Below are 58,181 nucleotides of genomic sequence, written 5' to 3' on the forward strand. Positions count from 1 at the left end.
ACTTCGAAACCAAGGATTCTGAGGGAAAGCTGAGAGAGTTCAACTTAATTGATGGTGGTGTTGCAGCTAATAATCCGGTAGTTTGACATAAGAGCCTCTGAATTCCCTTCATATGATAATTTTATACATTTGCACTAAATTTTCAATACAGGCATTAGTTGCTATGGGAGAAGTAACAAAGGAGATTTTCAAAGGGAACCAAGATTTCTTTCCAATTAAGCCTACAGACTATGGCAGATTTTTAGTGATCTCAATAGGAACAGGCACACAAAAGAACGAGGAGAAGTTTGATGCTAAAGAAGCAGGGAAATGGGGAATTCTAGGTTGGTTGTTAAGTGGTGGCTCAAATCCATTAATTGACGCCTTTACTCAAGCAAGTGGGGATATGGTTGATATCCATCTATCTGTGGTCTTCCAAGCCTTGCATTCCCAATCTAGATACTTGCGCATTCAGGTAACAATTTTCTTCTTAGAAAGGTTCATTGATGTACTTAGAGGCAATTAAATCACATCTTAGTATAATAGTGCCCATTCTATCGAAAGTGCTACTCGAAAAGTATCACAACAATTAACAAATTATCAAGGGTGCTAATTTCTTAAGTTGGTAGAATCACCAGGTGCTGTACATTAGTGACCTAGATTCCTGCTGCCCTCATCTAAATTTCTGTCAATCTTCCTCCCACCCTGGTTCTCAGAACACCCATTAACAAGTAATTGTTTTCAATATCAGTAAAATGTAAGAGAAGGATCCTTTAATAAATATTACTGCTTTAGTGCATTTTTCGTTAAGATATTTAACAGGTGCTTTTGCAAAGTGTAGCATCATGATACTGAGAAGCAACTAGTAATTGGTGAGTCAAACTTTTTTGGGATATATTACATCATAGGTTGCTCTATGTTTCTTGCTGGATAAAAGGCATACACAACCTCTAGTCCTTATTAGACTTGGAAGTATTGTATGACTTAAAATGTATTTTCTGTAATTGACCATTTGAGTAAATTCTTCATTGTTATATCAAATGTATAAAAATTATAAAACTTCTATGAGGACCCGTGCGGGCGTGTGTTTAGTCCCACATCGGTTATTTGCTGGGTAGATCTTGGGTACTTATACAGGATCAAGGAACTCAAATAATACCTTCTGGCTAGCCATTTTGGGGGAGGTCTTGGGTTGTTACAAATGGTATCAGAACGGACTCGGCCCATAACTTATGTGGACTAGGAGATACTGCAGCACAGATCCATTGGGGTTGACCACGGACCGATCGTGGTGTTTGTGATTAGATTTGAATAGATTTGAACCCTTAGCCTAACGAGGACGTCAGGGCTTGAATGGGGGGAGTATGTGAGAATCCGTGCGGGTGTGTGGTTAGTCCCACATCGGTTATTTGCTGGGTAGATCTTGGATATCTATACAGGATCAAGGAACCCAAATAATACCTTCTGACTAGCCATTTTGGGTGAGATCCTGGGTTGTTACAAATGGTTTCAGAACGGACCCGGCCCATAACTTATGTGGACTAGGGGACACTGCAGCACGGATCCATTGGGGCTGACCACGGGCCAAACGTGGTGTTTGTGATTAGATTTGAATAGATATGAACCCTTAGCCTGACGAGGACGTCAGGACTTGAACGGGAGGAGTATGTGAGGACCCGTGCGGGCGTGTGTTTACTCCCACATCGGTTATTCGCTGAGTAGATCTTGGGTACTTATACAGGATCAAGGAACCCAAATAATACCTTCCGGCTAGCCATTTTGGGTGAGATCCTGGGTTGTTACAAATGCGGGTGTGTGGTTAGTCCCACATCGGTTATTTGCTGGGTAGATCTTGGGTACTTATACAGGATCAAGGAACCCAAATAATACCTTCCAGCTAGCCATTTTGGGTGAGACCATGGGTTGTTACAAATGATATCAGAGCGGATCCGGCCCATAACCTATGTGGACTAGGGGACACTGCAGCACGAATCCATTGGGGCTGACCGCATGCCAATCGTGGTATTTGTGATTAGATTTGAATAGATATGAACCTTTAGCCTGACGAGGACGTCAGGGCTAGAACGGGGGAGTATGTGAGAACCCGTGCGGGCGTGTGTTTAGTCCCACATAGGTTATTCGCTGGGTAGATCTTGGGTACTTATACAGGATCAAGGAACCCAAATAATAACTTCCGGCTAGCCATTTTGGATGAGATCCTGGGTTGTACAACTTCATTATGCCATCAAAGGAACATGAATATAATTCTGTTGTCGTTGGCAAAAGAGCATGTCCATGTATGTGTACGAGTGTGAGTGTGTGTGTGTGTGTGTGTGTGTGTGTGTGTGTGTGTTTGTGTGTGTGTGTGTGAGTGAGAGAGAGAGAGCACCTTGTCAATCTGTGTAAGAATGAGGCTCAAGGGTTCAAGCTCCACATTGAGTACTGCTAAATTATTTCATTTGTTTACAATACAGGATGACACATTAAGCGGAACCATTTCTTCTGTCGATATCTCCACAAAGAAAAACTTGAATAGTCTCGTTAAGATCGGCCAAGAGATACTTAAAAAACCTGCTATCAGGACAAATCTTGAGACAGGCGTTTGTGAACCGCTGTCCGAAGAAACCAACGAGCAAGCTCTTACAAGGTGAGTGTGTTTTGTGAATGCATGTCCTGTTGTGTGTATACATACATACATTCAAGTGTAGTTTCTGATACAGGGTACTAACAATTTAATGAATATTTATTGTAGATTTGCTAAGATGCTGTCTGGAGAACGAAGGCTTCGAGAGATGAGATCACCGCTCACTAAAGCTAAAGAGGAGAAAAAATATTATCTGTAGCTGAATTTGATTCTTTTATAGCAATTGTATGCCATGGCTTGATGTTACCAAGAAAAAATATGTCATGGCTTGACAACAATAAGTTGACTCTGTTCTCAGCAGAATTCAATAACGTATGAACGTAGTATCAATGTTTCTTTTTTAAAAGTTTATCATCAATGATTCTGTTAAATACGCTAGTGTGTAGTACCAAGCGCAACAATTGTGTCAATGATGTATGCTACCAGGTTTATGTTGAATACATTTATTTAAGTGAAAAAAGATACCTAGTTTATAAGATAGAAATATGAAGTAATTCTTTTTTCTGATAAGATATGAAGTGAAAAACTTCGCCCATTCTATATTAGAAAATTAAAGATTAAAGATAAATATGAGGCAATTTTCAGAGTCTTATTGTCAAAACAGGCTTGGTGTTAACTCTATGATTCCCATCATCTGTGATTATTTCAAATGAAAACAATTTGTGAAGGGGAAGGACAAGCCATTCAATTTCTAATTCAATTGTAAGTAGATATTTGCAATACTTTTAAATACCAAACTGTTGCTGGAAATTGGACCCGAGGGCGGTCGTCGATTGAGGAGGGGGAGCGGTCGGTGGACACAGGAGAGTGGCGGTCCGTCGGCGAGCGGCGTCCTCCGTCGGGATGCCTGCAGAAAAGCCGGTGGCCGGGTTTTCCGGCGCCGGCCCTCCGATGCTTAAGTCAGAGGGGAGAAACTATGTTTAAAAGAGAAAGGAGAGAAGTTTTTCAGAGTTTCGTGCATCCAACCCTCCTTGATAAGCGAGGGCCCCCTTTTATAGGGAGGTCGGATTACCTGTGATGTGATAGGACGAGACCGTCGTACGACTCGGCACGTTGCTTGGACTGGCACACGATCAGGTAAATCATTGCATTGATGTCGGAGGTGAGGCCGTCGTACGACTTGAGCTGGCGCGCGATCGAGTGAATCATTGCATTGATGTCGAAGGTGAGGCCGGGGTCAGAGACTTGTCACGGCCGACAGGACCCTGCTAAGCTGGTTTGTCGTGGAGAGCTGAGGATCCATAGATAATAGGAGCCATGCGCATTAATTGTTGAGTGAGCCGGAGATGCGCATTAATTGTTGAGTGAACCATGGGTTTGTGGAGATCATGCGTAATAAATGCTGGGGCAGTGACAGGATATGGCCCTCGGCCGGACCTCGGAAGGGTACAGCCGTGGTAGGTGGGCGACAAGGACGGACCTCCGAGGTCGGAAACTCTCCAGGTCGGACGTTCTGAGGTCGAACGTTCCGAGGTCGGGCGCCGACCTTGGTCGTCCAAGGTTGGCAGCCATGCGGTCTTCTAGCGGCGAGGTTACTATGTTCTGGGGGGAAAACTGCATTTCCCCAACACAAACTATCATCCGTCCCCTAAAATACTTGTTTCCTGTTAAAAAGTGTTCAACATACACATTGATAAAGCACTACAAAAAGGACATGAAGCACAGAAAAAAGGACATGATGGTGTTTTTAGAGAAAACCATATAAAAGCTGTGCATCCATCCAGAAAATTTGCTTAAAATTTTAAATTATTTATAAGATTACTGTAACAACCTAGGATATCATCCGAAAAGGCTAAGAAGGCATGATTTGGGTTTTTCAGCTCTACATAAGTATCCAAAATCTGTCTTATATATAGCCAATATGGGAGTAAATGCACGCCCTCACGACAAGCAAAAAGATGAAAATATATTCACAAGTACCATAAATCCAATTATAAACATCACAATCAGCATGTGGTCAATCCAAATAGGCTCTTTTAGTAGTATGTGCTAGTTTACATGAACCTACAGACCTCATGGACAAAGACTAACCAAAAAATATAATTTAAGTTCCTTACCTTTGTATAAGTATGCAGGATCTACCCAGTTTATAGTAAATGCGGGACACCACAATCCTATAGGGATCCTCACAGCCAACGTAACCCTTCTCTCTTGTTTAAACTTTGATGTCCTTGCTAGGATAATGGTCTAAATTTATTCAAATCTATTCGCAAGTATCATAAATCCGATCACAAATATTATGATTAGCCTAGGGTTAGCCTATATGGACTCGTGCTGCAATGTATTCCAATCTACATGAGCCGTGAACCTAGTCCACTCTGATACTATTTCTATAACAATTCAGAGCCTTACTTAAAAAGGCTAAGTGAAGCTATTATTTGAGTTCGTTTATACTATATAAGTATTAAAAATCTGGTGCATAGTTGACGTGTGACTAAACAAATGCCTTCTAGCATTCTTACCAAGCTAAAGATCTAAATTTATTTTGTAATAACCTAGAACCTCACCTAAAAATGCTAGCAGAAGATATTATTTTGGTTCCTTAGTTTTGTATAAGTACCAGAAATCTATCACGTGCATAGTCGATATGAGATTAAATACACACCCTCATGGCTCCTCACATACTCACCTAGTTGAAGCTTTGGTGTCCTTGCCAAGATAAAGCATCCAAATCCATTCAAATCAAATAACGAATACCATAAATCTAATAAAAAATGCCATGATTAGAGCCGTTGCTATGGGCCATGAGTCGGGTTTGCACTAATTGTTACAAATTAGACATCATCCAAAAATAGCTAGTTGGAAGTGCTGAGTTACGCCCCGTTCGATGCGACGTTCGCAGCGAAATTCGAACGGGACGCGTTCATCGTATGAACGCACCTCAGATCGTAGAATTCAAAAATTTTTCTAGATCCAAATCCAGAAGATCTTTGAACTCATTAGGGAGGAAAGATTAGGATATGAAGAGGGTTGATTAAGATTCATAAAACTGAAACAAAAATCAGAAGTTGTTAATTTGAAGATCTCATCTTCAAAAATTCTGCAGGTGTAGAACACCGCAGCCTAATGATGTTTCTAGGTTCCTGGTTAAGCCGCACATGTGTCCGGCCTCTACAGGTATCCACACGAGGATCTAATCATCTAAGATAGAATCTTACCGGAGTGCTAGCTTCTTGCAAAGACTTCTCATGACTATCAAATAAATTGGAAGAAATCTGCAACATACCTCCTTGAAGAAGAAACCTTTCTTCTTTGATCTTACTCGCAATGGAGGAAGAGGAAGGAGGAACCTTTGCATGTGGATCTTCCTTGCCTTGATGCCGTGGAAGAAGAGAATGCAGAGGATCCCCTTACTGCCGTGGAGAAGGAGGAAGAATGGGCTTGGGCGTGGAGGAAAGAACTCCTTCTTTCCTTGGGCGAATTGATCTCTTCCTAGGTTCTTCTTTCTTTCTTTCCAACACTTGGAAAAAGATGAACTTGATCTCCCTTGCCGTGGGAAGAAGAAAGGAAGCCTCTTGCTGCCATGGGAAGGGAGAATAAAAGAGAAAGGGAGGCATGGAGAGGAAGAGGAGAGAATTGATTCATAATGTCTCCCTTGCTACCCTTTTATAGATTGGGTTTAGGGCTTCTCCTAATCTTATTAGAAGTATGGGACTATAACCCACTCTTGGATTAATGCCAAATGTCCAATACTTGTGCTCATAGATGCATGACATGTGTCCACTTAATCAATTAATTAATTTTCTAATCACATTAGGATTCCTAATCTCATTAGAAGAATTAATTGATTTGGAAGTATGCATCCTATGACGCCATGTGGACTTTAAAGTCCGCATAGTGTGAACATGACTTAAGTCATATTCATTCTACGACGACATGTGGTCTTTAAAATCCGTACAAACCTTGATTTAATCAAATTGACCCAATTATGAACCCAAATCAATTTGGGTCGAATCCAATTTGATTTGGCTCATTAAATCAGCCCAATTGCAATCAATTCCACTTAATTCTTCTTCCATTAACTCACTAACACTTAGTGGGTTAATTCAATCATCAATCATATTGATGATTGATTTCTATTGTGAATCCAAATCATAATTATGATAGTCTGACTAATTAAATCCTCTATGTATATGACCTCGTAGGTTCTATTCTGACCGGTAGTGAGATATATTGAGATCTCCATCTCAATATCACTGAAACTTTTTTCAGAGGACTGAAACGATTTCAGTTCTACTCTCATGGTTCACTGATCACCAAGTAAATGCCTTCGAGTCTCACAATCCACTAGTGACACCTAGTTGTATGTGGTCACAACCCAGCAGAATGGAATGTGTGAACCTCTAGGTCCAGTTAGCGTATGATACAGTTCCTCTATCATGGATTCTGACGTGATGGAGGTTATGGATATCTCGTCAAATTCCATCGTCCATCATATGTCAAATTTATACGACTTCCAGTTCAAGATATGAAAAACTCCTTTTCCAAAATACCTAGCCAGGAATTTATCGAACTCAGTCTCATAAATCACATAGTATCACTCCTAATCTATCAAGGTTGATAGATCCCATCTAGATGCAACCCTATTCCAAAATGAACCTACTATAGCCAATCCGCACTACAAGGATCCGAATGGCTAGGGCCCAAGTTCACATGCTCATCAAACTACAACAACCTCATAGTGAATAGCTGAGGCATCGCAGATCAAAGGACCAGTCATACAATTGTAGCATAAGCAGTCATAGACAAGTGGATAGACATCCATGTGACTACTATCTTTTATCATGCTCAGTACCTTGTTCTCTAACAAGTACTCGTATAATCACTCCAGTGTCTCTACACCGTGGACTCGAAACTCGTCCATCTGACTAAGTGATCTGTGCACTAATCTCAGCGGATCGATCACCGTCCCTCATGATGGATCCATCGATCAGAAGCATTTAGAAATTAATCCCTAATAACACATGCCTCAAATTATCAACTCTTTGAGAATATGTGTCATTATCTATTAATTTCTTGGACGATTCATGGACACATACAAACATGAATGAAAAATAAATTGCCCAATCTTATTTATTAATAAGTATCAAATTATAAATTTATGCTCCGGATTACAAAAATGCGTCAGCCACGTTGGCTTCTAGGGCATACTTCTAACAGGAAGATGTTATTTGGGTTCTTTGAGTATCCAATATTAACTTTGTGCATAGCCAATGGAGGACTAAATTTATTAAAGCCTCTTTGGATATATGTTGTTCCAATGGGTATTTTATATGAGTTGGAGCTTCCTCGGAAATTCTAAACCGTAGGAAGAATGCTTCTGATAAGCTATTCAGATAAATTTAATGGACATAAAATATCATAGATAATGTTGGAGACCTAGATTGTATATAGCCTCGCTACCTGTCTAGTATGGTCATATATATACACTCTTGAGATTACTCTAAAGTAACATCATTTTTCACAACCCATGCCTTATTGTAACATGATATTAGCGCCGTTGCATCCGTGTCTCTCCAACTATCAATCTATCTCTCCAACATTCATGTATTGATCTCATTCCCTAATCACTAAATGTACATCTCCAAATCTCATTCTTTGCTGGACTTTGTTGAAATCAGTGAAGCATTCTCTGCTGGTCTGTCCTCGGGTCCTCTCATTGCACTTGTTTCGTGCCTTGTTTCCAGCCATCTTCAAACCACTTGATCATCCAGGACAGGTATTTCAAAGCATCGTGTAATCTTGATTGGCTTCATTTTTGGCCAAAATCAGCAACATAACTCTTGCGCACAATATGTTCGATGAAAGGTCTCAATTAACATCCGAGCACCTATATTTAAGCCATTCTCCGAGTCTCAATTGGCCTTGATTGGTCACTGTTCCATAGCCTAGAAAGAATGTGCAGTTATTGCCCAGCCACCAAATTTGAATCCCTTCCCTTTTAGGCTCGTACGAGAGCATTAATTCCAAGTTTTTATTGCTGACGAGAACTGCATTCTACCTCTCGTTGGTATTTCTCTGCCAACATTTATGCCTTGTAGCTTTCTTCAACATCCAAGTGACGATATGATCATATATGGAAACATCACTAACACCAGATTCTAATTCTAAGTTGTCCTTGACTTCTTCTAGCTGTTATCTAGAGTTCTCCGCTCAGTTTGCTCAGCAGACGGCTAGCACTGAATTTATCACTTGAGCATGCTTCCCCTACTTTCTCTAATACAGATACTTCAGGTGCATCTAAGTCTTCCCTGACCCGGATCATAGAATTCAGTGCTGGTGCAGGGAAGCATAGAGAAAATCAGATTCGCAGCACTGCAGACCTGAGACGAAACTCGGAATGAAGAGGACTCATATAAAAACGGGGCATAAAACAGAGGATTCATGCTGTGCTTTCAACGTTGTTTTTCCTTAACCATGGCGGCTGAAAAAAAATATTAACGTCCCAAGAAGGAGAACAACCCCTTCACACGATCCTTATATAGGATCACAAAACACTCTAATCCCTCGTACATTCAGATTCAAGGAAAACTAAACCCAAACCGATAAGACTCCTAATCCCAACTGAATTCAATACCAGACTTAATGACAAGGACTCTTGACCCAAACAAATCAGAATTCAAATGCAAAAGGACTCTTAATCCAGCACTCCACGGTTGGGTTTCAATCACAATCAACCCCCAAGATCAGCGTCTTCATCCCTATCGCACCCTAATTTTCGGGGATCTTCAATGTCCAATGCTCCATTCCCCTGTTCCGCGGTTCTTGTTGGATGGGAAGAAGGCTCTGTTCAATGGAAAGGTCCCGTCTTGCATCAGTCCCCTCCATTTGAAAACAACTCGCCCTCAAGTTAATGTTTGAATATAGCTGCTTCTCGATCAATTCATCTATCTCCTCTAACACAATGAGAAAAGACTTCCCCTCCACTTTAGAAGCTTTGGGAGCAGTGCTTTCATTTTCTAGCACTAGTAGGATCTTTTTATCCTGTCAATGAAACAAATAGGTATTATCTCGACCCCTGTATGTGACATCTGTATCATGCTGGTAGAACATGGCATGCGTCCATGTCCACCACATCACACAAAATGTTGTCTCTGTAGTACCGCTCGATCGATAGTGGTACTCTGCAAAACTTGTCCACTCTCGTTTCCGCACCTTTTTTAATCCAACCAATCTTGTAGGGAGACGGATGCCTCTCTGCCTTCAATCCAATCGCACAAACCAATGCGGAAGAAACAATATTCTCACTGCTGCCACTGTCAATAATCACATTACTCACAGTTTTGTTGATGGTACAGCAGGTCTTGAAGATGTTGTGGTGTAGCGACTCTTCTTCACTCTTCAGGACAAATAGGATACGCCACAAAAGAAGCTAGAGGCCCCTGATTAGGCATCGTCACCACAATGTCGTCGTCGTCAGTCGGCGCCTCCTCTTGTTCTTCCTCCTCAAAAGGCACCCCCTCTTCCGCAGCTTCGACCACATTGACTGGTCGCCTCTTTGGACATTCGTTGGACCGATGCCCAATCTCTTGACACCTGTAACATTTTATGGGCATTGGCTTTTCATAGGGATTTTTGTTACCTTTCGGGGTTGCCGACTGCTTGCCGAAATTTTCATTTCCTCTGGTCGCGGACGTTGGTGGTGGTTGGCTCGAAGTGGCGGCCACATCAACGGCCTTCTGCTTTGCCATGGGGGAGTCCGAGAAAACTGTCCGATTTGTGGGCTGGTTCGCCTTCCATGCTGCCTGTGCCTCGAGTTTTAAGGCCAAACTTGTGGCTTCAGATAAGCTCCATACCGGATGTAGATCCACCTGATCTCGGATCACCAGTTTTAATTCTCCGATGTACCTTGCCACTTGCTGATTTTTCATTTCTGACAGATTGTTACGGGCGTTAAGATGGTTGAACTCATCCGTGTACTCGGTCACCGTCCTAGGGCCTGTTTGTAATTTTGATATTGATGATATAGCAGTTGCTCATAATCAGGTGGGAGGAATCGGCCTTGCAAATGTTGCTTCATCTTGCGCCAGGTGGTGATTTGCATCTTCCCTTGCCGCAGACGGTTATGTTGCAATTGATCCCACCATGCAGATGCTCCACCTCTCAATTTGTACACGACTAACTTCACCTTCTTTTGATCTGGGATCTTCATGTAATCGAAGAATTTTTCTAGTTCGGCCAACCAATCCAAAAATCCTTCAATGTGAAGATTGCCATTGAATGCAGGGAGGTCCACTTTTAATGTGAAATCGGGGGAGCCCCTGTCACGAACGCCCCAAGGGAACCTATTTCTTATGGGTTCCGTATTCCTCCCTTGGATGCACCTTGTTCATCCGTGGACGTGGCTCATGTGCGTCATCAACGAATACCTATTCATCAGGGAGCCAGCCGTCAAAAGCCATTCCTCCAACAGGGGGTCTTCGGTCGAGTCCATGGAGCCTATGGCCAGCTTGGTCTCGATTCCTCCATGGATGCTGCCTCCCGAACCCTTCATCTGGCGCTCCTTCATCCGGATGGCGATGGTTGAAGGCCCTTCGGTCCCTTTCGTTCCCATAGAAGCCGTAATCTCCTGGTTGCAAACGCGGTCACCAAACGCTCCGTAGACTGTGTTATCCTCCTCTTTGTCGGAAGACTCCAAAGGAACTTGCTGGCAACGCCAGCGAGGTGGCTCTCGCGCCAGTGCCCGTGGACCGTGAGGGAGATCCTCATGAGCTTGCACGCGCTCTCGGTTGGGATCCATGGTATTTTCAATCCGCATGGCTTGGAGAGTTTGCTGGATATCACGCACGGCTCTCTCCAAACCGCGGATCGCTGCCCAAAGGGCTGGCACCCCATGATCGCCGTCGCCAGGTGGACGCTAGCAGCACTATCATTCACCATCGAAGTCAGATAACCTCGCTCTGATACCAAATGGTACGGGGAAGCATAGAGAAAATCAGATTCGCAGCACTGCAGATCTGAGACGAAACTCGGAATGAAGAGGACGCTGCAAATCCAACAAGTAAGCCTCTGTTTCAACCAAAGAACAGGGCACAAAACAGAGGATTCACGCTGTGCTTTCAACGTTGTTTTTCCTTAACCATGGCGGCTGAAAAAAAATATTAACATCCCAAGATGGAGAACAACCCCTTCACACGATCCTTATATAGGATCCCAAAACACCATAATCCCTCGTACATTCGGATTCAAGGAAAACTAAACCCAAACCAATAAGACTCCTAATCCCAACTTAATCCAATACCAGACTTAATGACAAGGACTCTTGACCCAAACAAAACAGAATTCAAATGCAAAAGGACTCTTAATCCAGCACTCCACCGTTGGGTTTCAATCACGATCAACCCCCAGGATCAGCGTCTTCATCCCTATCGCACCCTGATTTTCGGGGATCTTCAACGTCCAATGCTCCATTCCCCTGTTCCGCGGTTCTTGTTGGATGGGAAGAAGGCTCTGTTCGATGGGGAGGACCCGTCCTGCATCAAGTGCTTCCTATCATATGACTTTATATGAATCTTTTCCCAGTATTTCTGCATCATCTCCTTTTCAACCTCCTACTGTTACTACTGATGGTATCCTAAGACGACCGTTTTAGCAAGGTGACCTCAAAACCGCCCACTTTACTCCCTCCATCTACATATGCCCAACTTATATGTTGATTTACTATTTGGTAGTCAGCTTACTAATCATGAATGTCTTATTTCATTTGATGTCACATCTTGTTATGTGCAAGATTAGCAAATCCAGTAGTCTGATTAGTTTTGGCAATCGCTTAGCGGAGTATATTTGATGGACTGTTTCGATGTGCCTACCTCTTTGGTCACATATTACAGACATTTCCTCTGCCCTTAGCTTTGAGTCTTGGCATCATCGCATTGGCTATCTCTGTGATTCATCTTACTGCCCTTATTCATACTGAAGGTTTAGATCCTGCATCTAGTCTAGATATGCCATATTGCAAAGGTTGTGTCTTAGGAAAACATGCAAAACTTCCTTTTCAATCTAGTAACTCTATTTCTGCTTTTGAAATGGTTGAAAAAGATACTATATTACTTTTATTAATGATTACTCTATTTTTACATGGATTTATTTGCTGCATTCTTGCTCATTGCTATGCCAGATTTACAAATATTTTATTGCTATTGTTCCCGCTCATTTCCTTTATGCCATTAAGATCCTCCTCCCAATTCTGGTCGTTTGTATTTATCTCATGACTTTCTGACTTCTTAGCTTCTGGAGGGACTCTTCCTTGCTCTCTTATTATGGTGCTCCAAAAAAATTGGTATAGCTAAGCAAAAACATCCTTACATTATCGAGACAGCTCATTCTGTTTTGCTTCTGGTCCTCCTCATTTTCTGGGCTAACACTGCTCAGATTGTCTATCTCATCAATATTCAGTGTACTTTGTTCTTCGTAACCTTAATCGTAGTGAGTCCTCCAAGATGTGATAATCTGAGTTTTCTGTTATAGTTGCTTTGTTCTTCTCTTTTCCTTTGAATGCACCAAACTCTCTCTCCTCAATCTACTCGATGTGTTTTCCTAGGTTATAATCTCGATCTGTTATGGTTCGGTGCATGCATATCTTTTGTGATGTTATTTCTCATGAGAATATTTCTTATCATTCTTCCTCATCGGCAGTCTCTGGTCTTATTCTAGTGCTCAACATTGTCGTTCTGGATCTTCTGATTGTAGATTCATCCATGTCTACACCAAGCTCCCATGTTCCATGCTTCCCTGAGCCGCCGAACTATCCTTCTCCCTTAGCAACCCGGGCCTTGGCATCAGATACCACTCCTACTTGTTTATGATACTCCTAACAAGTTATTAGCTTGCAATATTCACCTAGTGGTCGCTCTCCCTCCTGAGCATCGTTATCCCTAGCATCTTTCTTGAGCTGCAGCTAAGCCCTTCTCTATGTCTCCCTCCTGGCTACTAAGTGTTTTTTAACTAGATTTTAGACTTTGAATTTGCCATTAACACGTATAAGGAGCCTAGGGCTTTCAACAAGGCTATTGATACTCTTGAGTGGCACACAATGGCCTAAAGAGTTTGCTACTCTTGAGGGCATTGACACTAGGGACCTTGTACTATTGCTTCTTAGCTATAACAACTTAAAACCTCATCTAGTCGGGTCCTATATAAGTATCCAAGATCTACTCAATGCATAACTAATGTTGAATTAAATACATGCCTGTATGGGTCCTCACATACACCCTCTGTTTAAGCTCAATCTAGGATGTTATCCAAAAAAGTTAGTCGGAAGGTGTTATAATAAATCTGTTAGAATATGCGGCCATATCACACGAACACAGATGATAGGTTTGGGGCGTGACACAGCCAAAGTTTCTATTTCTCTAGCAGATTTATTATTATAAGGCTCGTTTAGTAGCTCAGAGTTTTAGCAAGAGCATAGGAATGACTTCAAGGAGACTTTTTGCACTGGTGGCTCATATGACTATTGTAAAGATTTATTTCTGTAATTGCTATTGATCACTTAATGCTTTACCAGCTTGCTATGAAGAATGTGTTTCTTTTTTTTTTTGCTACGATGGGTAATTCATACAACACGTGTACGGATACACCCAATAAAGTCGGAAAGTAGAATATCACAGAGTTTCTGAGGAAGCTCTCCATCCCCAGCCCTATTGGCTTCTCTAAACACATGCTTAGCCTGGACAATCCCTCTATCTTTCATCATCATCCAGATGTCACGAAGCAATGGATGGTCACCAGTAGCAACTCTCAGACCCCTCTGGATCCAACTGATGATCATAACCGAGAGTCACCCTCCAAGATGACTGAACTAGCTAATAACACACGCTGCGCATGTCGAACACCCGCTGAGAATGTGTTTCTTCATGGTGATATCCATGAGGGGCTCTATATAGTACCATTACTTCAGGTTTCCCATCCTTCACTACGCATTTGTCTTGTTCGGTTTCTTTGAGGCTCCTCATGCACTTTTTGAGTGATTCGGTTGCACTGTCATAGGTGCAAGTTTTACTTAGGATCCCCATGATCTTGCCATGTTCGCCTGATTTACTTATAGAGGCTATACTAATCTTTTATTATATGTTGGTGACAGGATTATATCTATTCACATTGCATGTCAAGCAAAATCTTAGTCGACAATTTCAATAATCCATCATGGACCACTGCATTACTTCTTAAGACTTTCAAAATCTATTCACATTGCCATTTCATGCTTGAGAGCATCTTCGTCGGTGCTCATAGTGGGATGCATTTGACTGGTCAGATCGTTGCCGAAGGTGCTCAGATCAAGCAAAGAAAGAATGTGGGATGTGCCCTTGTTTTCCACAAGTTCAAAGGTTCGGACTCTTTCTCTAGCATCAATTTGTTGCCACTGTGAATCGGCCTTCTCTAGGCACCAAGCAAATGAAGCATTAGTACTGGAGGGCTCGACGATCAACTGTTGGGACCATGCTGGGTTGAGTTCTAATGCGGGTGGCATTTGCTAAGTTGTTGGTCCGCGACTATGCTTCAACCTGAAACAATACAGACAATGAAATCCTCTTGTTGGGACGTGTCCAACAGGGGACCCTCCGATTCCTTGGTCAAGATGATACTCAGGGAACATGAGGAGGTTCTCCATGGTTTGTTTGGGTAACCGAGCACTTATCTGAAACATCCTCTAAAGAGTTGGTTGTATAGGTGAAAGCGAGAGCCTATCACCGTGGAGTTCGGGCATATGGATCGGCCAGGTTTAGTAGGCCAGGATTGGTAGGCTAGAATCGCCCCCTACCTGGTAGGTTGGTGTGATTTCGAACATAGTCTCGAATCTCAGCTAGGGTTTCGCCAGCTGTGAGGAGAATTTGAAATTTTAGCCGCGTGCTTTCGGATGTACCAAGTAGCTTGCCCTGACTGGTGGCGCCCTGGCTTTGTAGCAAGCTTTGGTTGGGTGGCTTTTTGGTGAGCTGTGGTCAGTCTTAATGCACATCACATATCATATGCTGGCTTTCTTGTATTGTCTTGCTCAAAACATGCAATGTTGAGACTACATTAAAGCTCAATCATCACTTATGGCCTAACTTTGGTACTTCTCTTCCAGATCCTTCTTAGTATCACCTTCTCATGGCTAGCCTTATTGACCTCATTGTCTCCAAGCTAGATATTGTTTATGTTGTTCATTACAAGAAGTTTGTATTTTCCCTAACATCAGTTCATTTTGTGCATCTTATACCTTCGTTATCTTCATGTTACTAACTCACGTTCACCATTCCCTAGCTCTTCTAGCTTATAGCTTACAGCTCTTCTACCTTCTCTAATGTGACTTGGGCTACTAATCAAGTAGATTGGAACTACATTATTTTCCATATTTCTTGGTTCTTCCCTCATTTCTTGGAAGTCCAAGATAACAAACAACTCTCTTTCTTTTTGAACGAAAGATGAGTTGCATGCTATGGCAATGACTATTGTTGAGATTATATAGCTCCATTGGCTTCTTGTAGATATATGTTGTGAGGACCTGTGCGGGCGTGTGTTTAGTCCCACATCGGTTATTCGCTGGGTAGATCTTGGGTACTTATACAGGATCAAGGAACCCAAATAATATCTTCCGGCTAGCCATTTTGGATGAGATCTTGGGTTGTTACAAATGGTATCAGAGTAGACCCGGCTCATAACTTATGTGGACTAGGAGACACTGCAGCACGGATTCATTAGGGTTGACCACGGACCGATTGTGGTATTTGTGATTAGATTTGAATGGATTTGAACCCTTAGCCTGACGAGGACGTCAGGGTTTGAACGGAGGGAATATGTGAGGACCCGTGCGGGCGTGTGTTTAGTCCCACATCGGTTATTCGCTGGGTAGATCTTGGGTACTTATACAGGATCAAGAAACCCAAATAATACCTTCCGACTAGCCATTTTGGGTGAGGTCCTAGGTTGTTACATATGTGTTATTATTTCTACTAGAAAAAGTGACAATCGTGGTTTAGGCTCCATTCCTCAAGGTCTTACACAAGTTCTCTCCCCTTCCCCACCCCAATCCCCATAGCTATGTCCCACTAATCTCATTGGTATGTCTACATTGTATTAAGTAGAGATATTATCTTGCTTAGGTAAAAAGAGTCTATTTATTGACAAGGTAAAACATTAAAAAAGGATCTTACAAGCTAGGCTCACCTATGGGACATGAAAAAAGTGACAATGGAAGTGAAGCCAGAAGTTGAATCTCCAATTGGTAGCCAATTTGGATGTCTCACCGAATAAGTCAAATCAGGCCAAAATTGAGCTTATCTTTCTCTTCGGCACTCCTGTCCATCTCCAGCTTATTTCTTAGACTCACAATCCAAAAACTTAAGCTTTTGCTTTGTGAATCTAAGACAGGTGGTATTAGAGCCAATCTCGTATAACCCTTATCAGTAATGTGGTCCTTCACTGGGATACAAGTTATCGAGCCTCCTTCTCGAGAACTAGCCAATGCATGATGAGGCCCACATCGACTGACTAGATGGGTGCCATATCGCTTATAAGCTCGGGCTGGTCGTCTTCATCTAATAACTTGAGCTATTAGGCTATGAGTCCATGACACATCGCTAACAATGCTATATTCCTTTGGTCAAGCTCCTATAAGACCTCCTTTCCTATTCCTATTTATCATTTCCTCATTGAGCTTAGACTTTCAAAATCCTCCAAATCTATCATGGTTAGGTAACAAAAAATTAATATCATGGTTGATAGCACAAGCCTAACTCATGAACTTGATCTTCATAGATCAAGCTACATTCATTTCAAGCTTGAATCCAGCTTCGTGCAAGCTTGATTTCAAGCTAGAATTAATGTTTCATTGATTTAAGGAATGAAAAATGTACTTTTTGAAGCTACAATCCAAAGGTTTTCTATTTATCTAATACATAATATATATATATATAATAGTATACATATATTTGACCATTATCGAGCGACATGTGATTGAACATTATCTAATATTTTTGTTTGGATTGGAATTATGAGGTTGTATGCTGATTCAATCTGAGTTTATTTAGTTATGATCTGACCTTAATTGCCATTATCTCGAGGCAAGTAGATCCCTTCATTGGATAGCCCATGAGATAGGGTATTTTAATACTTAGGCCCTGTTTGGAGGAGCTGTTAGTAGTAGAGCTTTTGGAAGTAGAGCTGTTGGAAGTAGAGTAGTCTGAAGCAGAGCGTTTATAAAAAGCTGTTTGTTGTTTGATAACTACATTTCTAAAGTGCTGTGACACTTTAACATGTATTTGGTAAACAAGCTGAGAAAGTACTTTTGTGCGACAAAATGACCATAAAGGATATTACCAGTATTATACAACAGAGCATAATAAAATATAATACGTATTAATACATAAATATATGATATAATATAATATTAATATAATGTAATATAATATTATTATAATATAGTACTATAATATTATGTATTATAGAATAATAATTTAATATAATATTAAATTATTAACATAACATATCAATGTACTATGATATAATGTAATATAATATTATATTTATAGTGTAATATAATAATAAATATATAAAATATTATAATTATTAGTGTAAATTAATTTTTCATCCTTTCAATGACCATTTATCTCTCTAATAAATTTTTTAGCTAGGTGATAAAATTGGTTAAATAATTACTGATATTTCTATTTATTTATTTATTTAGATCAGATTATTTACTACTCACTCATTATTTTTTTATTTTTTTATTTAGTTATTTATTTATTTATTTATTATTTTATTTTATTGAAATATAGAAGGGTCGTCAGCCATGGGTGGTGGCCGGCATGGTGGCTGCCACCGTGGGCAGCCACGAGCTCCCAAAATAAAAAAAAAAAGAAAAAAAAAAGAAGAGAAAGAAGGAACAAAGGCAGCGGCGTTATTTGCTGGACGTGTGTTTAGTCCCACATCAGTTATTTGCTGGGTAGATCTTGTACTCTTATACAGGATCAAGGAATCCAAATAATACCTTCTGGCAAACCATTTTGGGTGAGGTCCTGTGATGTTACAATGGCTGATTTATTTACTTCTATGAACCTCATATTTCCAGTCATCCAATCGTACTAGTAATCTCTAATTCTTTATGACAGCGATGTCAATTAAAGCAAAATAAGTCTATTCATGTACAAGCAAGGTCGAATAATAATCCAAGTCATCCATTTTATTGCAGCCTGTCCATATTTTTTTCCCATGGAAGTCCAATGGATTCCACCTTTTTAATCCTATTCACTAGGCTTTGGTTCCGTAACACAAAATTCAGATTTAAAACATACTAGATGAACGGAAGCCACATTCTTTGAACAGACTAATTCAAGGCTTACCTCCTGACCTTGGACTCATTCCAATACTTAGTTAGACATGATTATAATAACTTGATGACAGGTGAAAGGTCTCATTTATCGCTTGTGTGTAATTAATCTGTAGGCTTATGAATGCTACATTAATGATGCACTACATTGCCAGAACTTTGGAACTGATTTACCAGCTCTCTTCTTGTCTGCAATTCCTGTTTCTTCCCCCCAACCTAATCTGCAAAAATAATTCTTCTATCGTAAGCTGCCACGTCCAACATAATTCAGATCCAGGCCCCAACATACGGGAACCTTATCACTGTTCTTAGCATCGATGGAGGAGGGATTAGAGGAATTATTCCTGCTACGATCCTTGCCTTCTTGGAGTCACAGCTTCAGGTATTCGATCGTCCTGCTACTATATTTTATGGATCAACAACTCTGCCATGCTGATTAAGTTCATAAGGTATATGTGTACTGTGGGTTAAATTGGTCTCTATATTCTACCTTCATGACCTATGTTAGGTAGTTTGGTTGGCAACTTGTTCAGCCTTACAAACACGTAACAATTAATGAATAAAGTCTTTGTTATGTTGATCAGAAGAAACCAGCTTTCTACAATTTTTTCTAGGTTCTTATATGAATCAACTCTTCGATTTAAGTCTTTCTTGGTTGCAGTTTTTGATCATCATGAAGTAGAAACCAAGTTTCCATTACAACTACAATGCATGATAGGTTTTGAAATTAGTATGGATCTCCATGATAACTTTTAATTTCAGTATGCAATCACATGATGAAGAAAACTACTCTCAAGGTTTGCCATGCATTGCAAGAGGTCCTGTAATTTTTTCAGGAGAACATTTTTTCGGAGCAAAATATGTTCTTTTGAGCAAATTTACATTGCATCTATATTCTCTCTCAAAGACTGCTCGCTTCCCCTAAAAGGAAAAAATAGCTTTTTCTTTAGCAAAAGGTGGTAATCTTTCTCAAGATGTTGGCACCTCTCACTTGGCTACAAGATCATGTGCGAAACATCGTTTTAACTTGTGGAGTTTGATCTGGTTAACGTACGCTATGGATGGATTGCTTTCAAAATACGCAACTTAACTAAGTGAATGAAACTTTTCATATTATATCTGGAAAACTTTTCTACAGCCTTGAAGTCCTACCTTAAAGTCTGTAGAAAAGAGGTGGAAATAGAGGTTAGGTAACCCATTTTTGTAAGAATCAATAAAATGAAAAAAAGGCTTAAAGTCCTACCTTCGAGATTTCTCCATCTTCTAGTTTTTTTTTGAGAGATTCGGGTTGAGTGGATTGAAGAAAATCTTTTTTCTTCTCGATTGGATCATTACAAATAAGTTTATGTTCCACATCTCGATAATAACTTTAACATAAAGTTGTGTTAAGTTATGTTATTTAAACTAGTCTTAATTGAAAACATAATCATTGGATCTAACCTTTTTTTAAAAAAAGGAACTTGACAAGATAACTAATTAATAATAAAAATTAAATATGGGTACCTACGCAACAACCCAAATAAGATCGGCCCTGATCGGGTGACCGAGAACCTGATATTAATGATCCAAGCTATTGAATGTAATCTATTATCTTTAAACCAGAAGATAGATCCAAATTAGTGGTGCCACCTCTATGGGTTACCTAACCTCTATTTCCACCTCTATTTCCAAACTTATCTGGAAAACTTTTCTATAGATTTGAACCCTCTTGACGAGGACCTCAAGGCTTAAAATAAGGAGAGTATGTGAGGATCCATACAAATGTGTGTTTAGCCCATATTGGCTATGTACTAGATAGATCTATGGTATTTAAATATGATTGTGGTGCTTGTGATTAGATTTGAATGGATTTGAGCCCTCCTGACGAGGACTTCAAGGCTTAAAATAAGGGAAGTATGTGAGGATCTATACGGATGTCTGTTTGGTCACATATTGGCTATGTACTAGATAGATCTATGGTATTTATAAATGACCAATGAGCCTAAATAATATCTTCTGGCTAACATTTTTGGATGAGGTCATAGGTTGTGACACTAATGGTCAAAAATTATAGTATAAATAACATATACAATACATATTTTTTGGGCCTAAGATGGCTGAACTGAGCCCAAGTTTGGCCAACAATGTGCACTTGGCCCACAATGGGCACGGCCCAACATGCCCAAGATGGGACAATTGGGCCCAAGTTTGGCTCACAATGGGTATGGCCCAACAGGGCCGTAACTCGGCCCAACTTCTATCACAGCATTTAACTTTTTTTATTATAATTTGGCGTCATCATTGGCATCTTCAACATGGGTATTTTCTTTCCTTATTAAAAAGGATTGGATCTGTATTCGTTTTAACTCTACACTATCAGTATGTTACCAGAGCATGCGTTTCTCCTTCATCTTCATTCTATAATGACCACATCATCTCAACAAGACTCTTCCAACCTAATCTGTTGGTTAGAGAAGTTAATTTTCAATGAGGCAAAGATAGAAATCTCTGCATTACCTTCCCAAAAAAGGTGAATTTCTCCAAGTTCATGAAATAGAAAATGTTAAGACTCATGTATCTAATCAAGTTCATGGAACATAAGATGCTAAAGCACATTTCTCTACTACTGAAATCATTAGTGTTGAGCTAGTTTCACGGCCTAATGTTATTTTGGAAGTGGGATGATCTTATAGTTGATAATAGTGCAAGTGTGATAGCTGAAAGTGCACAATTAGGACACCAACCTGAAAATGGAAAAGTGGGTTCTGTTGATGAAGATGCAATAGCGTTCAGTTACAAGTGGAGATTACTAGAACACAGGCACTCGTCCCCAGATAAAAGGCCAGAACGAGCCCCCGAAACACACTTAATTCTAGACCAATTGCTGATGGCTGGTGGAGAATGGTGGAAGTTTATTGTGTTTATATTGAAGGTTGGAAATTGGTAATGTTGTTGGGACATTAATGGCGTCAGTCGACAGTTCCCCACCTTCACAGGCACCACTACATCAATTCCCTCTTCCCTCAAATGAAGGTTGTTATATTATTTGGTGTGACATCTCGCTTCCCCCGTGCTCTATCGAGTTCCACACATTGCTCATCTTCATATGTCCTTGAAGGCACGTTTTCCTTACATTAATTAAGACAGTGAATATATTTATTTCATCATGCATTGATTGTGCATTTGTAAAGGATAGCCATTTTGAGGGAACTTAAAAGAAAAAAACCTAAATTTAAATTATGTCGATGCTTGGTGAAGGGTAATTAGGATCATCAAGATATGGTAGATGTTCCAATATTCCCCTTACTTTCTCCTCAAAAAAAGATATGATGGATGTTACAAATTTTGAGGAAGTAGATGTCAAAAGAATGTTAAAGATGGGACTAGTTTAATTTCATTTGAGGAAGTTGATCTTGATAAGTACTGCTTGGACCAATTATCTTAGGTGATGCGTGTGTGTCTGAATATCGCCCCTTCAATATTGTGATCAGCTCTTCATTTTAATTCTTTTATGTTGATAATGCACATCAGTGACTTCGTTTAATAACTATTTTTATTTTAAAGATTTTTTTGAAGTTCTATGTTTATTATCTACGGTTAGTAGTCTTTTGGAGGTTTTATTTTCTTCCAACAAAAAATTAATGCCAAATTAAGAGAACATGGTAAATATATTGACTTGGGCTTATCCATGCACCATCTTAAGAGATTCTCTTGAGCAGAGCAGCATTTGGAGTTACGTATGAATTCACCTCCTTTTCTTGTTTTTATAGTTTTAAGAGCAAAAGTTAGATGGAGAGGTCTAGACAGCTTTTACTGAGAGAATAAAAGGTACAGTCTTGGAACTCCAGCAAGGTAAGACTAGAAAAGAGGGAGAAAGAGGGAGCGGATGTAAAGAGAAAGAGGAGAGGAAGGTATAGGCTGAAGTCAGCTAGGCCTGCCGGCTTCAGCCTATTCAGGCCTATTCTAATAGAGCAAACCTTCCAATGTCGCCAGATGGAGCGCATTCTTCATATAATCCATTAGAAAATATTAATTTTTTCATTATAGACCAACAACCCTTGATCCTAGTGGTTCTCATCCCAAGATATAATTTAAAATACAAAAGCTCAGGACTAGGGAAACTTTGATCCTTATTCTTCCATCTATAGCAACACTAAATTTTGATAAATACTATCTTGATACATTGTTTTATATTGCCATTGGAACCCCAAACCCCTGACTCAGCTATCTGCATGCACAATTAGAATGGTTGCATCTAGCAAAACTTATCGCGTTCATAAAACTTTTGGCATATCAGAAGGAACAAATATTAATAACCACTATCATTCTACGATTTAAGGACTCTCCATTGGCACTAAGGCCTAATAATCATCCAATATAATAATCCGATCAAATTTCTTCCAGACTAAACCTTCTAAGAGAAAAGCTAGGGAGCGACGCCTAGCTTTCCAACACGCTTCCCTTGCCACCTCAAACAGATATCACCAGTATTGCTGTTCTACAGTTAATTTGGATATCCACAAACTTTTTTTTCCCCCTTCAAACGGAGTACCATTCTTATGATCACGTGTCTTCTCTTATTTTATAGGCATCAATTCTCTCTACCCAACAAACCATGACAAGTTTTCTCAATCATGAGTCATTTGCTCCAATATCATTAAAAAAAAAAAATATGATCCCAAAAGCAAAGACAAACCAAGCTTGAGCAAACTAAACTTAGCTCAGCTCATCTGCACCCATCGTCACTTCCGATTAGAGCAATGCAAAGTTTGAATGCTAACTTGGGCGGACAATCCAATTATCAACCATCTTGATTTTTTTTATAAAAGAAAAGCCAAAATGCTAATGGATTGAGTCAAAAATTTCCCTAGACCACGTTACTGGTTCCTTGCTAATAACTTAACGGAGACCAGGTCTAAGAAGGAAATTTGCCATACCAAAACAAACTGCTCAACTTGATTAACATTTATATACCATAAAATAGCCCACTAGTAGCCTTGTCATTACACCCTATTGTAACTGCATAAAAATCAATGCATAAAATAAGCTCTTCTCTCCGTTCTCAAGTTGAGAGGAAGCTTTGGGTGGTCATCCTTTGAAATGGGAGCATAGACTGCTTCAAAAGTTGTCTTGTGACATCAACTTCCAAAGCTTAGACTTGACCATAATAAATGAGATAGACTAGTAAAAGGACTTATTTATCGTTTGCGTGTTATTAATCCTGAAGTCTATATATATGCCAACTGCGAGAGCTTGGCAATGCCAGGAGCTCCAGCAATCTGCTCTTAGGGTCCGTCATCACTTCTTCCTTCACCTTGATCCAATCCCATTCGCGAGCAATTGTTTAAAGAAGTTGCCATGTCTGATATAGTTCAAATCCAGCCTCCAACATATGGGAACCTGATCACTATTCTTAGCATCGATGGAGGTGGCATTAGAGGGATAATTCCCGCTATAATACTCGCCTTCTTGGAGGAACAGCTTCAGGTATATGAACTAATATAACTAATATACTTACGTAGCCTCCAGTTGGATCGAACTTTCATGTATGGTATGCTCTTTCCTCAAAAAAGAAAAAGAAAAAAAAAGAAAAAAAAAGAAACTTGTATGGTATGACCTATATTCATCAAGTGGAACCATTTCATAAATTTGACATCATTTTTTTACGTAGCCAGATTAGCGAATTAGTTGGCAACTTGATAAAATCTTATAAACACAAGCTAGATATGTTGATCAAGTATGTTAAACAATTTTTGGAGTCCTGATCATTCCTTTCAAAAGCCAATCTCCTTCCTTTTTATTGAGAGATTTGTTTTTATTCCATAATCATGATTATGCCATGACCACATTCTCAAGGGCCATTCGCAAACATTGCAGGCTTCAGTGATTGATGGGTCAATGAGAAATATTTTTGTTATAAAGTATACTAAACTCCATTTAAATAGTTTTTTCCTTTGTGATTTGTGATATAGTTAGTAACTCCAAGATAATTATTTTGCCTACTTTTTTAGGCTCTTGATGGTTTGGATGCAAGACTAGCAGACTATTTCGATGTGATTGCAGGAACAAGCACTGGTGGCCTAGTAACTGCCATGCTAGCTGCACCAAATGCGAAGAATCGCCCAATCTTTGCAGCTAAAGATATTAAGGAATTTTACCTCGAGCATTGCCCTAAGATCTTCCCACAGCCATGGTATCACATATCCAATACATCATTCTAGATCTAACTTTATTTCTTGTAGGTATTCATACTCGAGCGCATTTAGTCCTAAATGCTTCTTAGTAAACTAAATGATAAGCTTTTCAAAATATATACAGAGTTACACCTATTTTGAACTGGATGAATGGAATCCCATATTGATAATCCGAGCTGTTAGAAATGATCTACTATCTCTAAATAACTTACATAGAAAAATTATATAATTTAGAGATCTCGAGCCTATACATCAAGTGATTAAAATTTGAACAATATAAGTAAATCCAAATTATATGATTTTTGGTGTATGAGCGGTTTAGATAGAGTGGATCACATCTAATGGCTAGGACCCTTATCATTTAATTCAAAAAAGGATGAAACTTAGAGTTATACTAGGTGTAACTTGATCTTGACTCTCTATATATCTTAATATATATATATATATATATATATATATATATATATATATATATATATATATATATATATATATATATATATATATATATATATATATATATATATATATATATATATATATCTCGAGAGCGAGAGAGAGAGAGAGAGAGGGAGAGAGGGTTAAGCTGGGATACTTTTGAAAGCATTTGGTTTCAAATGCTTCCTAGTTAGAAACAATAAAAGACCTCGCAAAATAAAAATCAACACCAATAGTAATGATCTATGACATTTAAATTGGCTAAAAAAATAAAAATCATTAGTTTTATGGTCTTTTAACCATATCCCATATCTGAAATGAAAGTAAAATAGATTGTTTTCATGGTATGGTATGCTCCCACAAGCATAAAACTCTCTTGCTATGTTGTATGTATGTATGTATGGATCTATGTCTATATATTTGTGTGTGTAGCTCGGAAAACCCTAGCATCCGTAATTCCTGTTTTATGAATGTATCTTGTTGCATATAACAGGGATTCTGTTGCTGGAGCCTTTGAAAAAATCAAGCTATTCCTAGGACCCAAATATGATGGAAAGTATCTTCATCGGATTATAAAGGAAAAATTAGGAACCTTGAAGTTGCACCAGACCCTGACAAATGTGGTTATACCAACATTTGATATCAAGAAACTCCAACCAACCATCTTCTCATCCTATGAGGTTTGTCTGCTTTCTTTTCCATTCTTTCTGCGATCTAATTGTTAAAAATTTCCTTTAGAGCAAGTACTCCTGAACATACTTTAAAAAGGATAAGGGCAAGTATGCTTGGTGATGTTTAAATAAATTGTTTTCTGTCCTTTAAAGCCAAAAGGATGCTTTTGCATAAAGAAATATATAAAACTCAAGCAAAAGTGATTTTAAAATAAGTAGAAACCTAATTAAGCCGATCTTTTTTTTTAGTAAAAACGGCAATTTATATAGCTCTAACGTGAGTATATCCTGCAAAGTCAGAAGAAAGTAAAAAAGTACAATAGGGGTAGGAGCCCTACTGTGGGCGTTCATAAGAACTCCCTAGAATGTCGTGCAACATAGGAGGCGACCCAGTCTGCTACCCTATTTGCCTTCCGGAAAACATGTGCTACCTGGTACATACCCAACTCCACTACTAGCCTACGTGTCTCACGAATGAGTGGGTGACCATCTCCATACATGTCCGCACCCCGTATCCACTCGATCACCATAAATGAGTCACCCTCAATGTACACCTGCTCAGGGCCGAGCACTCGCCTCGCATATGATATCCCCTCCCAGGCTGCTCGAAGCTCTGCCCCACAACGGTAAGGCTTGGCGTGCGTCGACCCCCTGCTACTACCAAATTGCCACGATGATCTCTGATCACAAATCCAACACCTCCAGACCTCCCATCTGCCGCGACTGTCAAAGTTCACCTTGAGAAAACTAGGAGGTGGGGGCACCCAAGAAACAAGAGCAAATCTGGATGCTGTAGCAGCGAAGTGAGTACCTCAGATGTCCCTGGCCATCCCAAGAGAACATATAGCAGCGCATGAAGTAACCTCCTCGGCCTGAAGCACTGCTCTGACTACCACCAATCTCGGAGAAGGCCTCTTGCCCTCAAACAAGCCCACATTCCTGTCTAACTAAATGTGGTAGGCCAGATATGCTCTAAGTACCCATGCCTCAACGGATCGAGGGCTCCGAAAGGAGTCTCTCAGCAACTGCAGCAGATCCTGTACCGATGCCACCGATTGAGAAAGAGGGACTGGAGACCTCCTTCATATCTCCCTGGCCCTGGGACACTACAGAAGAGTATGCCCAATAGTCTCCTTAGAGTCTGTGCACACCTCGCAACATAGAGGGATTTGCATGCCCCGCCTAACTAGCACGCTCTTGGTAGGAAGGTATCCCCATGCCACCTTCCAAAAGAAGAGCGCCACCCGCGGATGAATCCGCATCCTCCAAATCCATCCTCCCTTGATCTGCCGCACTGGCTCCCTCCTAAACAAAGCCTGTATATTCCTTGCATGCACCTGCGACCGCCCCGTCGATGCCCACACTAGCCTATTAGTCTCCCCCCATACAGGCACTGGAAGAGCCAAGACCATCTCCACCAAGTGATCCCCAAAAGCCGCCCGAACTAGCTCCTCCCTCCATCGGCTCTCCTCTGAAACCATCAAATCACTAACCGTGTGGCCCGCCAGTCGTCCCGAATCCACCATGGTCGGCAGACGGCTAAGCGGCTGCGCAGTCACCCAGCAATCCTCCAAAACATCGATGGACCGGCCGTCCCCAATGGCCCATCTAATCTTTGGAAGGACCAGCATAACTCTGGCACACATCTCCCTCCATAGTGGTGAGTAGCAACGAGCGGCTCTCACTCCAGGCACCAACACTCCATACTTCGCCCTCATCAACGAGGACCACATACTATCAAGCTCGAGTATAAATCTCGCGACATGTCGGGCCGCTAACACCTCCCGTCTCTCTACTAAGGACTACACCCCCAACCCTAGTAGGCTGACACACCACCTCCCATACTAGCATATGAATACCTCCTCTGCCTCTATGCCTACCCCAAATAAAATTTCTGAATAGCTGCTCAAGAGACCTCAGAACCGACACTAGGATGAAAGCATTGGAGAGTAAGTAAATGGGGATCAAGGAGAGAACTGACCGGACCATGGTCACTGGAAGCCGATCTTCACTGGAAACTTGATAAGTGATCCTACTTTACACCTATGACTTATAACTATACCTCCATTGCCTTAGTTTCTCATAGGATCACACAATCTTAAACAAAACTAAGGATTAGCAATTCAAACCTAACTGCAAACTATGTTATACTTATCGTTCTTTTAATTAAGGGGGGAAAAAATAATATGACAACAAGCATTTTTGGCTATGATTAATTAAAGAAATCCCTTTTTAAAATGGTTGGCTTCATTTGACCAACTGTTTACTAATGTGGAATACCCAAACTACTTCATCATAGTATCCTTTTCAAATATTTAACAAGGGATGTTTATCTGCAGGTGAAAAATAATGGTTTGCTGGATGCTCATTTGTCTGATATTTGCATTAGCACATCTGCTGCACCAACTTACCTTCCGGCCCACAACTTCGAAACCAAGGATTCTGAGGGAAAGCTGAGAGAGTTCAACTTAATTGATGGTGGCGTTGCAGCTAATAATCCGGTAGTTTGACATAAGAGCCTCTGAATTCCCTTTATATGATAATTTTATACATTTGCACTAAATTTTCAATACAGGCATTAGTTGCTATGGGAGAAGTAACAAAGGAGATTTTCAAAGGGAACCAAGATTTCTTTCCAATTAAGCCCACAGACTATGGCAGATTTTTAGTGATCTCAATAGGAACAGGCACACAAAAGAACGAGGAGAAGTTTGATGCTAAAGAAGCCAGGAAATGGGGAATTCTAGGTTGGTTGTTAAGTGGTGGCTCAAATCCATTAATTGACGCCTTTACTCAAGCAAGTGGGGATATGGTTGATATCCATCTATCTGTGGTCTTCCAAGCCTTGCATTCCCAATCTAGATACTTGCGCATTCAGGTAACAATTTTCTTCTTAGAAAGGTTCATTGATGTACTTAGAGGCAATTAAATCACATCTCAGAATAATAGTGCCCATTCTATCGAAAGTGCTCCTCAAAAAGTATCACAACAATTAACAAATTATTAAGGGTGATATTTGCTTAAGTTGGTAGAATCATCTGCTGTACATTATGAGCTAGTGTTACGCCCCAAACCCATCACTCGGGTTGACCACGTGACACGGCCACATAATCCCTAAAGTAAAACCCTAGAGATCATGTAAGGCCTAAAAGGTACAATATTCACATAAATGCCAAAATAAATGATTTATGTAATTAAATCAAATCCAACTAAAATGTACTGATTAATTACATAATTTCAAATGTCCATAAACAAAAGATAAATTAACTTCCAACTATCTAGCAGTTAGACTCCATATCGATCTCACTTATCGTCCCACCCGATGGATTCTACAAATCCAGTGCCTTTGAAAAAGAAAGTAAGAGTAGTATGAGTTTTTCCAGCTTAGTAAGAATTCCAACAGCCCCACACAGTAATAATAATAAAATAATCAAAGCAACAAATAAATGTCATTTCATCATTCAAAAGCTCAACAAACAACAAGTATATATAACCAGTACATATACATAAATCCTTTTTACACATTATGTGATCCACTTTCGTATTGCTCTGATTCCCAAGTTTTAAGATTTTTCACTTCTGGCTTTAGACTAACCAAGATCATAACCTAGTCCAATACTGTACAAATCCCACGCATAAGCTCGTGGCAGCTATCCCATGCGTAAGCCCGTGGAGGCTATCATATGCATAAGCTCGTAGAGGCTATCCCATGCATCAGCTCGTGGCAGCTATCCTACGCATAAGCTCGTAGAGGCTATCTCATGAGAAGGTTAGTCCAACCCATTTTACATGTTTAGTTTTACATATTTACTCACATTTCAATCACATCACATACTTTCATAAATTCTCAAAAATACGTTAATTCTTCCCAATTTAATTATTTCAATATTTTCATAATAAACAAAATGCACACCTCATATGTGCCATATGAGCTCATAAAATAAATAACAACATAATTATAAAATAAATCCAACAATAAATCAAATATATGCATAGAGGTGCTCAGATGTAGGGATTCTTACAGGAATTTGTAGACTGACTCAAATATGGGTCCGAATCATAACCTACGAGCTAGGGTGTTGAGTCTCCTGATCAAAACCTCCTGGCACCGCTGACTCTTCCCCTACAACATCAATTATAAATCACAACTAAATTATTTAATATTTAAATATTTTAAACCATAATTTACATCTACTATGGGGTCCATCACCAGGTCCCCAAACATCTCAATCCCTCCAGATTTAGGGCAGTCGGGGTGGCCCGACTCCCACCCTTGTACCACCGACAATGTCGTCGCCAGCCGTGGCTGCTGCCATGCCGGCGACGATGGCCAGTCTCGATGAAGAGACCAAGAAAAGGGTGGATGAGAGAGAAGGGTTCTTCCCTTCCCTTCTTCCTTCACGGATGGGAGTACCTCTCCCATCCTCCATCTCTTTGGTCCAAGGGCAACAGCCATGGTGGCTGTGCCCTCACCTTCCCCACCCTTGGCCACCACTGGCCGAACCATCGCCGGCCGCCTCTGCTGCAGTCACCGGCGATGGTGGCCGGCCAAAAGAAAGAGAGAAGAAGAAGAGGTCTCCTCTTCTTCGTCATCCCCCCAAGAACCGAAAGGGTTCCCCCCTCCTGCATCATCAATCGAAGACCACCATGATGGTGGCTCGGCATTCACCTAACGACAGTCACAGTGGCTCAGCTCCCACCGTCGTCGCCGGCCGGCGGCCAACCAACGAGAGGAAGGAAAGGAGATGGGATCACGAGGAAGGAGACCTCGGTCCACCTCTCCCCATCCCCAACTAAAACCCTAGAAGTCCCTCACAATCCCTTCTCAGTCCAAATCAACACCCCATATGCCATGGATCTCAGCCAACCGGCGGCCGGCGGCGGCAAAATCTGGAAGAGAGAGGCCGAAACAGGGGTACCCTATTTCGGATCCCTCTCCGACGGTTTCACCGGCCTAAAACCCCATCAACACCGCCCCAAATCCAAGAAATGAAGCACAAGGGCTTACCTTAGTCCGACGGGATGCTCTGGCGACCCTTCCGGCGAGAAATCGGTGGAGAAATCTTGAGTGAGCAACTCGGACCAACGCGCACGGATCCAAAGTTTCTTCTCCCAATTCGTGGGGTTCTTCTTGAAGGGAGGAGAGGCTTTAAGGCTCCTCCTTGACCGGCCGGCTCACGAAATCCACCGCCTCCCCCCCACGATCCCTCTTCTCCGGCGGTTACCCCCAACGCGTTTCAGCCCCCCTTCCACGAACGTGCCTAAGGCACGATCGTAATAAGGGGAATGGGCCCGGTCTTTTCGGGCCGGCCTGTCAACCTTTTTTTTTTTTTTTTCTAGGGTATTACACCTAGATTCCTGCTGCCCTCATCTGAATTTCTGTCAATCTTCCTCCCACCTTGGTTCTCAGAACACCCATTAACAAGTAATTGTTTTCAATATCAGTAAAGTGTAAGAGAAGGATCCTTTAATAAATATTACTGCTTTAGTGCATTTTTCGTTAAGATATTTAACAGGTGCTTTTGCAAAGTGTAGCATCATGATACTGAGAAGCAATTAGTAATTGGTGAGTCAAAATTTTTTGGTATATATTATATCATAGGATGCTCTGTTTCTTGCTAGATAAAAAACATACACAACCTCTAGTCCTTATTAGACTTGAAGTATTGTATGACTTAATGTATTTTCTGTAATTGACCATTTGAGTAAATTCTTCATTGTTATATCAAACGCATAAAAATTATAAAACTTCTTTATGCCAGTCAAAGGAACATGAATTTAAAATAATTCTGTTGTCGTTGGTGTCACGCCCCGGACCCGGATCCGTGACACGGCCGTGCTATTGCCGACTACTACCCGCAATAGCACGCAGCCTCATACCTGGGTAATAGGGTAGTCAAACCAACCGAATCTTTTCATATGAAAGCATTCTTAGTACAACATGCTGGTCAGTACCCAAATACAGAGCTTCTACATAGTTTATGTACACAAAAGTATACTTGCTTTACCCCAGAAGCCCTGATACCAAATTAACGTGTCTCTGGCAGCTATCAGTGGTGAGGATCTGAAAAGAAAAAGTAAATGAACGGATATGAGCTACACGGCTCAGTAAGTAATCATACATAATCTTACCGGATCGAACATAACGGTAACCATGTTTATGCAGGGTTTGAGAAGCTGACATGCATATTTAACTAATCATCTTCATGGCATAATATGTATGCAATTTAAAGGAGATATCGGTTATAGCAAAATACAACATTTCATAATGATATATTCAAAACCCGTTGAAAAACAATGTATGCTTTGGTCAGGCACGTTCATAAATGTCACGGCCCGCCTGCGCAGGGCACGTGACTATCGGGCCCACATGAGGGGGAAACACGGGGCTCCCCTGCCAGATGTTGGCCGGTTCCGGGGCTTCACGCAAGCGTCCTTCACCCCTCACCGATTTTGCTTCTCCCCAAAACGCATCTGCAGGATTTGGAAACACCCGCCTCATATACCCAGGCTCTGAAATGAGCCTCATGATCATGCTTCAAATATCATTTTCATAAAGTATGCATATGAAACCGTGCCCCCGGCATGCCGTGGTCGTGCTCTTAAATGCTACTGCGAAGTCATTCTTGGCCACTGGCGAGACCGGCTCAGTTATTAGGCGGCCACTGGCGGGGCTGGCTCAGTCATTCTCGGCCACTGGCAAGGCCGGCTCAGTTACATTGGGTCAGTAGCTCTTAAGAGTAGACAATGCTTCGTATAGGTAGTACCTCATAGATGCTACGGCGAATTCATTATTGGTCACTGGCGAGGCCTGCTCAGTTATTAGTCGGCCACTGGCGGGGCTGGCTCAGTCATTATCGGCCACTGGCAAGGCCGGCTCAGTTGCATTCGGCCCGTAGCAATAAAAACCCTTAGGTACCCCTTGCAAGCAGTGCACATAACTAGATGCAATTCATTATCTTATTTCATATGGATATCACAATTACATAGCAATGTAACCCAATTCATCTTGCATGCATAATAAAATCTGCATAAGCTCAATACATGCATAATCATACATTATATGGCTAGAACATACCACTCATATACATGTGCATAATTCATAACTCAAGATACATAATTCACAATAAACTTGGGACAGGTCAATTACATGCATGATCCATAGAAGATTAGGATAGGTTACTTACATTTTATAATACACCCATTCATGAAATATATACACGAATAACACTTTAAAATCTTAATAAACATAGTACTCACATGATCCACAATAAAATTAAAATAGATTACTTACCGTGATTCGCTTTCCAAATTTCTCAAATCCAGGTGACAAATCCTTAATTACCTAAAACAACATCATAGGAATTACATTATTTTCTATTTATTTATTATATAATTTCTCAGTTCATCACACTATGAACTTACTTGCCTGGATCCCATCCAAGGATCTAGCCCAAGTCCAATTTGAAGCCTTTGGGGTTCGATTTAAAACCAGATTGGGTCTGCTGGAACTAACTCAATTTAATTGGGTTCGGACCCAAATCAATTTGGGCTTAATTCGGTTCGGATTTGACCCAATTTGCAGTTTGGGCTCGTCCAGACTTAGCCCAATTTAATTAGGCTCGGGTTCAGGTTCAATTGGCTAAATCAATTTCTTATTATTGGGCTTAACGGGTTTCGGACCCGAACCCGATTCCGACCCATTAACCCACTCTTTTCTTTTCTCTTCTCTTTTTTTTTTTCTTCTTTTCTTTTCTTTTTCTTTTTCTTTTTCTTTCTTTTTCTTCACTGTTTCTTTTCTTCTCCTTCCCGAAGCTTCCCCTTCTCCTCCCGTTCTTTCTTCTTCTCCCCTTCCCCTCTCTCGCCTTCTGTGACCGAAGAGGGGCGACCCTCTGCCGAGGCTCAAGGGGGGGGGGGGGGGGGGGCTTGAGGCCGACGGCGCCGGCTACGCCCGCGGCGGTCGGCCCTCTCTTCTTCCTGTGGAGGAGAGAGAAAGCTCGGGAGGGGAAGAGCCCGCGGAGGGGACCAACGGCGCCGGCGACGCTCACGGCCGCACACGGGTGAGTCCCCTCTTCCTTCTCTTCTTTTCCTCTCCTCTCCTTCTTCTTCGATTTTCCTTCTCAAACCTCCCATATTCTCTCTCGCTCCCAAGCCCTCTTTCTTCCTCTCTCTATTCTTCTCCCGTGAAAGACGGAAGCGCGCTTGGGAGGGCCGGGCCATGGCCGGCGGTGCCCGTGGCCGGGCTCGCGGCGTCCTCAGCCGTGCCTGCGGCTGAGCCTGCGGCCACGCCCTCGGCCTGCCAGCAGCCGACGCCCGTGCCGACAGTAATCGCGGCCGAAGCCGGTGGCCGTCGCCGGTGGCCCTCGGCCTGCCAGCAGCCCCCTTCCTCCCTTCTTTCTTCCTTTGTTTCTTTCTTTGTTTCTTTCTTTGTTATTCTGAATAAATCAGGAGAAGAGAAGGCATGGGGGCTTACCTAGCTTCTGGGGAGTACTAGCGACGATCCTTGCTTCAACGCCTAGGCCGACGGTTCTGAGACTCAGACTCCGTTCTGTGGGAGGAGGAGGAGGAGGACAGAGAGGGGGGTTTGGGGTTTCTTAAATGATGGTAACTGCTCAAGCTGCTGGCAGCTGTCCCTTCCAGCAGCCAGCTGTCCATCCCCTCTATTGACAGTAGGACCTCCCCAAAGGAGGAGGTGGCGACCTCCAAATGGCTGGCTACATTGGGCTAGCCCAAAGGCCCAACTGGGTATAGGCTGCTGAATGGGCCGGTCCTCACATTCTTCTCCCCTTAAAAGAAATTTCGTCCTCGAAATTTACTTACTTAAGGCTCAGGCTTTAAAAGTACTCAACAATCACGTCATCCTCAAGATCTCAATTAGTCTCCCTCTCGAAGTACCTACTTAAAAATTTTTGACATAAAAAAAAATTATGACAAACAAAGTTATGGCATCTCAAAACTTAATCCTTTCCACTTACGACACTTAGGAGTTCTTTGATCTCTTCCAAAAGAAGACTAATCTTCCACCTTAGATTTTAAATGCTATGATTCTTGGCCCAAGAAATTAATTGCTCTCGATTAAGTCCACACAACGGTCGTAATCGGGTTAATAGAAATAGGTGAGAGCATTAGCATCAAATACTTTTCATAATCTATAATCCTCTTTCTTCTCTTAACTTTGCCTACAATTTAATGATCAACCTTTATCCTAGCAAAACCTCAAACCCCTTTCGAAGAGAAAGATTGAAAATGTTATAGCTAGGTGTAGGGGCCATTCCAGGTCTAAGCCCTAAGGAACCATCAATCTGTTAATACTAAATTTAAGATGCTCAAAATCTTCCAGGAATTGCCACAATAGAAAAACTCACTGGTGAAATTATATAGCTATCTCCAGATTATTCAGAGAATCAACAACACTTTTCTCCATTAGAATTCTAATTCAAATTTTTTTTTTTCAATAATTCTATTCATCAATACAGTTTCATCATTAGATCTTATCAAAAGAATAAGGTCTAACATTTTCAGATTTGATTCTTTTGGTAGGTGATCTAAATCAAACTTTTCTCTTATACACAAAAATCTACATCTCAATTCTGAATAAGAACTTCGAGTTTCTTTGTCAAAGTATCAACTGCTCTCGATTACCCGATCTATCACAAGATTAGATCATAAACAACTTCAATCCACCCTTGATAGATATTCATCAAAGTCAATTGACAACCTCAATTTCTTTCAATCAAATAAAGGATGGATATTAATTAAAAAAATTCAAGCTTCAAATTTAGGAGGGAGAAGGTTCATACCAACATATTCTAGATCCAAGATCAAAATCGATGATCTATTAATTCATGTCAAAAGATGCTAAGAAGTTTCTTAGCATGACATAAAACTGGAGAATCTAGGATAGCACAGTGCTATCCAAAAATCAGAACATTCTCCTTTTATTTATCAAGAAAAATCTTACTACACAAGAAAACAGATCAAATCTTTTGTTATTAAAACTTTCCGAATCAAAAGAATAATACTTCTGGCCAACTTAGATAAATAATTCAGATCACTATGTTTTCGCTGCGCATTCTGATCAAATTCCTTTGAATTCACAAATAACTTTTGATCAACATACTATTTGCCTACAAACAGAACTATTTAATTCCTCATCTGTATTTGCATTTCAAATCTTTCCTCCATCTTGATCGAATGTTACTTAGCCAAAACTTCTTTTTACTTTTCCATGAGCGAGCAAAGAAAGGGTATCCCAACATAAGATCCTCTTAAATAAGCGACAACGCTTTAAAATGAATTTTACATTTTCAACAACTTCATTCATTGAAAATAAGCCTTCTTTCCTAATACGAGATAAGCTCTCAAGTCATCTTAGGACATTTTAAGCTCGAAATTGTGTAAACTTCTGAAAATTATTTCTCAATATCCCAATCTTATATTAGGTATCTTTAAATTGCATGAACAATAATCTGCCCTACTTTAGCATTGCTAGAAGGTGATTCTGGATCTCACATCCCCGTTAAAAGAAAAGGATGTATACTTTTGTTGTAAGATCTCTATTTAAAAATCTTCTTCTATTGTACTCTTTCCACTAGACGATGATATGTGGAATTATCATCCATAACTTTCAGCTTCCTCATGAAACAATTTAAACTTGCTTCTTAGTGATAAACGAAAGCATTTAATAATTGCCCTTCTATTAGAGATGAAATAGTTTACTTCAAATCTTAGAAGCAGGGTCACTAAGTACAAACCCCTGAAACATCATGTGCTATTGGGCCTGTTCCCATATCAACTCTATTGCTGATTCCGCTCGCATTTCCTAATGACCCCATGTCATCATCATTTTCTCTCTTTTTTTTTTTTTTTTTGGTCAAAACTTCAACTAATATTCATTTAATTGATTTATCACAGGATCACAAACTACTGCACTTTATCCATAGTAGAACATTTGAGCCTAAAATATTCTTCAACATTGAAAATTATTCTCGGAATTTACTAAATGACTTCCAATCAAAATATTAATCTTGCATTATAATTTGCAAAGATCTAATATTTCACATTCCAAGTAAACAAGGAGAAACTCTTAAATCTCATTCTCAAATATACTTTCTTTCTATATAATAGTTTCATGCATAATTGTCATACAAATTTCATCCCCGAAGAATATAAAACCTTTCCTTATCCAAGCATTAAACAACTTATGAATAAACCCTATCTTGTCATCAAAATAATTAACTTCAAACTAGAAGTATCATCCACAGTACCCAGTACCAAGTTAAACTTCCAATATCACCTATATACTGATACATAAAAAATCACAATGTACTTTAATATTCCATGGCTAGTATTCCACTTAACATCAGTCAAAATCTAATTTAATCATAATCCAAAATACAAATTACTCCGTCGAGAAATCTCCAAAATAGCTTTTTCTTATTTTGGCATGGCTCGTTAGCATTCTGATTCAAAACACCAAAATCCTTAGTAGTCTTAAATCTTAAGCTCTAATACCATACCTGTCACAATCATGCCCCTAGAATGGCTTTGTATTAGCCCTAGCTTCTTTCTTTTTGTTGCTCATTATCACCTGTCAAAATATTTGTGTCAAGCAATTTTCGTGACTGACCGATGATACGACCAATAAAATCTTTTCTTTCCTTTCCGGTTATGCGGAATCTCACTAAATGAGACTTAACTACCCATTTCCTTATTAAAGCTTAAAATTTTTACTCATGGTTAACCTATTGCTCTGATACCACGAAAATGTCACGCCCCGGACCCGGATCCGTGACACGGCCGTGCTATTGCCGACTACTACCCGCAATAGCACGCAGCCTCATACCTGGGTAATAGGGTAGTCAAACCAACCGAATCTTTTCATATGAAAGCATTCTTAGTACAACATGCTGGTCAGTACCCAAATACAGAGCTTCTACATAGTTTATGTACACAAAAGTATACTTGCTTTACCCCAGAAGCCCTGATACCAAATTAACGTGTCTCTGGCAGCTATCAGTGGTGAGGATCTGAAAGAAAAAGTAAATGAACGGATATGAGCTACACGGCTCAGTAAGTAATCATACATAATCTTACCGGATCGAACATAACGGTAACCATGTTTATGCAGGGTTTGAGAAGCTGACATGCATATTTAACTAATCATCTTCATGGCATAATATGTATGCAATTTAAAGGAGATATCGGTTATAGCAAAATACAACATTTCATAATGATATATTCAAAAACCCGTTGAAAAACAATGTATGCTTTGGTCAGGCACGTTCATAAATGTCACGGCCCGCCTGCGCAGGGCACGTGACTATCGGGCCCACATGAGGGGGAAACACGGGGCTCCCCTGCCAGATGTTGGCCGGTTCCGGGGCTTCACGCAAGCGTCCTTCACCCCTCACCGATTTTGCTTCTCCCCAAAACGCATCTGCAGGATTTGGAAACACCCGCCTCATATACCCAGGCTCTGAAATGAGCCTCATGATCATGCTTCAAATATCATTTTCATAAAGTATGCATATGAAACCGTGCCCCCGGCATGCCGTGGTCGTGCTCTTAAATGCTACTGCGAAGTCATTCTTGGCCACTGGCGAGACCGGCTCAGTTATTAGGCGGCCACTGGCGGGGCTGGCTCAGTCATTCTCGGCCACTGGCAAGGCCGGCTCAGTTACATTGGGTCAGTAGCTCTTAAGAGTAGACAATGCTTCGTATAGGTAGTACCTCATAGATGCTACGGCGAATTCATTATTGGTCACTGGCGGGGCCTGCTCAGTTATTAGTCGGCCACTGGCGGGGCTGGCTCAGTCATTATCGGCCACTGGCAAGGCCGGCTCAGTTGCATTCGGCCCGTAGCAATAAAAACCCTTAGGTACCCCTTGCAAGCAGTGCACATAACTAGATGCAATTCATTATCTTATTTCATATGGATATCACAATTACATAGCAATGTAACCCAATTCATCTTGCATGCATAATAAAATCTGCATAAGCTCAATACATGCATAATCATACATTATATGGCTAGAACATACCACTCATATACATGTGCATAATTCATAACTCAAGATACATAATTCACAATAAAGTTGGGACAGGTCAATTACATGCATGATCCATAGAAGATTAGGATAGGTTACTTACATTTTATAATACACCCATTCATGAAATATATACACGAATAACACTTTAAAATCTTAATAAACATAGTACTCACATGATCCACAATAAAATTAAAATAGATTACTTACCGTGATTCGCTTTTCAAATTTCTCAAATCCAGGTGACAAATCCTTAATTACCTAAAACAACATCATAGGAATTACATTATTTTCTATTTATTTATTATATAATTTCTCAGTTCATCACACTATGAACTTACTTGCCTGGATCCCATCCAAGGATCTAGCCCAAGTCCAATTTGAAGCCTTTGGGGTTCGATTTAAAACCAGATTGGGTCTGCTGGAACTAACTCAATTTAATTGGGTTCGGACCCAAATCAATTTGGGCTTAATTCGGTTCGGATTTGACCCAATTTGCAGTTTGGGCTCGTCCAGACTTAGCCCAATTTAATTAGGCTCGGGTTCAGGTTCAATTGGCTAAATCAATTTCTTATTATTGGGCTTAACGGGTTTCGGACCCGAACCCGATTCCGACCCATTAACCCACTCTTTTCTTTTCTCTTCTCTTTTTTTTTTCTTCTTTTCTTTTCTTTTTCTTTTTCTTTTTCTTTCTTTTTCTTCACTGTTTCTTTTCTTCTCCTTCCCGAAGCTTCCCCTTCTCCTCCCGTTCTTTCTTCTTCTCCCCTTCCCCTCTCTCGCCTTCTGTGACCGAAGAGGGGCGACCCTCTGCCGAGGCTCGGGGGGGGGGGGGGGGGGGGGTGGGGGGGCTTGAGGCCGACGGCGCCGGCTACGCCCGCGGCGGTCGGCCCTCTCTTCTTCCTGTGGAGGAGAGAGAAAGCTCGGGAGGGGAAGAGCCCGCGGAGGGGACCAACGGCGCCGGCGACGCTCACGGCCGCACACGGGTGAGTCCCCTCTTCCTTCTCTTCTTTTCCTCTCCTCTCCTTCTTCTTCGATTTTCCTTCTCAAACCTCCCATATTCTCTCTCGCTCCCAAGCCCTCTTTCTTCCTCTCTCTATTCTTCTCCCGTGAAAGACGGAAGCGCGCTTGGGAGGGCCGGGCCATGGCCGGCGGTGCCCGTGGCCGGGCTCGCGGCGTCCTCAGCCGTGCCTGTGACTGAGCCTGCGGCCACGCCCTCGGCCTGCCAGCAGCCGACGCCCGTGCCGACAGTAATCGCGGCCGAAGCCGGTGGCCGTCGCCGGTGGCCCTCGGCCTGCCAGCAGCCCCCTTCCTCCCTTCTTTCTTCCTTTGTTTCTTTCTTTGTTTCTTTCTTTGTTATTCTGAATAAATCAGGAGAAGAGAAGGCATGGGGGCTTACCTAGCTTCTGGGGAGTACTAGCGACGATCCTTGCTTCAACGCCTAGGCCGACGGTTCTGAGACTCAGACTCCGTTCTGTGGGAGGAGGAGGAGGAGGACAGAGAGGGGGGTTTGGGGTTTCTTAAATGATGGTAACTGCTCAAGCTGCTGGCAGCTGTCCCTTCCAGCAGCCAGCTGTCCATCCCCTCTATTGACAGTAGGACCTCCCCAAAGAGGAGGTGGCGACCTCCAAATGGCTGGCTACATTGGGCTAGCCCACAGGCCCAACTGGGTATAGGCTGCTGAATGGGCCGGTCCTCACAGTTGGCAAAAGAGCATGTCCATGTATGTGTACGAGTGTGAGTGTGTGTGTGTGTGTGTGTGTGTGTGTGAGAGAGAGCACCTTGTCAATCTGTGTAAGAATGAGGCTCAAGGGTTCAAGCTCCACATTGAGTACTGCTAAATTATTTCATTTGTTTACAATACAGGATGACACATTAAGCGGAACCATTTCTTCTGTCGATATCTCCACAAAGAAAAACTTGAATAGTCTCGTTAAGATCGGCCAAGAGATACTTAAAAAACCTGCTATCAGGACAAATCTTGAGACAGGCGTTTGTGAACCGCTGTCCGAAGAAACCAACGAGCAAGCTCTTACAAGGTGAGTGTGTTTTGTGAATGCATGTCCTGTTGTGTGTATACATACATACATTCAAGTGTAGTTTCTGATACAGGGTACTAACAATTTAATGAATATTTATTGTAGATTTGCTAAGATGCTGTCTGGAGAACGAAGGCTTCGAGAGATGAGATCACCGCTCACTAAAGCTAAAGAGGAGAAAAAATATTATCTGTAGCTGAATTTGATTCTTTTATAGCAATTGTATGCCATGGCTTGATGTTACCCAAGAAAAAATATGTCATGGCTTGACAACAATAAGTTGACTCTGTTCTCAGCAGAATTCAATAACGTATGAACGTAGTATCAATGTTTCTTTTTTAAAAGTTTATCATCAATGATTCTGTTAAATACGCTAGCGTGTAGTACCAAGCGCAATAATTGTGTCAATGATGTATGCAACCTGGTTTATGTTGAATGCATTTATTTAAGTGAAGAAAGATACCTAGTTTATAAGATAGAAATATGAAGTAATTCTTTTTTCTGACAAATATGAAGTGAAAAACTTCGCCCATTCTATATTAGAAAATTAAAGATTAAAGATAAATATGAGGCAATTTTCAGAGTCTTATTGTCAAAACAGGCTTGGTGTTAACTCTATGATTCCCTTCATCTGTGATTATTTCAAATGACAACAATTTGTGAAGGGGAAGGACAAGCCATTCAATTTCTAATTCAATTGTAAGTAGATATTTGCAATACTTTTGAATACCAAACTATCATCCGTCCCCTAAAATACTTGTTTCCTGTTAAAAAGTGTTCAACATACACATTGATAAAGGACTACAAAAAGGACATGAAGCACAGAAAAAAGGACATGATGGTGTTTTTAGAGAAAACCATATAAAAGCTGTGCATCCATCCAGAAAATTTGCTTAAAATTTTAAATTATTCATAAGATTACTGTAACAACCTAGGATATCATCCGAAAAGGCTAAGAAGGCATGATTTGGGTTTTTCAGCTCTACATAAGTATCCAAAATCTGTCTTATATATAGCCAATATGGGAGTAAATGCACGCCCTCACGACAAGCAAAAAGATGAAAATATATTCACAAGTACCATAAATCTAATTATAAACATCACAATCAGCATGTGGTCAATCCAAATAGGCTCTTTTAGTAGTATGTGCTAGTTTACATGAACCTACAGACCTCATGGACAAAGACTAACCAAAAAATATAATTTAAGTTCCTTACCTTTGTATAAGTATGCAGGATCTACCCAGTTTATAGTAAATGCGGGACACCACAATCCTATAGGGATCCTCACAGCCAACGTAACCCTTCTCTCTTGTTTAAACTTTGATGTCCTTGCTAGGATAATGGTCTAAATTTATTCAAATCTATTTGCAAGTATCATAAATCCGATCACAAATATTATGATTAGCCTAAGGTTAGCCTATATGGACTCGTGCTGCAATGTATTCCAATCTACATGAGCCGTGAACCTAGTCCACTCTGATACTATTTCTATAACAATTCAGAGCCTTACTTAAAAAGGCTAAGTAAAGCTATTATTTGAGTTTCTTTATACTATATAAGTATCAAAAATCTGGTGCGTAGTTGACGTGTGACTAAACAAATGCCTTCTAGCATTCTTACCAAGCTAAAGATCTAAATTCATTTTGTAATAACCTAAAACCTCATCTAAAAAAGCTAGCAGAAGATATTATTTTGGTTCCTTAGTTTTGTATAAGTACCAGAAATCTATCATGTGCATGGTTGATATGAGATTAAATACACACCCTCACGGCTCCTCACATACTCACCTAGTTGAAGCTTTGGCGTCCTTGCCAAAGTAAAGCATCCAAATTCATTCAAATCAAATAACGAATACCATAAATCTAATAAAAAATGCCATGATTAGAGCCGTTGCTATGGGCCATGAGTCAGGTTTGCACTAATTGTTATAAATTAGGACATCATCCAAAAAAAGCTAGTTGGAAGATGCTATTTGGATTCTTTGGTCTTATATAAATATCCAAAATTAACTTTGTGCATAGCCGATGGAGGACTAAATTTATTAAAGCCCCTTTGCATATATCTTGTTCCAATGGGTATTTTATGTGAGTTAGGCCTTCCTTGGAAATTCTAATGGTGGGGAGAATGTTTCTGATAAGCTGTTCGGATAAATTTAATGGATATAAAATATCATAGAAAATGTTGGAGACCTAGATTTTATATCTGCATATGTTTGGGTATTTACTCTTCGGTGGTAGCCTCACTACCGGTCTAGTATGGTCATATATACTCTTGAGGTTACTCTAATGTAACAACATCATTTTTCACAACCCATGCCTTATTGTAACATGATATTAGAGCCTTGCATCTGTGTCTGTCCAACTATCAATCTATTTTTTCCAACATTTATGTATTGATCTCATTCCCTAATCACTAAATGTACATCTCCAAGTCTCATTCTTTGCCGGACTTTGTTTGAAATCAGTGAAGCATTCTCTGCTGGTTTGTGCTCGGGTCCTCTTATTGCACTTGATTCGTGCCTTGATCCCAGCCATCTTCAAACCACTTGATCATCCAGGAAAGGCATTTCAAAGCATCGTGTAGTCTTGATTGGCTTCATTTTGGGCCAAAATCGGCAACAGAACTCTTGCGCACAATCCGTTCGATGAAAGGTCTCAAATAACATTGAGCACCAAATTCTCCGAGTCTTGATTGGCCTTGATTGTTCACTGTTCCATAGCCTACAACGAAGGTGCAGTTATTGTCCGGCCACCAAATTTGAATCCCTTCCTTGTTAGGCTCGTACGAGAGCATTAATTCCAAGTTTTTATTGCTGACGAGAACTGCATGCTACCTGCTCGTTGGGTATTTCTCTGCCAACTTTTATGTCTTGTAGCTTTCTTCAACATCCAAGTGACGATAAGATCATATATGGAAACACCACTAACACCAGATTCTAATTCTAATGTGTCCTTGACTTCTTCTAGCTGTTATCTAGAGTTCTCCGCTCAGTTTGCTCAGCAGACGGCTAGCACTGAATTTATCACTTGAGCATGCTTCCCCTACTTTCTCTAATACCGGCACTTCAGGTGTATCTAAGTCTTCCCTGACCCGGATCATAGAATTCAGTGCTTCCTATCATATGACTCTATATGAATCTTTTCTTAGAATTTCTGCATCATCTCCTTTTCAACCTCGTACTGTTACCACTGACGGTATCCTAAGACAACTGTTTTAGCAAGGTGACCTCAAACCGCCCACTTTTTTTTTTTTTTTTTTTGCTAAAACCGCCCACTTTACTCCCTCCATCTGCATATGCCCACCTTATACGTTGATTTACTATTTGGTAGTCAGCTTATTGATCATGAATGTCTTATTTCATTTGATGTTCTATGAGGACCCATGCGGACGTGTGTTTAGTTCCACATCGGTTATTCGCTGGGTAGATCTTGAGTACTTATACAGGATCAAGGAACCCAAATAATACCTTTGGCTAGCCATTTTGGGTGAGATCCTAGGTAATAACAAATGGTATCAGAGCGGACCCGACCCATAACCTATGTGGACTAGGGGACACTGCAGCACGGATCCATTGGGGTTGACCACGGGCCAATCGTGGTGTTTATGATTAAATTTGAATAGATTTGAACTCTTAGCCTGACGAAAATGTCAGGGCTTGAACGGGGAGAGTATGTGAGGGACCCGTGCGGGCAATGTGTTTAGTCCCACATCGGTTATTCGCTGGGGTAGATCTTGGGTACTTATACAGGATAAAGGAACCCAAATAATACCTTCTGGCTAGCCATTTTGGGTGAGATCCTGAGTTGTTATAAATGGTATCAGAGCGGACCCGGCCCATAACCTATGTAGATTAGGAGACACTGCAGCACGGATCCATTAGGGCTGACCACGGGCCAATCTTGGTGTTTGTGATTAGATTTTGAATAGATATGAACCTTAGCTGACGAGACGTTAGGGCTTGAATGGGGGGAGTATGTGAGGATCCGTGCGGGCGTTGTGTTTAGCCCCACATCGGTTATCGCTGGATAGATCTTGGGTACTTATACAGGATCAAGGAACTCAAATAATACCTTCCGACTAGCCATTTTGGGTGAGATCTTGGGTTGTTACAATGTCACATCTTGTTATGTGCGAGATTAGCAAATCCAGTAGTTCTGATTAGTTTTTCTGAGTATATTTGATGAAACTGTTTCAAATGAGCCTACCTCTTTGGTCACATATTACAGACATTTCCTCTACCCTTAGCTTTGAGTCTTGGCATGCATCATCGGCATTGGCTGTCTCTGTGATTCATCTTACTGCCCTTATTCATACTGAAGGTTTAGATCCTGCATCTAGTCTAGATATGCCATCTTGCAAAGGTTGTGTCTTAGGAAAACATGCAGAACTCCCTTTCAGTCTAGTAACTCTATTTCTGCTTTACCTATTGAATTGATTCACTCGGATACTTGTTTTGAAATGGTTGAAAAAGATACTATATCACTTTTATTAATGAGTTACTTTATTTTTACATGGATTTATTTGCTGCATTCTTTCTTTCTTGCTTACTGCTATGCCAGAATTTACAAATACTTTATTGCTATTGTTCCCGCTCATTTCCTTTAAGCCATTAAGACCCTCCTCCCAATTCCTGGTCGTTAGTATTTATACTCATGACTTTCTGACTTCTTAGCTTCTGGAGGGACTCTTCCTTGCTCTCTTATTATGGCGCTCCAAAAAAATTGGTATAGCTTAAGGCAAAAGCATCCTTACATTATCGAGACAGCTCATTCTCTTTTGCTTCTTGGTCCTCCTCATTTCTGGCTAACACTGCTCAGATTGTCTATCTCATTCAATATTCAGTGTACTTTGTTCTTCGTAACCTTAATCGTAGTGAGTCCTCAAGATGTGATAATCTGAGTTTTCCGTTATAGTTGCTTTGTTCTTCTATTTTCCTTTGAATGCACCAAACTCTCTCTCCTCAATCTACTCGATGTGTTTTCCTAGGTTATTGATCTCGAACATAAAAGATTTGGATGTTGTAATCCTATGGTTTTGGTGCATGCATATCTTTTGTGATGTTATTTTTCATGGGAATATTTCTTATCATTCTTCCTCGTCGGCAGTCTCTGGTCTTATTCTAGTGCTCAACATTGTCGTTCTGGATCTTCTGATTGTAGATTCATCCATGTCTACTCCAAGCTCCCATGTTCCATGCTTCCCTGAGCCTCTGACTAACCTTTCTCCTTTAGCAACCCGGGCCTTGGCATCAAGATTACCACTCTACTTGTTTATGGTACTCCTAACAAGTTATTAGCTTGCAATATTCACCTAGTGGTCGCTCTCCCTCCTGAGCATCGTTATCCCTAGCATCTTTCTTGAGCTGCAACTAAGCTCTTCTCTATGTCTCCCTCCTGGCTCCTAGGTGTTTTTTACTAAGATTTCAGACTTTGAATTTGCCATTAACATTATATAAGGAGCCTAGAGCTTTCAACACGGCTATTGATACTCTCACTACAAGAAAATTCATCTTTCCTGACGCTTTTTATAATCTTTACCGACGTTTATAGCGTCGCAAAAGCGTCGGCGATACCGGAAGTGGGCAAAAGTTTTTAAAGCGTCGGCGTAGGGGCATAGGCGTGCCACTAACTTTTATTTACCAATGATTTAAAGCGTCGGGATTGCTATTTTTTAAAAAAATAAAATACGAATGTAAATTATAAAAATACATTATAACAATATGAACCTGTATTACCATTATATTGAGACAAACATTCAATCATTCAAAATATTAAATTGTCATATCTTAGAATTACATGTACTTTTGCAAAATAAGAACATATACAAGTCTAGAAGGTATCAGGACGGGATTCAGCTCCATCATCATCATCTCTATGAGCTTTTGAAGTCTCAGGAATCTAAAAAAAAAAGAAAAAACCATATATATAAATTAATTTATTTACTTGTTTCTCTTCAAGAGAACTCTCAAGAAACTCCAGACAAGCCGTATCACAATCCTAAACATGGCAAATGTGTCATATTGTCATTATCTACTTTTTAATATATTACCTTGGTCTTACGAGCTTTCTTTTCTCTTGGGAGCTCTGTTTTCCAGCATTTCCAGAGGAGGCTAACACCACCTTAAAGAAAGAGGGATCAGAATATCTTTTTAAAACATGCACCGGCGCCAGCAACATCAAACCTGAAGGACCAAGGACGGGTCATCAAAGACAACTTTTAAATATCGCAGATGAGGTCCCGGTGTCACCATCATACTTGTCCAGTGTAAATAAATGAGGTGGACCACGACACTCTTCATAAGAATCCACGATAAAACGAGGCATATCTCCTTGCGTGATTAGATTCTGATCCATTTGAATATTAGCATGCCAGTCAATGCCTACAGCATGGTCAATTAACAACAATCATAAGAATATATATGAACTAAAATGTTGGAACTTGGATGCTTCCAAGGGATTAACATTCTTACCAGTTCTGATGTCACAATATTGCTTCTTCTTTAATGTTTCAGGATAATCATTAAGAGAAAAGATACAAACAACAATTCAACCTAATACGTAATAAAAAGTTTTTAACTAAGCTCCTTTTTCCAATTAATTTAGACGTGAGTTAATTCCTAAAACTACTTAAGTGAACCGCATCACTTAACCAAACTGGCGAACAGAACCTATCGTTTTTTTAAAACTTTGTTTGTTGAACCTTAAAATCAACAACAAATTAAGCATTATTGAAGAATTTACAAATGCACGCTAACCATCATTGCAAGGGAAACTTGAATTATTTGTCTGAGTGAAGAAGGTCTTCTCGATTGATGGAAATTCTGCCTCTAGCTGCTGGACACGAAGCATCAGTCCATGCCCTCTAGCAGCCGTGGCCATCACTTCTTCGTGCAAGTCATGAAATATCTCTGCAGCAAACCTGTGGCAGAAAGCACACAACCACCTAGATTAATTTTTTCCCTCTAATGTGAAGGACAACCTAAATTCCAAGCAAGAAAAATGATTCCAAGTAAATCCTAACCTCGACGGTCCACATCATCATAATTCTAGACTCCATTCAAATTTTTGGTCCCCTGATTAAGAAAAGCCCAAGGCAAAGACTTTCCTGTTTGAGTACCCTTTATATTCTATTAAATATGGAGAAATTTATTTGACAGTCCTCATATTTATCACTTCCAGATGAAACATACACGAGTCCTAGTATCATTTGAAATCGCCATAATCCAAGTCTATTAAAAAAAAAATTAAAAATTCCAATATCTCATGCATACGGGCGAACCCATTTCTATCACTACAAATCCATGGGAAAAACATCAAATGACAAGAAATAGAAGTCAACAACCCCAAAGGGATCTCTTACTAAACCATCCCACATGGATGCCCATCTACACAAGCTACCAGCTTCATCAAAGCTCAAAGAAGTGAGAAGGGAAAGCAAATAAAAGAGAAAACATAACAGAAAACACAAAGAGAAGCAGAGAAATCAACGGAGGAATAGAGAACAGAGGAAAGCTTTTTGTTTTTTATGCAGGAAGGAGAGCAAAAGGAAGAAGTGGTACCAGAAGAGAGGGTTGGGGTCTCGTCATATAGCTTGGAAGTGTGCTACGATCCCTACCATTTCTCCTCCTCTTTCCTCCTTTCTCTGCACCTCTCTATTTATGTAGATTTTTCATTTCATCTTGTATGGACTGAAGTATTCATTCTTTCCTAGAATAAATGCATATCTTTTCCGCTCTGATTGGCGGCCTCACAAGCAGCACATACCAACGATGCAATTTCACAAAGACAACCAAGCAATAACCTCAAACAAGGGTTGTCGTATCTCAATAACTACAGCGTTTCCTCCACAAAACATCTCAATTCCGAGGGTTTCCGCAGCAAGAACTCAGCTCCAGCAATCTCCATCAGACACAACAGATGTTCAAGATATTAGGGGTCCAGAGAGCTATATTTCTAGAGCATATCCAAGAAGCCTAAGAGATATTAACAAGAAGCACTGTTTGCCGAAAGATCTCTACATAGAAACCAAGCTAGGTTCATGAAAGAATCATATACCTCAACAACCACAAATGTCTCGAAATCAAATCATTTTCTCCAAGAAATCCCTCGATCCCCAGGGTTTCCGCGCCTCCGGCGAATGCACTAGTCCGATTTTCAGCCAGGGAATCGGCAAGAACCTGGAGAAGACAAGAAACCCGAAAAGAAGCCGAGAACTAGGGTTCTTGGAGCATCTCCGAATCGAAGGCGGGAGATTTAAAGGAGGAAGGGATGGAAGCATCGGCATTGTAAGAGACGAGAAGAGGGGCCATGGCGTCTCCTTGTCCTTTTTCTCGCTTTCCAGCCAAGGAAGAATCCTGGCTGGCGCCGTTTCCTGCATTCCCGAAGCGCTCTTCTTCGGAGAGAGGGAAGTTCTCTCGCTGCGACGACAACCCGCACCCACACAATATTAATATGTACGGTTCATCACCGGAGAGGAGGAAGGAGGAGAGGGAACGGCCCGCTTCTTGACCACAATCTACCACGACGCTAATTAGCGTCAGCATATGTTGGGGCTAGACCGAAAATCACCGACGCTTGTAAAAAGTGTCGGCAAAAATGGGTCGGTAAAACTCCATTTTCTTGTAGTGTCTTGAGTGGCACACAATGGCCTAAAGAGTTTGCTACTCTTGAGCGCATTGACACTAGGGACCTTGTACTATTGCTTCCTAGCTATAACACTTAGAACTTATCCAAAAAAGCTAGTCAGATCTTATATAAGTATCTAAGATCTACTCAATGCATAACTAATGTGGATTAATACATGCCCGCATGGATCCTCACATACCCCTCTATTTAAACTCAATCAAGGATCTTATCCAAAAAAGCTAGTCGAAAGGTGTTATAATAAATCTGTTAGAGCATGCGACCATGTCGCACGAACATAGATTATAGGTTTGGGGCGTGACACTGCCAAAGTTTCTATTTCTCTTGCAGATTTATTATTATAAGGATCGTTTAGTAGCTCAGAGTTTTAGCAAGAGCATAGGGATGACTTCAAGGAGACTTTTTGCACTGGTGGCTCATATGACTATTGTAAAGATTTATTTCTATAATTTCTGTTGATCACTTAATTCTTTACCGGCTTGGCATGAAGAATGTGTTTTTTTTTTTGTTTTGCTACAACAGGTAATTCATACAACACGTGTATGACTGAGGTCTCTCAACTCCATGCTCTAACTGGCCACTCACTTACGGATAAAGCCCCTATGCTTGCGACTCTCCCACTTTGGCATGTCCTACTTTGAGCTTCTTTCCAGGGATTGTGTTCCTGTAGTGCCTGATCGGGACCTCTTTTCTGACTCTCTCGCGCGCAACCCCGGTAGCTCCGTTTAGGGGTTCGCCCTCTCTTCGGGGACCTCGCCCACTGGGACCTTCCACTCTGAAGTTTACCCGGCCGGGCAAACAACTGTGACTTTCATCTCCGCTTCGCACCTCTAATAGCAGCAAGTACGCCCGCATTAGCTCACCACTTCTCCTAGCACGCATTAGCACGCTTGCCTTAGACTCACACGACAGCCTAAACTCAGGTTACGAAGTCAAAAATCAGCCACTTCATAGAACTATGATCGGAGAGCAAGCAGGGAACCTCTCGTCAGGTTGGTTGGGTTGGCTTGCTTCTTAAGATAAGAGGGAATTTCCAGATAGGTAGTTTACTTGCTCGTAGAGGTGCGTAGCTTCTTCCAGATACATCCAATAAAGTCGGAAAATAGAATATCACAGAGCTCCTGAGGCAGCTCCTCATCCCCAGCCCACATGGTGCTATCGGCGTGGTTGGCCACGTAGATGGCCACCCAATCCGCAGCCCCAGTGGCTTCTCTAAACACATGCTTAGCCTGGACAATCCCTTCATCCCTTATCATCATTCAGATGTCGTGAAGCAATAGATGGTCACTGACAGCGACCCTCGAACCTCTCTGAATCTAGCTGATGACCGTAGCCGAGTCACCCTCCAAGATGTCTGAACTAGCTGGTAGTACATGCTGAGCATGTCGAAGACCGCTGAGAATGTGTTTCTTCATGGTGATATTTATGAGGGCCTCTATATAGTACCATCACTTCAGCTTTTCCATCCTTCGTTACACATTTGTCTTGTTCGGTTTATTTGAGTTTCCTCATGCACTTTTTGAGCGATTCGATTGCACTGTCATTGGTGCAAGTTTTACTTAGGATCCCATGATCTTGCCATGTTTGCCTGATTTACTTATAGAGGCTATACTAATCTTTTATTATATGTTGGTGACAGGATTATGTCTATTCACATTGCATGTCAAGCAAAATCTTAGTTGACAATTTTTAATAATCCATCATGGACCACTACATTACTTCTTAAGACTTTCAAAATCTATTCACATTGCCATGTCATGCTTGAGAGCATCTTCATCGGTGCTCATAGTGGGATGCATTTGACTGGTCAGATTGTTGCCGAAGGTGCTCAGATCAAGCAAAAAAAGAATGTGGGATGTGCCCTCATTTTCCACAAGTTCGAAGGTTCAGACCCTTTCTCTAGCGTCAATTTGTTGCCGCTTTGAATCGGCCTACTCTAAGCGTCGAGCGAATGAAGCATTAGTACTGGAGGGCTCGACGATCGGCTGTTAGGACCATGCCAGGTTGAGTTCTAATGCGGGTGGCATTTGCCAAGTTGCTGGTCCGCCTCTATACTCCAACCTAAAACAACACAGATGAGGAAATCCTCTTGTTGGGATGTGTCTAGCACGGGACCCTTCGATTCCTTGGTCAAGATGATAGTCAGGGAACATGAGCACTTATCTGAAACATCCCCCAAAGAGTTGGTTGTATAGGTGAAAGCGAGAGCCTATCGCCATGGAGTTCTGGCATATGGATCGGCCAGGTTTAGTAGGCCAGGATTGGTAGGCTAGAATCGCACCCTACCTGGTAGGTCGGTGTGATTTCGAAGATTGTCTCGAATCTCAGCTAGGGTTTTGCCAGTTGTGAGAAGATTTTGAAATTCTAGCTGGGTTCTTTCGGACGTGCCAAGTGGCTGGCCCTGACTGGTGGCGCTTGGCTTCGTAGCGAGCTTTGGTTGGGCGGCCCCTTTGGTGAGTTGTGGTCAGTCTTAATATATATCACGTATCATATGCTGGCTTCCTTGTATCGTCTTACTCAAAACATGCAATGATGAGACTACATTAAAACTCAATCATCACTTATGGCCTAACTTTGGTACTTCTCTTCCTGATCCTTCTTAGTATCACCTTCTTATGGCTAGCCTTGTTGACCTCACTGTCTCCAAGCTAGATATTGTTTATGTTGCTCATTACAAGAAGTTTGTATTTTCCCTAACATCAGTTCATTTTGTGCATCTTATACCTTCGTTATCTTCCTGCTACTAACTCACGTTCACCATTCCCTAGCTCTTCTAGCTTATAGCTTATAGCTCTTCTACCTTCTCTAATGTGACTTGGGCTAGTGATTAAGTAGATTGGAACTACATTATTTTCCATATTTCTTGGTTCTTCCCTCATTTCTTGGAAGTCCAAGATAACTAACAACTCTCTTTCTTTTGAGCAAAAGATGAGTTGCATGCTATGGCAATGACCATTATTGAGATTATATAGCTCCATTGGCTTTTTGTAGATATATGTGTTGTTATTTCTACTAGAAAAAGTGATAATCAAGGTTTAGGCTCCATTCCATGACGTCTTACTTAAGTTCTCTCCCCTTCCCCACCCGAATCCCCATAGATACCCACTGATCTCATTGGTATGTCTACATTGTATTAAGTAGAGATATTAATTTGCCTAAGCAAAATGAGTCTATTTATTGACAAGGTAAAACATTAAAAAAGGATCTTACAAGCCAAGCTTACCTATGGGACATGGAAAAAGTGACAATGGAAGTGATGCCAGGAGTTGAATCTCCAATTGGTAGCCAATTTGGATGTCTCGCCAAATAAGTCAAAACAAGCCAAAATTGAGCTTATCTTTCTCTTCAGCACTCCCCTCTATCTCCAGCTTATTTTTTAGACTCATAATCCAAAAACTTAAGCTTTTGCTTTGTGAATCTAAGACAGGTGGTATTAGAGCCAATCTCGTATAACCCTTATCAGTAATGTGGTCCTTCACTGGGATACAAGTTATTGAGCCTCCTTCTCGAGTACTAGCCAATGCATGATGAGGGCATCATAAGGTTGAGTAAGGGAGATTGTCATAGTCCCACATCGACTGACTAGATGGGTGCCATATCGTTTATAAGCTCGGGCTGGTCGTCCTCATCTAATAGCTTGAGCTATTAGGCTATGAGTCCATGACACATCACTAACAATGCTATATTCCTTTGGTCAAGCTCCCATAAGATCACCTCCTTTCCTCTTCCTATTTATCATTTCCTCATTGAGCTTAGACTCTCAAAATCCTCCAAATATATCATGGTTAGGTAACAAAAAATTAATATCATGGTTAATAGCACAAGCTTAACTCATGAACTTGATCTTCATATATCAAGCTACATTCATTTCGAGCTTGAATCTAGCTTAGTGCAAGCTTGATTTCAAGCTATAATTAATGTTTCATTGATTTAAGGAATGAAACATTATTTATCCAAAGGTTTTCTATTTATCTAATACATAATATATGTATAATAGTATACATATATTTGACCATTATGGAGTGACATGTGATTGAACATTATCTAATATTTTTGCTTGGCTTGGAATTATGAGGTTGTATGCTGATTCAATCTGAGTTTATTTAGTTATGATTTGACCTTAATTGCCCTTATCTCAAGGCAAGTAGATCTCTTCATTGGATAGCCTCCAAGATAGGGTATTTTAATACTCACAAGTTTCAGTCATCTTACATATTAACTATCCATGCTACTATCCAAATTTAAGTTCAACATTATTTCCTATTAAACAATTTGTCAACCCTAAAGGATGAATTTTGATGATTACAAAATACTTCAGATCATGTTGTGTACTAATGACATTGGCTTAATTGTGAAGTTTTATAAGTCAAAAAAAATCAGAAGAATTGAAGCACTGCAAAATCTTAAGTTCTTCGCAAATATCTCATTGGACATGTTCTAAAAGGAATTGATCTTAATCTAGTCCATGGAGATCAGAGAAGAAGTCTAAAGTTCTCTATTTGAAAGAATTGAGTCAACTTCTAAGCAAAAAGGACAAGTTTAAGTTGATTCTGATAAGTTTTATTCAAGGAACACAGTCAAAGAGTTGAACCCCGCAAAACATGAGTCGACCCTTGTGTAGTAAACAGAAAGTTTTTTGTCGCCTGAGAAAAGCTTGAAGAGTGGACCCTTGTTCAAAATGAGTCGACCCCCGAAATTGAAGAGTCGACCCCTGCTCAGTCTCAGCATCGGCCGAAAAATTAAAGCGTGACCCGACCCTTGTGTTTAAAGAGGCGACTCCTGATGAAGATGAGCCGACCCTTAAGAATTAAGAGTCGACCCTTTGAAGTTGACACAGCAAAAGCTCTCTCCACGATTTGAAGTGTCGATCCAGAAAGAACATATGAGTCGACCCTTGAGATACATGAGTCGACCCTTGTACTGCTGGGACTACAACGGGAAGCTATGAACAATTTTTGTCTTCTTCTGTAACAGAAAAAGATTCTCATCAGAACGAAAAGAAAGGAATTCAAATCTCGCCGAAAAATTTGTCTATAAATACGAGGGAACCTTAGAATGGAAACAAGAAGGAAAGAAAAAAGATTCTATTGAAAACAAAAAGTTTCTACGGAAAAAAAGAGAAGAAAAGCTTAATAGTTCATCTTCCTCACCAGCACTGTAATCAGAAACTTTCTCTTATGAGGAGATGAGTTGAAGTTTCTCACTGCATCGTGAAGAGCTGCTGTCCAAACATTGGATCATCCTTCCACAGCAAACTACTTCATCAGCTTCAGCTTTTTGCTTTCATTGATTTATTTTTTATATGCTCTGAAGCTTTAAGTTTTCAAGTTACAACATTCTTTTAGTTGGATTAATTATTGCTATAACAGTTTCATTGATTTGAAACTTGTAAAGGCTCTTTCAAGCCTTGATTGGAAGTTGCTGAATTAGGTGTATTCAACAAGGGTGATAGTTTTGGTTGGTTCATCTAAAAACCAACTAGGTTGTTTGTGAGCCTGGAAAAACAAACGGTGTAAAGTTTTTGGTTGGTTTGTCTGAAAACCAACTGGGTTGTTTGTGATTCCGAAAAACAAAAGGTTTTGGTTGGTTGCCTGGAAAAACCAACTGGATTTTTGATTGTGAGCCCATAAAATAATGAGGCTGTAATCTGCTGGGTTATAGTGAAAATCTCAAGCTAGGCTTGAGGAGTGGACGTAGGTGCTGGGAGTGCACCGAACCACTATAAATCTTGGTGTTTGTGATTGCAGTTCTTCTCTTATCTTTCCTCTGCATATTTCTTACTGCATTCCTAACTTTTATTTACTATCATATTTGTGCAATCTCATTTCCGCTGCTGAATCTATAAGATATTAGTAACTCATACTCTCCATACGTTTCAATATTAATATTTTTTTTAAGAGACCCAATTCACCCCCCCTCTTGGGCTGCACCTCTAGGCAACAAGTGGTATCAGAGCCTGGTACTCTAGAAAGTTTTTGATCTAACAATCAAGAGTTAAAGGTCATGGCAGCCACTATGGGATCCTCTGTTGCCGAAGGACAATCTACCAATAGACCACCTCTTTTCAATGGCACGAATTTTACTTATTGGAAAGCTCGTATGAGAATTTTTATTCAAGCACTTGACTATGACTTATGGACTGTTATTATTAATGGACCTCACACACCAACTAAAATTGTTGATGGCATCACCTTATTCAAATCTGAGATTGAATGGGATGACCATGATAAAAGAATGGCTCAGCTGAATGCAAAAGCCATGAATGTTCTTTACTATTCTTTAGATGCAAATGAGTTTAATCATATATCTATTTGCATGATTGCTCAAGAAATCTGGGATAGGCTGGAAGTTACACATGAAGGCACTAACCAGGTCAAAGAATCTAAAATCAGTATGCTAGTGCATAAGTATGAACTATTTAGAATGGAAAACAATGATCTATAACTAAAATGTTTACTAGATTCACTGATATTATAAATGGCCTGAAAAGCCTTAGTAGATCTTACTCTAACAGTGATCTTGTTCGGAAAATTTTTAGGTCTCTTCCTAGAGCATGGGAAGCAAAGATTACTACTATTCAAGAAGCCAAAGATCTCAATTCTCTCCCACTGGAAGAACTGTTGGGTTCCTTAATGACTCATGAGCTCTCAATGAAACAGAATCTTGAGGAGGATGAACCTAAGAAGTGCAGAACCATCGCTCTTAAATCTACTCTGCATGAGGATGAAAGTGAGGATTCTGAACCTGATGACAGTGAGAAAATGACCCTGATTACAAGAAAGTTCAGAAAATTCTTTAGAAGAAATAGAGAAAACTTTAAAAAAGACCTATGATCAGGGGGGAGCAAAGCAAAGAAAATAAGGAGCAATATGTTTGTTATGAATGCAAAAAGCCTGGACACTTCCAAACAAAGTGTCCTCTATTAAAGAAGGCTCCGAAAAGGGTAAGGAAGAAAGCTATGATGGCTACTTGGAGTGACAGTGATGAATCCAGCTCTAGAGAAGAAGAATAGCAACAGGAAGCTGCAAACCTGTGTCTAATGGGACATGAAAATGAGGTATATCTGAATACTAATTATGATTTCACTTTCGATGAGCTTCAAGATGCTTTTTCTGAGCTTATGATTGAATATAAAAAGCTTAGCTTAAAGAATAAGGAACTGAAGACTAAGAACCAATCTTTAGAAAAAGAAAATACACTGCTTTTGGATAACAAGAAGAAACTGCATGAAGAAAATCAGAAGTTAGCTAATGAAGTTGAAAAACTGAAATCTATAGTTGATAAATTCACCCTAAGCTCTGAAAAATTGAATTTAATTCTAGAAAGTCAGAAAGCTGTTTATGATAAAGCTGGTTTAGGATATAATTCTTGGAAGAAACAGAAATCATTGAAAAATATTTTTGTGAAACCCGCTTATGTTAAACCAAAATCTGTACCATTCAAATTGGACAAACTGAAACAGAGATATGCCACTTACAATCCTATAAGTCAGAATTATATGAACAATATTTCAATTAAAAAGATATGGGTTCCAAAGGGAACCATCATTGCTAACATTCAAGGATCCAAGAAAACTTGGGTACCAAAGATAAAGAATTGAATTTTTGTTTTGCAGGTGTGTCTAGTATCCAAGCATCAAACAAAAAATGGTACTTGGATAGTGGGTGCTCTAGACACATGACAAGGGATGAATCCCAATTCATGTCCCTCAAAAAGAAAGATGGAGGAATGGTTACCTTTGGTGATAATGAAAAAGGCAAAATCATTGGTATTGGTAACATTCGGATTCACCAACTACTTTTATTGAAAATGTTTTATTGGTAGATGAATTGAAACATAATTTGCTAAATATTAGTCAATTCTGTGATAATGGATATGTTGTGACTTTTGAATCATCGTTATACTTAGTTTCTAGTAGTAATGACAGTGGTATAATATTTACTGGACATAGACATGGAAATATATATTTAGTTGACTTAGATCAAATACTCATGAAAAACATGGACTGTCTAGTAGCAATGAAGACCAAAAATAGTAAAGCCAGCTGGTTATGGCATCGAAAATTAGCTCATGCAAGCATGGACTTAATTTCAAAACTTATTCGAAAAGAACTTCTTTTCGGCTTGCCTAAATTGTCATTTGAAAAAGATAAAATTTGCTCTGCATGCCAACTAGGAAAACAGACTAGAACCTCCTTCAAGTCTAAAAATGCTGTTTCTACTAATAGGCCTTTAAAGCTTC

General features: G+C 40.4%; 3 protein-coding genes across 5 annotated transcripts in view; 2 read left to right on the forward strand and 1 right to left on the reverse strand.

Annotated features, from left to right (window-relative positions):
- Positions 1–3,001, forward strand: part of LOC103724290 (patatin-like protein 2) — a 6,654-nt gene extending 3,653 nt beyond the window's left edge. Inside the window, exons 4-7 of the mRNA XM_039118317.1 lie at positions 1–77; positions 152–454; positions 2,454–2,626; positions 2,732–3,001. The exon at positions 1–77 is cut by the window's left edge and continues 85 nt beyond it. Coding sequence (XP_038974245.1) covers positions 1–77; positions 152–454; positions 2,454–2,626; positions 2,732–2,822 — 644 coding nt within the window. The 3' untranslated portion in view covers positions 2,823–3,001. The remainder of the gene's footprint in view (positions 78–151; positions 455–2,453; positions 2,627–2,731) is intronic.
- A 21,151-nt stretch (positions 3,002–24,152) lies between these two features.
- On the forward strand, positions 24,153–41,535 carry LOC103696414 (patatin-like protein 2). 3 transcript variants are annotated; one of them, XM_039118318.1, is made up of 7 exons: positions 24,154–24,395; positions 24,920–25,101; positions 26,034–26,220; positions 28,551–28,712; positions 28,787–29,089; positions 41,124–41,296; positions 41,402–41,535. In XM_039118318.1, exons 1-7 carry the CDS (start codon positions 24,267–24,269, stop codon positions 41,490–41,492), a joined length of 1,227 nt encoding a protein of 408 aa, XP_038974246.1. In that variant the 5' UTR covers positions 24,154–24,266; the 3' UTR covers positions 41,493–41,535. The 3 variants fall into 3 exon arrangements, with proteins under 3 accessions (XP_038974248.1, XP_038974246.1, XP_038974247.1); XM_039118319.1 differs by having other exon boundaries at positions 24,316–24,395; positions 24,972–25,101; XM_039118320.1 differs by lacking the exon at positions 28,787–29,089 and having other exon boundaries at positions 24,153–24,395.
- A 5,845-nt stretch (positions 41,536–47,380) lies between these two features.
- Positions 47,381–48,887, reverse strand: LOC120105646 (protein SCAR2-like). The gene is made up of 4 exons (XM_039118303.1): positions 48,857–48,887; positions 48,053–48,216; positions 47,554–47,677; positions 47,381–47,479 (listed from the first exon to the last, which is right to left on the reverse strand). Exons 2-4 carry the CDS (start codon positions 48,174–48,176, stop codon positions 47,434–47,436), a joined length of 294 nt encoding a protein of 97 aa, XP_038974231.1. The 5' UTR covers positions 48,177–48,216; positions 48,857–48,887; the 3' UTR covers positions 47,381–47,433.
- Between the last annotated feature and the right edge of the window lie 9,294 nt (positions 48,888–58,181).

This window comes from Phoenix dactylifera, unplaced genomic scaffold (assembly GCF_009389715.1).
Source record: "Phoenix dactylifera cultivar Barhee BC4 unplaced genomic scaffold, palm_55x_up_171113_PBpolish2nd_filt_p 000333F, whole genome shotgun sequence".
Lineage (NCBI taxonomy): Eukaryota > Viridiplantae > Streptophyta > Magnoliopsida > Arecales > Arecaceae > Phoenix > Phoenix dactylifera.

What these genes read in the sequence shown, in the direction of transcription:
- LOC103696414 (XM_039118318.1), top strand. Translation starts at nt 24,267, where the DNA reads ATGTCTGATATAGTTCAAATCCAGCCTCCAACATATGGGAACCTGATC. An exon ending in CCATCTTCTCATCCTATGAG is followed by an intron (nt 26,221 to 28,550) that starts GTTTGTCTGCTT and finishes GTTTATCTGCAG; the next exon opens with GTGAAAAATAATGGTTTGCT. An exon ending in AACGAGCAAGCTCTTACAAG is followed by an intron (nt 41,297 to 41,401) that starts GTGAGTGTGTTT and finishes TATTTATTGTAG; the next exon opens with ATTTGCTAAGATGCTGTCTG.
- LOC120105646 (XM_039118303.1), bottom strand. Translation starts at nt 48,176, where the DNA reads ATGGCCACGGCTGCTAGAGGGCATGGACTGATGCTTCGTGTCCAGCAG. An exon ending in AAGTTTCCCTTGCAATGATG is followed by an intron (nt 47,678 to 48,052) that starts GTTAGCGTGCAT and finishes ACCATGCTGTAG; the next exon opens with GCATTGACTGGCATGCTAAT. An exon ending in CATTTATTTACACTGGACAA is followed by an intron (nt 47,480 to 47,553) that starts GTATGATGGTGA and finishes TTGGTCCTTCAG; the next exon opens with GTTTGATGTTGCTGGCGCCG.